Below are 72089 nucleotides of genomic sequence, written 5' to 3'. Positions count from 1 at the left end.
CTAATAAAATATTCAATACTAATGGTGATAGTGGGCAACCTTGTTTCACTTCTGATCTTATTGGGAATGGTTCTGGTTTGTCCCCGTGTCCCCATTTGATGCTTGCTGATGGTTTTAAATAGATGCCACTGATCATTTTAAGGAAAAGTCCACTTATTCATATACTTTCTAGTGTTTTTAGAAGGAATGGATGTTGTATTTATCAAAAGCTTTTTCTGCATCTATTGAGATAATCATGTGATTTTTGTTAGTTTGCTTATTGATATAGTCAATTATGCTAATAGTTTTCCTAATATTGAACCAGCCCTGAATTCCTGATATAAATCCTATTTGGTCATAATGTATTTTCCTGGTGATTCTTTCTGTAATCTCATTGCTAATATTTTATTTAAAACTTTTGCATCAATATTCACTAGGGAAATTTATTTATAATTTTCTTTCTCTGTTTTCAGAGAAAACCTGGTTTAGCTATCAGCACCAAATCCATATCATAAAAGGAATTTATTTGGTAGGACTCCTTCTTTCCCTATTTTTCAAATAGTTTATATAGTATTGGAGCTAATTGTTCTTTAAATGTTTGGTAGAATTCACATGTAAATCCATCTGGCCCTGGATATTTTTCCTTAGAGATTTGATTAAAAGATTGTTATATTTCTTTATCTAAAATGGTACTATTTAAATAATTTAGTTCCTCTTATGTTAACCTGCACAATCTATATTTTTGTATATGTTTCTCCATATCACTTAGATGATTAAATTTATTGGCATATACTTGGGCATTTAAAAAAAAAATGTTGCTCTAATTTTCTCTTCCTTGGTGGAAAGTTCTTCCTTTTGATTTTTGAGACAAATAATTTGATTTTCTTCTGTCCTTTCTCTAATCAAAGTAACTCAAGATTTTTCTATTTTGTTGGTTTTTTCATAAAACCTACTCTTAGTTTTATTTAATAATTCACTCATTTTCTTATTTTTAATTTTATTAGTCTCTCCTTATTTTCAGATTTTCAAATTTGGTATTTAATTGAAGGTTTTTAATTTGTTCTTTTTCTAGCTTTTTTAGTGGTAAGTCCAAATCAATGCACATTTTTTAAATAAAATATTTGCAAAGAGATTACAGCAACTTGCCAACATGATAATATATTATGACCAAGTGAGATTTTTACCAGAAATGCAGGGCAGATTCAATATAAAATAAATAAATAAATAAATAAAAAACTATTACTATTATCAACTATCTCAGTAACAAAATCAACAGAAATCATATGATACTTTCAATAGCTGCAGAAAAAGTGTTTGACAAAATACAGCACCAATTGCTATTAAAAACACTGGAGAGAGGATTCTTCCGGGGCGGAGCCAAGATGGCGGAGCAGGCACTCACGACTCTCTAAACTCCTCTCATTACCCTCATAACCAAATATTTAATCCAGCCTCAAAAATAACTCTTCACAGCTTAAATTCATGAAGATAAAAAGCACTACAATTTACCAGCCAATCCGGAAGCTCGCCAGGAAAGGTTTGTCCTGAGGGGCCAGGAACAGACTAGCACAGGCAGCGAGAGGCTAACGTCCTGAGCAGACCAGGGGCGGGGGTGATCTCTGTGGTTAGAGAAGTTATAGAGACGACTCTGCTGTAGGCTAACTGCTCTGCCTTAATTACAAAGCAGTAAACTGGCAGAAAAGTTAAAGCCTAAAACAGAGGATCCTCTAAAAAACACCAGAACCTAACTAGATCTGGCTGTAACCCCTCAAACCCGGAAGTGACTCAGGCAGACTTTACTCCAGGCCTGTGGCCACATCTGGCAGTTGGGGCTTTTGTGGGGGCAGTTACTAATCTGCAGGGCAGGGGGGCACAGCCTGGGCAGCCTCTAATCGGCAGTGTGGGGGGCTTGGCCTGGGGCAATAGAACCTCCCCAGCTGACTGTGCTTCCCGGGCAGACACTTCCGATCCCTGCAAAACCATTCACTGCTCAGCTGCTAATACCCACAGCCCAAGGGCAGGGTTTGGCTTGGGGCAGTGAAACTCTCACTGCTAAGTGTCTAGCCCCAGGGCAGTCATTATCTCACACAGCTGAGGTTCTTTGAAAGGCACTTTCCCAGCCCGGCCCTGCAGGCCTGAGTTACTTTCCAGTGGGGAACTCTTTCCCAGAGCATTCCAGTACCTCGCTGCTTTTTTTAGCCGGTCGACAGGACAGCTACCCCGTCAATATACCTTTCACTGCTCTGCAGAGGAAGCTGGTAACCTCCTGGCTCTGAAGGCAGACCTTACAGGCTTTAACAAAATGAGTAAAAAAATCAAAAGAATGATTGATAGTTTCTACACAGAAAGAGAACAGCTTTTCAACCCTGAAGAGACTAATAGCAGACAGTCTCCAGACAATTGTTGGTCTCCAATACAAAAGGCTCTCCTAGAAGAGACTATTCAAAACCTTAAAAGAGAGCTAGAAGAGAAATGGGGAAAGGAAAGAGAAGCTATGCAAAAGAGTACAGAAAAGGCACATAACTCATTAAAAGAAAAATTTGATAAAGTGGAAAAAGAAAACAACTTCCTGAAATGTGAATTGGAAAAGGTAAAAAACAGAGTTTGTGAATTGGAAAAAGAAAATGACTCACTAAAAAAAAAAAAAAAAAAAAAAATTAGTGAAATGGAAAAAAATTCCATAGAGCAAAACAACTCAATTGGACATATACAAAAAGAAGTAAAAAAAGCTAATGGGGACTTCCGGTTAAGATGGCGGAGAGGAGGCTCACAGTTGCATAAGCTCCGCGCTTTCTCTCACTATCCACTTCATTACAAGCCTCTGAATCAATGCTTGACTGAAAAAAACCCACAAATAGTTACCAAGAGAAGCCATCCTTGAGATCCGCCAAGAAAGGTCTGTCTTTACTGGAGGGCTGGGGCGGTTTTAGATCGGGCGCAGGCTGAGGGCAGCGGCAGTGAGAGCACGGGAGCAGAGCTGAGAGGGGGTGGGGAGTGATCGTAGCCGTCTCTGCGGGGAGAGCTTCGCTACAGGTTTGGAACCTGCAGCAAGTCAACAGCCCAGCAGAGAAGCTAAAAACACCGGGGCTGAAGAATACAACCCCAAACAGCTGGAGTCTCTCAGGACCTGGCCGCCCCCACTTCCCCCCTCAGTGACTCAGCACGCTCTGGGATCTCAGAGCGCAGGCGCAGCACAGTCCTGCTAGTGCCTCACTGCTGCCCCCTGCAGTCTGTAGAGGAAGCTCGATAACACACCCAGCCCCCCCCAAAGAAAGACTCCAGTTTTTTATGTTTTTCTTTGGTAGTTTGTCTCTGATTAATAGACAGAATGAGCAAGAAGCTGAAGAGGACTTTAACCCTTGACAGCTTCTACACAGATAGAGAGCAGACTCTAAATCCTGAGGAGACTAAAAACAGACAGTCCCCAGGTGATGCCCCAAAGGAGGAGATCGTCTGTTCCTCAGCACAGATGAACCTCATAGAAGTGATTAAAAAGGCTCTCACAAGGGAGCTAGAAGAAAAATGGGGAAAGCAGAGTGAGGCTTGGCAAAAGGAGAAGGAAGCTTGGGAAAAGGAGAGGGAGGCTTGGCAAAAGAGCCTGGAGAAGTCAGTTAAAGAGAGAGTGGATAAAGAAGTAAAATCCTTGAAAAATAGGATTAGTGAACTGGAAACAGAAAACAGCTCTCTAAAAAACAAAAGTGGCGAAATGGAAAAAAATTCCACAGAACAAAAGAACTCAATTGGACAATTAGAGAAAGATTTTAAAAAAGTGAGTGAAGAGAATACTTCACTGAAAATCAGAATTGAACAAGTGGAATTGAATGACTCGAGGAGACAAGAAGAATCAGTCAAGCAAATCCAAAAAAATCAAACAATGGAGAAAAATGTGAAATACCTTCTGGGGAAGACAACAGACCTGGAAAACAGATCCAGGAGAGACAATCTGAGAATCATTGGACTCCCAGAAAAACATGATGAAAAAAAGAGCCTGGACACTGTCTTCCAGGAAATTATCAAAGAGAACTGCCCAGAAGTCATAGGAACAGAGGAAAAAACAAACATTGAAAGGATTCATCGATCACCCACTGAAAGGGATCCTAAAATCAAAACACCAAGGAATATAGTGGCCAAATGCCAGAACCCTCAGATGAAAGAAAAAATATTGCAAGCGGCTAGAAAAACCCAATTCAAGTATCAAGGAGCCACAATAAGGATCACCCAGGATCTGGCAGCATCCACATTAAAAGATCGAAGGGCCTGGAATATGATATTCCGAAAGGCTAAGGAACTTGGTATGCAACCAAAAATAACTTACCCAGCGAGAATGAGCATCTTTTTCCAGGGAAGAAGATGGACATTCAACGAAGTAAGCGAATTTCATCTATTTCTGATGAAAAAACCAGAACTTAACAAAAAGTTTGATCTACAAATATAGAACTCAAGAGAAATCTAAAAAGGTAAAGATTAATCTTGGGAACTATATTTTGACTATATAGATGTATAAAGAATACATGTATACCTTGTTCTAGAAATTGATGTGGAAAGGACATTGTACCAGAAAAAGGGTAAAGTGGGGGTAGTACATCTCATGAAGAGGCATAGGAAACCTATTATATCTGAGAGAAAGAATGGAGGGGGATGAATATAGTGGGTATCTTACTGCCTTCAGAATTGGCTTTAAGTGAAAAATCTTGAGACATATTCAATCTATGGTGAAACTTCTCCCATCTCATTGAAAAGTGAGAAGGGAAAAGTGGAAAGGGAAGGAATAAGCTAAGCGGAAGGGAATACGGGAACTGGGAGGGAAAGGGGTAAGATAGGGGGAGGAACTCTAAGGCGGGGGGAGGGACACTAAAAAGGGAGGGCTGTGAGAAGCAAGGGGTGCTCACAAGCTTAATACTTGGAAGGGGGGGAAAGGGGAAAGAAGGGAGGAAAGCATAAACCGGGGTTAACAAGATGGCAAGTAATACAGAATTGGTCATTCTAACCATAAATGTGAACGGGGTAAACTCCCCCATAAAGAGGAAGCGGTTAGCAGAATGGATTAAAAGCCAGAATCCTACAATATGTTGTTTACAGGAAACACACCTGAAGCGGGGAGATACATGCAGGTTAAAGGTAAAAGGTTGGAGCAAAATCTACTATGCTTCAGGTGAAGTCAAAAAAGCAGGGGTAGCCATCCTGATCTCAGATCAAGCTAAAGCAAAAATTGACCTAATTAAAAGAGATAAGGAAGGACACTATATCTTGCTAAAGGGTAGCATGGATAATGAAGCACTATCTATATTAAACATATATGCACCAAGTGGGGTAGCATCTAAATTCTTAAAAGAGAAACTAAGAGAGCTGCAAGAAGAAATAGACAGTAAAACTATAATAGTGGGAGATCTTAACCTTGCACTCTCAGAATTAGATAAATCAAACCAGAAAATAAATAAGAAAGAAGTCAAAGAGGTAAACAGAATACTAGAAAAGCTAGATATGATAGATCTCTGGAGAAAATGTAATGGAGACAGAAAGGAATACACTTTCTTTTCAGCAGTTCATGGAACCTATACAAAAATTGACCATATATTAGGACATAAAAACCTCAAACTCAAATGTAGTAAGGCAGAAATAGTAAATGCATCCTTTTCAGACCACGATGCAATGAAAATTACATTCAACAAAAAAGCAGGGGGAAGTAGACCAAAAAATAATTGGAAACTAAATAATCTCATACTAAAGAATGATTGGGTGAAACAGCAAATCATAGACATAATTAATAACTTCACCCAAGAAAACGATAATAATGAGACATCATACCAAAATGTATGGGATGCAGCCAAAGCGGTAATAAGGGGAAATTTCATATCTCTAGAGGCCTATTTGTATAAAATAGAGAAAGAGAAGGTCAATGAATTGGGTTTGCAATTAAAAATGCTAGAAAAGGAACAAATTAAAAACCCCCAGTCAAACACTAAACTTGAAATTCTAAAAGTAAAAGGTGAGATCAATAAAATTGAAAGTAAAAAAACTATTGAATTGATTAATAAAACTAAGAGTTGGTTCTATGAAAAAACCAACAAAATAGACAAACCCTTAGTAAATCTGATTAAAAAAAGGAAAGAGGAAAATCAAATTGTTAGTCTTAAAAATGAAAAGGGAGAACTCACCACTAACGAAGAAGAAATTAGAGCAATAATTAGGAGTTACTTTGCCCAACTTTATGCCAATAAATTCGACAACTTAAATGAAATAGAAAAATACCTCCAAAAATACAGCTTGCCCAAACTAACAGAGGAAGAAGTAAATATCCTAAACAGTCCCATCTCAGAAAAAGAAATAGAACAAACTATCAATCAACTCCCTAAGAAAAAATCCCCAGGACCAGATGGATTTACATGTGAATTCTACCAAACATTTAAAGAACAATTAACTCCAATGTTATATAAACTATTTGAAAAAATAGGGATTGAAGGAGTCCTACCAAACTCCTTTTATGACACAGATATGGTACTGATACCTAAACCAGGTAGGCTGAAAACAGAGAAAGAAAATTATAGACCAATCTCCCTAATGAATATTGATGCTAAAATCTTAAATAAAATATTAGCAAAAAGATTACAGAAAATTGTCACCAGGATAATACACTATGACCAAGTAGGATTTATACCAGGAATGCAGGGCTGGTTCAATATTAGGAAAACTATTAGCATAATTGACTATATCAATAACCAAACAAACAAAAACCACATGATCATCTCAATAGATGCAGAAAAAGCATTTGATAAAATCCAACATCCATTCCTAATAAAAACACTTGAGAGCATAGGAATAAATGGACTTTTCCTTAAAATAGTCAGGAGCATATATTTAAAACCATCAGTAAGCATCATATGCAATGGGGAAAAACTGGAACCTTTCCCAGTAAGATCTGGAGTGAAGCAAGGTTGCCCATTATCACCATTATTATTTAATATCGTATTAGAAACACTAGCCTCGGCAATAAAAGTCAAGAAAGATATAAAAGGAATTAGAGTAGGCAATGAGGAAACCACACTATCACTCTTTGCAGATGATATGATGGTATACCTAGAGAACCCCAGAGATTCTACCAAAAAGCTATTGGAAATAATTCATAATTTTAGCAAAGTAGCTGGCTACAAAATAAATCCCCATAAATCCTCAGCATTTTTATACATCACCAACAAAACCCAACAGCAAGAGATACAAAGAGAAATTCCATTCAGAATAACTGTTGATACCATAAAATATTTGGGAATCTATCTACCAAAGGAAAGTCAGGAATTATATGAGCAAAATTATAAAAAAGTCTCCACACAAATAAAGTCAGACTTAAATAATTGGAAAAATATTAAGTGCTCTTGGATTGGCCGAGCGAACATAATAAAGATGACAATACTCCCTAAACTAATCTATTTATTTAGTGCTATACCAATCAGACTTCCAAGAAAATATTTTATTGATCTAGAAAAAATAACAACAAAATTCATATGGAACAATAAAAAGTCGAGAATCTCAAGGGAACTAATGAAAAAAAAATCAAATGAAGGTGGCCTAGCTGTACCTGATCTAAAATTATATTATAAAGCAGCAGTCACCAAAACCATTTGGTATTGGCTAAGAAATAGATTAGTGGATCAGTGGAAAAGGCTAGGCTCACAAGACAGAATAGTCAATTATAGCAATCTAGTGTTTGACAAACCCAAAGCCCCTAACTTCTGGGAAAAGAATTCATTATTTGATAAAAACTGCTGGGATAATTGGAAATTAGTATGGCAGAAATTAGGCATGGACCCACACTTAACACCATATACCAAGATAAGATCAAAATGGGTCTATGACCTAGGCATAAAGAACGAGACTATAAATAAATTAGAGGAACATAGAATAGTTTATCTCTCAGACTTGTGGAGGAGAAAGAAATTTGTGACCAAAGATGAACTAGAGACCATTACTGATCACAGAATAGAAAATTTCGATTACATCAAATTAAAAAGCCTTTGTACAAATAAAACTAATGCAAACAAGATTAGAAGGGAAGCAACAAACTGGGAAAACATTTTCACAGTTAAAGGTTCTGATAAAGGCCTCATTTCCAAAATATATAGAGAACTGACTCAAATTTATAAGAAATCAAGCCATTCTCCAATTGATAAATGGTCAAAGGATATGAACAGACAATTTTCAGAGGATGAGATTGAAACTATTACCACTCATATGAAAGAGTGTTCCAAATCATTATTGATCAGAGAAATGCAAATTAAGACAACTCTGAGATACCACTACACACCTGTCAGATTGGCTAAGATGACAGGAAAAAATAATGATGAATGTTGGAGGGGATGCGGGAAAACTGGGACACTAATGCATTGTTGGTGGAGTTGTGAACGAATCCAACCATTCTGGAGAGCAATCTGGAATTATGCCCAAAAAATTATCAAAATGTGCATATCCTTTGATCCAGCAGTGTTTCTATTGGGCTTATATCCCAAAGAAATACTAAAGAAGGGAAAGGGACCTGTATGTGCCAAAATGTTTGTAGCAGCCCTGTTTGTAGTGGCTAGAAACTGGAAAATGAATGGATGCCCATCAATTGGAGAATGGCTGGGTAAATTGTGGTATATGAATGTTATGGAATATTATTGTTCTGTAAGAAATGACCAGCAGGATGAATACAGAGAGGCTTGGAGAGACCTACATGAACTGATGCTAAGTGAAATGAGCAGAACCAGGAGATCATTATACACTTCGACAACGATATTGTATGAGGACATATTTTGATGGAAGTGGATTTCTTTGACAAAGAGACCTGAGTTTCAATTGATAAATGACGGACAAAAGCAGCTACACCCAAAGAAAGAACACTGGGAAACGAATGTGAACTATCGGCATTTTTGTTTTTCTTCCTGGATTATTTATACCTTCTGAATCCAATTCTCCCTACGCAACAAGAGAACTGTTCGGTTCTGCAAACATATATTGTATCTAGGATATACTGCAACATATCTAACATATAAAGGACTGCTTACCATCTAGGGGAGGGGGTGGAGGGAGGGAGGGGAAAAAAAAATCGGAACAGAAATGAGTGTCAATATAATGTAATTATTAAATAAAAAATTAAAAAAAAAAAAGCTAATGAAGAAAATAACTCACTAAAAATTAGAACTGAACAAATAGAAATGACTGATTCATTGAGACATCAAGAATCAGTCAAGCAAAACCAAAAAAAAATGAAAGATTGGAAAAAAATGTCAAATATTTACTGGGAAAAACAACAGATCTGGAAAATAGATCTAGGAGAGATAACCTGAGGATCATCGGACTACCCGAAAATTATGATGAAAAAAAGAGCCTAGATACTATTTTACAGGAAATCATCAAAGAGAACTGCCCAGAAGTAATAGAACCGGAAGGGAAAATAGGCGTTGAAAGAATTCATTGAACACCTTCTGAAAAAGACCCTAAAATAAAGACTCCAAGGAATATTGTGGCCAAACTTCAGAATTTCCAGACTAAAGAAAACATTTTACAAGCAGCCAGGAAAAAACAGTTCAAATACCGAGATGCCACAATAAGGGTCACGCAAGATCTGGCTGCATCAACATTAAAGGATCGAAGGGCCTGGTATCAGATATTCCGAAAGGCAAAAGAACTTGGAATGCAGCCAAGAATAAACTATCCAGCTAAGCTGAGTATTTTTTTTCCACGGAAGAAGATGGATATTTAATGAAATAGAGGAATTCCATCTGTTTCTAAGGAAAAAACCAGACTTAAACAAAAAATTTGATCTTCAACAACAGGACTCAAGAGAAGTTGAAAAAGGTAAAAGGAACTCTTGAGAACTGTATTTCTGTTGTGAATATACATAAAAATCATATGTATAATTTGATTTTACCAATATAACATAAAAAAGGGAAGTAGAAATGGAAAGGGGATAGTGCCAGAAAAAGGGAAGAAGGGAGATAAAAAGAGGGAAACTACATGCGACAATGAGGCAGAGGAAACCTATCATATATGAGGGAACTTAGAGAGGGGGAAGAATATTGTGTGAGTCTTACTCTCATCAGATTTGGCTCAAAGAGGAAACAATTGACATATTTGTTTTACACAGATTCTTCTCTCACTTCATTAAAAAGTGGGAGAGGAAAAGGGAGAAGGAAAAAGAGTAATAAGGGAAGGGTACAAGAAAGGGGAAGGGATTCCAAGGGAGGAGGGAGAGATACTAAAGAGGGAGAGCTGTGCGATGTTAGTGGGACCAATAGGGAAGAAGGGAAGGAGGGCAAGAAAAAGAAAAGTATAATCTTGGGATATTAGGATGTCAGGAAATGCAGAACTGGTTATTTTAACCACAAATGTGAATGGGATGAACTCTCCCATAAAGAGGAGGCGGATAGCAGACTGGATCAAAAGTCAGAACCCTACAATCTGTTGTTTACAGGAAACACATTTAAAACAGGAAGATACATATAGACTAAAGGTAAAAGGCTGGAGCAGAATCTATTATGCTTCAGGTGAAGTCAAAAAAGCAGGGGTAACCATCCTTATCTCAGATCAAGCAAAAGCAAAGATTGATCTAATTAAAAGAGATAAGGAAGGAAACTATATCTTGCTTAAGGGTATTATAGAGAATGAAGCAATATCAGTATTAAACATATATGCACCAAGTGGTATTGCATCTAACTTCCTTAAAGAGAAGCTAAGAGAGTTGCGAGAAGAAATAGACAGCAAAACTATAATAGTGGGAGATCTCAATCTTGCACTCTCAGATTTAGATAAATCAAATCACAAAACAAATAAGAAAGAAATTAAAGAGGTAAATAGAATATTAGAAAAATTAGGTATGATAGATCTCTGGAGAAAACTGAATGGTGACAGAAAGGAGTATACTTTCTTCTCAGCAGTTCATGGAACCTACACAAAAATTGACCATATATTAGGACATAAAGATCTCAAAATTAAATGCAGGAAGGCAGAAATAGTAAATGCTTTTTTTTCAGATCACAACGCAATAAAAACTACATTTAACAAAAAGTTAGGTGTAAATAGACCAAAAAGTAATTGGAAACTAAATAATCTCATCTTAAAGAATGATTGGGTGAAACAGCAAATTATAGACACAATTAATAATTTCACTCAAGATAATTACAACAATGAGACATCATATCAAAATTTATGGGATGCAGTCAAAGCAGTAATAAGGGGAAATTTTATATCCTTAGAGGCTTACTTGAATAAAATAGAAAAAGAGAAGATCAATGAATTGAGCCTGGAACGTAAAAAGTTAGAAAAAAGACCAAATTAAAAACCCCCAATCAATTACTAAACTTGAAATTCTAAAATTAAAAGGAGAAATTAATAATATAGAAAGTAAAAAAAACTATTGAACTAATAAATAAAACTAAGAGTTGGTTTTATGAAAAAACCAATAAAATTGATAAACCTTTGGTAAATCTGATTAGAAAAAGGAGAGAGGGAAATCAAATTGGCAGTCTTAAAAATGAAAAAGGAGAACTTACCACTGATGAAGAGGAAATTAAAGAAATAATAAGGGGTTACTTTGCCCAACTTTATGCCAATAAATTTGATAACCTAAGTGAAATGGATGACTACCTCCAAAAATATAGGCTTCCCAGATTATCAGAGGAGGAAGTAAATTGCTTAAATAGTCCCATTTCAGAAAAACAAATAGAACAAGCTATTAATCAACTCCCTAAAAAAAAATCCCCGGGACCAGATGGATTTACATGTGAATTCTACCAAACATTCAAAGATCAATTAGCCCCAATGCTTTATAAACTATTTGAAAAAATAGGGAATGAAGGAGTCCTACCAAACTCCTTTTATGACACAGACATGGTACTGATACCTAAACCAGGTAGGTTGAAAACAGAGAAAGACAATTATAGACCAATCTCCCTAATGAATATTGATGCTAAAATCTTAAATAAGATATTAGCAAAAAGACTACAGAAAATCATCCCCAGAATAATACATCATGATCAAGTAGGATTTATACCAGGAATGCAGGGCTGGTTCAATATTAGGAAAACTACCAATATAATTGGCCATATTAATAATCAAATTAACAAAAACCATATGATCATCTCAATAGATGCAGAAAAAGCATTTGATAAAATCCAACATCCATTCCTATTAAAAACTCTTGAGAGTATAGGAATAAATGGACTTTTCCTTAAAATAATCAGTAGCATTTATTTAAAACCAGCAGTAAGCATCATATGTAACGGGGACAAACTGCAACCATTCCCAATAAGATCAGGAGTAAAACAAGGTTGCCCGCTATCACCGTTACTATTTAATATTGTATTAGAAATGCTAGCTTTGGCAATAAGAGTTGAGAAAGAGATTAAAGGAATAAGAATAGGCAATGAGGAAACTATCACTCTTTGCTGATGATATGATGGTATATCTAGAAAACCCCAGAGATTCTACCAAAAAGTTATTAGAAACAATCTACACCTTCAGCAAAGTTGCAGGATATAAAATAAACCCACATAAGTCATCAGCATTCTTATATATCACTAAAAAAAACCAACAGTTAGAGATACAAAAAGAAATTCCATTTAAAGTAACTACCGATTGTATAAAATATTTAGGAATCTATCTGCCAAGGGAAAATCAGAAACTTTATGAGCAAAACTACAAAACACTTTCCACACAAATTAAGTCTGATCTAACCAATTGGAAAAATATTAAATGCTCTTGGATTGGGTGAGCAAATATAATAAAGATGATAATACTACCTAAATTAATCTACTTATTTAGCGCTATACCAATCAGACTCCCAAAAAAACTACTTTGATGAATTAGAAAAAATAACAACAAAGTTCATATGGAAAAACAAAAGGTCAAGAATTTCAAGGGAATTAATGAAAAAAAAATCAAATGAAGGTGGCCTAGCTGTACCAGATCTAAAATTATATTATAAAGCAACAGTTACTAAAACCATCTGGTATTGGCTAAGAAATAGACTAGTTGATAATGGAATAGGTTAGGTTCAAAGGACAAAACAGCCAATAACTTTAATAATATAGTGTTTGACAAACCCAAAGACACCAGTTTCTGGGATAAGAATGCATTATTTGACAAAAATTGCTGGGAAAATTGGAAATCAGTATGGCAGAAACTAGGCATTGACCCACACTTAACACTGTACACCAAGATAAGGTCAAAATGGGTTCATGATCTAGGCATGAAGAATGAGATGATAAATAAATTGGAAGAGCATAGGATAGTTTACCTCTCAGACCTGTGGAAGAGGGAGGAATTTATGACCAAAGAAGAACTAGAGATCACTATTGACCACAACATTGAAAATTTTGATTATATCAAATTGAAAAGTTTTTGTATAAACAAAACAAATGCAAACAAGATTAGAAGGGAAACAATAAACTAGGAAAACATTTTTACAATCAAAGGTTCTGATAAAGGCCTCATTTCCAAAATATATAGAGAATTGACCCTAATCTATAAGAAATCAAACCATTCTCCAATTGATAAATGGTCAAAGGATATGAAAAGACAATTCTCAGACGAAGAAATTGAAACTATTTATAGACATATGAAAATATGCCCCAAATCATTATTAATCAGAGAAATGCAAGTTAAGACAACTCTGAGATACCACTACACACCTGTCAGATTGGCTAGAATGACAGGGAAAGATAATGGGGAATGTTGGAGGGGATGTGGGAAAACAGGGACACTGATACATTGTTGGTGGAATTGTGAACACATCCAGCCATTCTGGAGAGCAATTTGGAATTATGCTCAAAAAGTTATCAAGCTGTGCATACCCTTTGATCCAACAATGTTTCTACTGGGCTTATACCCCAAAGAGATACTAAAGAAAGGAAAGGGACCTGTATGTGCCAAAATGTTTGTGGCAGCCCTGTTTGTAGTGGCTAGAAACTGGAAAATGAAAGGATGTCCATCAATTGGAGAATGGTTGAGTAAATTGTGGTATATGAACATTATGGAATATTATTGTTCTGTAAGGAACGACCAGCAGGATGAATACAGAGAGGACTGGTGAGACTTATATGAACTGATGCTGAGTGAAATGAGCAGAACCAAGAGATCATTATATACCTCAACAACGATACTGTTTGAGGATGTATTCTGATGGAAGTGGACCTCTTTGATAAAGAGAGCCTTACTTGATCAAAGATGGACAGAAGCAGCTACACCCAGAGAAAGAACACTGTAAATGAATATAAACTGCTTGCATTTATGTTTTTCTTCCCGGGTTATTTATACCTTCTGAATTCAATTCTCCCTGTGCAACAAGAAAACTGTTTGGTTCTGCACACATATATTGTATCTAGGATATACTGTAACCTATTCAACATGTAAAGGTCTGCTTGCCATCTGGGGGAGGGGGTGGAGGGAGGGAGGGGAAAAATCAGAACAGAAGTGACTGCAAAGGATAATGCTGTAAAAAATTACCCTGGCATGGCTTCTGTCAATAAAAAGTTATTTTAAAAATAATATATATATATATATATATATATATATATATAATATATATATATATATATATATATATATATATATATATTGGAATTATGCTCAAAAAGTTATCAAGCTGTGCATACCCTTTGATCCAACAATGTTTCTACTGGGCTTATACCCAGTATATATATATAAAATCCAATATAAGTATATATATTTATACAATTATCTTGTTACACAAGAAAAATCAGATCAAAAAGGGAAAAAAAAATGAGAAAGAAAATAAAATACAAGCAAACAACAACAAAAATAATGAAAATGCTATGTTGTGATCCACACTCAGTTCCCACAGTCCTCTTTCTGGGTGTAGATGGCTTTCTTCATCGAAAGATCATTAGAACTGACATCATCTCACTGTTGAAGAGAGCCACCCCCATCAGAACTGATTATCGTGTAATTTTGTTGTTGCCATGTACACTGATCTCCTGGGTCAGCTCATTTCATTTAGCATCAGTTCATGTAAGTCTCTCCAGGTCTCTCTGAAATCATCCTGCTGGTTGTTTCTTATTAAACAATAATATTCCATAAGATTCATATGCCATAATTTATTCAGCCATTCTCCAACTGAGGGTCATAAACCTAGTTTCTAGTTTTTTGCTATTACAAAAATTGCTGCCACAAACATTTTCACACATGTAAGTTTCTTTCCCTCCATTATGATCTCTTTGGGACATAAGCTCAGTCGAAACATTGCTGGAAGAAAGGGTATGCTCATTTTGATAGTCCTTTAGGCATAGCTCCAAATTGCTCAACAGAATGGTTGGATCAATTCCCAATTCCACCAATAATGTATTAGTGTCCCAGTTTTCCCACATCCCCTCCAACATTCATCATTTTCTTTTCCTATCATCTTAGCCAATGTGAGAGATGTGTGGTGGCACCTCAAAATTCTTAATTTGCATTTCTCTGATAAATAGAGATTTAAAGCATTTTTTCATATGGCTAGAAATGTTTTCAATTTCTTCATCTGAAAAATTTTCATATTCTTTGACCATTTATCACTTGGAGAATGCCTTAAATTCTTATAAATTTGAGTCAGTTCTCTATATAGTTTAGAAATGAGGCCTTTATCAGAACTCTTGAATGTAAAAATTTCTTCCAAGTTTATTACTTCCCTTTTTAATCTTGTCTTCATGGGTTTTGTTTGTACATTTTAACTTAATATAATCAAAATTATCTATTTTGTACTTAATAATTAATTCCAGTTCTTCTTTTGCCACAAATCCCTTCTTTCCCACAGATCTGAGAAGTGAACTATCATTTGTTCTTCTAATTTGCTTATAATATCTCTCTTTACATCTAAATCATGAATTCATTTCTACCTTATCTTAGTATATAGTGAGTCAATGCCTAGTTTCTGCCACAGTATTTTCCTATTTTCCCAGCAGTTTTTATCAAACATTGAGTTCTTATCCCAAAAGCTGGGGTCTTTGGATTTGTCAAACACTAGATTCCTATAGTCATTGAGTATTTTGTTCTGTGAACCTAATCTATTCTACTTATCGACTCTATTTCTTAGCCAGTACCAAAAAGTTTTGATAATAGCTGCTTTATAATATTGTTTTAGGTTTGGTATAGCTAGCCACCTTCATTTGCATTTTAAAAATTAATTCCCTTGAGATTCTTGACCTTTTGTTCTTCCAGATGAACTTTGTTATTATTTTTCCTAGTTTTGTAAAATAATTTCTTGGAATTTGATTGGTATGACATTGAATAAATAATTAATTTAGGTGTTAATGGGATTTTTATTATATTCATTCAGCCTATCCATGAGCACTTGATAATTGTGTCAATTGATTAGATCTGACTTCATTTGGGCAGAGTGTTTTGTAGTTGTATTCATGTAGTTCCTGACTTTGCCTTGGCAGATTGACTCCCAACTATTTTATATTATCAACAGTTGTTATAAATGGAATTTCTCTTTGTATCTCTTGCTACTGGACTTTGTGGGTAATATATAAAAATGCTGATGATTTCTGTGGATTAATTTTGTATCCTACAGCTTTGCTAAAGTTGTGTATTGTTTCTAGTAGTATTTAGTTGATTCTCTAGGATTTTCTAATATCATATGATCACAAAGAGTGATAATTTGGTTTCCTCATTAACTGCTTTAATTCCTTTAATCTCTTTTCCCTCTCTTATTACCAAATCTGAGAATTCTAATATAATATTGAATAGTAATGGTCATAGTGGGCAACCTTGTTTCACCTCTGATCTTACTAGTAATGGATCTAATTTGTCCCCATTACATATGATGCATGCTGATGGTTTTCAATAGATGGTACTGATCATTTTAAAGAAAATTCCATTTATTCTTATATGTTCTAGTTTTTTTTTTTTTTTTAATAGAAATGGGTGTTGGATTTTGTCAAATGCCTTGTCTGCATCTTTTGAGGTAATCATATGATTTTTGCTAATTTAGTTACTGAAATAGTCAATTATCCTAATAGTTTTACTAATATTGAATCCTGCATTCCTGGTCTAAGTCCTACTTGTTCATGGTGTATTATCCTCAGAATAACTTGCTGTAATCTCTTAGCTAATATTTTACTCTTGTATCTGACATTCAGGGCTGGATTCTTTTATAGGGTAACAAGAACAAGACCAATGGGGAGGTACTTGGATGGGGATGACCTAATGGGGGGAGGCACCTAGGATGACATTATGGTAGGTACTGGAGAGGCTCCTGATAATGATATCTAAAATAGATAAAGACCTTTATCCCATTAAACATTAAGAGGGAATAATTATAGCTTGAGGTCTAAGATATAAGATCTTTATCCTATCAAACATTAAGAGGGAATAGTTATAACCTGAATAGGACAATTAGGGAAACTGGGTCAGTCATTAAAAGGGACACAGCACAACAGTAGGACTCCTTTCCCCATATTTTAAAAAAAAATACTTTGCATGGTATGCCCTTAGCTTTCAACAAATCATTCACTTTTAACTCATTCTAAATCTTTCCTAGATATATCTAGGTTAATTCAACTTTGTCCTTTCCTCTTGACTCTTCAACTTATTTTTTTTCACACAATTAAAATGTTTGATGGTAAATTCTTTTTATCCTTTGATCTTTTCTCTAGATGGAATGAAACTTAAACTTCATATAATCAGTGAAACAATAGTAAATTGTCTTCTTGGCAGTCTTACTTAATTCTCTAAACATTCCCCCAACTTCCATTAATATTTTTTTTCCACCTCAGGAAGAAACTTAGAATGATTATGTTGTAATCTGATACCAATGATCTGGCCAATTTTAATAGAAAGATTCATCGTCATTTCATTTTTAAATTCAACTACATCATAGAATCATTAATGTAGACCTCAGATGTATGATTTTACAAATGTAGGAATAGCCTTAGTGTGATTATCAAAATCATTCAGATAATGTCAAAAATGACATTCAAAACCAGATCATCAGTCTTCATATACAATATTTGTCTGCTTTGTAATGCATGTTATTTTCCTTTTGGAGTTCAAGGACTCCAAACATAAAAAAACATAAAACATAAACATAAAAAAACATAAACATAAAAAAAAATCTATATGCAGTTAGTCAAATAGTGCTCATAGTGCATAAAGCAATGAGGGGACACTCCTTTACAACAACAACAACAATAACAACAACAACAACAACAACAACAAAATAAACCCTTAAATTTAAAAGCGTATAAGTAATTGTCTATTTCCACCATACTACGATCCTTTGTTCCCAGTCTGTGGAAAAGTTTCAGGTCTACTAGAATGCATCACTTCATTGCTTTTCACTTTTCATGTGTCAAGAAATTCCATTATATCGATTCTCTTATCAATCAACACTGGAGTGTTCTGTTTTCTGGCTTAAATGTGTCTAGTTCTCATTTCCTAGAATATAAACAAAATACACACACACACACACAGAAATATACAAAAAAAAAAAAAAACTATTCAAAAACAAAAATAACACTTTGAAAAGATATATTCTTTTTCTAAAACAAAGATATCAAATATCCTCCCCACTAAAACTCTTTGAAAATTCCTACATTAGATATAATATCTGAAATTAAATCATCTAGAAGCAAATCATATGCAATTAACTTAATGCTTCTTTCTCAGAACCACCTTTTCAAAAGAAGTTATACTTGTTTTCTTAATCTTATTAGATTTACTAAATTATCTTCTCAAACCAGAAGAGAACCAAAGAAGACCGTTCATCTTCTTCCAATGATTAAAAAAAAAAAAATTAAAAGAATTACAAGTCATTAGACCTTGTACATAGATTTCAAATAATTATTTGCAGAAATTTCATCAGGAGAAAATGTTCTAGAACTCTACTAGGCAATTGATGTGGTAACAGCTTAATATTTCTCAGGTATTTACACCAAGTGATTTAAGTAAAACAAGAAAGAAGGAAACTAATTTCTAGTGAATACTGAATGACAGGAACAAACCTTTTATTTTGACTTTTTCTATAAAATTCTAATAAATAATATATATTTGTTGATAATATACACAATGCATGTACAAAGTAGTAGGGGATAGCTAGATTGCTTTTTTTCAAGTATAGAAAAGTCACTTAAAAACAATAATACTATTTTAAGATGAACCGTTATTTATTTTGAGAATAACTACTTGTAAAAAATAAGGCTGCAATTTCATATCATATCCATATATTCCACATAGTTGTGAGGGTAATTTTTTTAAATGAAATTTGGGGATAGGAGGCAGATCTACTAAGTCCATATGCTAAAGTTGACTGCGCTTGTAATATTTCATTCCTGTGATCCTAGTTATCTTTTTTCCTGAACCTTTGAATTCTACTTTCACTTAAATTTAAAGTACATGTAAGATTATGTCCAAATTTTCTAATATTTGTATTTTTAATATTAAAGGTTTAGTCCCTGCCTAAGACATGATATAGGGAAAGGGAACAATTATCAGAATATTTAAGCACACTAAAATTTTTGAGGCATTTTATTTGTAAAAATATTTAGGGCAATTCATTGCTATATCAATGATGCCATCATTTATTTTTTCTTTTCAAAGCATTTAAGGATTTTTTTTGTTTTGATTATGGGTATAACAATTATTTTATGTGATTTAATATAATATCTCATTTTTCTTGGTATTTCTTTAGAATTTGATATTTTAATCTTTATCAGTATTATGTAAAATTACCCAGACTTTATACATCAATCAAAAAAAAAATAAAAATATGAGAACAAAACCAGCAAAATCAACTTGTGTATTGATTAAGAAAAAGTTACATTATATTCAATAATCAAAACCCATAATTGTCCATCTCTACAAAAGAGTGTATTGGGCTCCTTTTTTATATCTCTTGTTTCCAAGCTTCTTCTATATAATAGTACATTTATTTTCTATTCTTTTGTGGATAATGCTGTTTTAATTTATATTTTGTAGTATATTGTGACATTATTTTTGTGATATTGCTTATTTCACTTTGCAACAATTTGTGTGTGTGTGTGTGTGTGTGTGTGTGTATGTGTGTGTACATGAAGACATTACCTCAGTGGAAATCTTAGGCAACCCCACCTTACTGTATCCAATCAAAAAGCCAAGTTATGATGTCAAACCCCCCCTCCCCCCAAAGTAAAAATTTTCCTAAATTCTTTCTATGCTCATGCCATTTTTTACTGAATCCTTTTTGAGTTATCCCTTTAGGGCATTCTGCCTCATGATGTGTTTATTCTCATCCCTCCCTCATGCCTTATGTTGTCTTTTTCCTGTTATGGTTAGCTAATTCTTTTAAGTTGCTAAACTCCTCTATGTAGTTACCCTGCCAGTCAATATATTACAGTGTATTTTCTTGCTCCTATTGTCAGTTTCATTGGGTAACTTGTCTTTTCCATTGTTAATTACCAAAACCACTTTCCTAGATAACTATATGCTCTCCCAAATCTATTTCATCTTTATCATTCTTGTTACCTATTTTGCCTCTTCATTTTATCTGTAACCTCTTTCTACAAATAAATGTACCTTTTGGCAAGGAGAAAGTTATTATGAGTTCTTCATATGTGAATTGCTACTGAAACCCATCATTTGCTATGCCTACATCAGATTCATCATTTGGTGCCAATTGCTCACCTCAATTTCATCAGTTGTGCATTATTTTGAAAGTTCTACTATGCATCTTCTCCTCTCATTTTACTATCTCATTAATTTGTCTTTTTGTACTTTAGATTTATAATTGGATTTTCTTCTTAAAATCTTTAGTAATTTTACAATTTTTTTTTCTTATTTGTCCTGTCACTTATTTTCTTATTCTTTCTCCTATAATTAGAAGATATTCACATTGGCCAACTCCCAATGCTGTCTTAATCTCTTCTCAAATTGAACAATTTGTTTATTTTTCATTGTTCAGGGTCTGCAAACCAAAATGTTTCTGAGAAAGCAATACTTACCTAAACTGGAATTTTCTCAAGTTTTCATTACTTTCAATATAGGAAAAAATACTGCCCACCTACTGAATTCTTTTATTCATTAGTTTTTTGTCCCTGTTATGTCAACATCTGTTTTTGTTCATTTATTTATTTGTGCTTGTTGGTAGTGGTGGTATTTGTAATGACCGTGTATTTTAAAATCAGCCAGAGTCAGGAATTCAGGTTAGGGGAAAATCATCCATCTTTATTCTTAGTGAAAGTGAAGAAGGATCGAAGGTGAAGGGGAATTGGAGGTGAAGGGGGATCAGAGGTGAAGGGGGGTCGCCATAGCAATGTGTGCAGCTGCAATAAGATGCCAGCCAGCAGTTTCTCTTTCTGCTTCCTTCTCCACTCCCCTGCCTCCACCCACCAAAAACGTCATTTCCTATATAACACATCAGGACTTGCACAAAGAGTGGGCGGGGCCATTCTTTCTCCAAGCATATATGTTAATAGAGTATGGTCCAATTACTATTTAGACTTATGTGCTTGGGACCTCAGTGCATCAACTTGAGCCTCAGCCCATTGCAGGTATTTTTCTCAAGGTAAAGGGAAAAATAATCTTCACTCATGATAAAAACTTACTCACACAATTAAGAACAGTTGATGACCACAGCTTGAATGTAAATACAGAATGGTAAAGGGAGGACAAAGATAGGGTAAATCAACAAAAAACTGGAACTCCAGGAAAGTCCCTGAAGAAAAAAACAAACAAACAAACAAACAAACAAAAAAAAATGAAAAAGCCTTTTGAATGAGTTTTACATCTTGCTAGGAGGTTGAAGCCATTGGAGAAGATGTGGTAAGGTTTTTGTTTTGACATTTTCTATTATTAGTCTAAGAGACTGTCACTTTGTGGGTTCCTTCCTTTCTTGTCAGTTAGATTCAGCTGTAACTTTTCTACCTATAGCATATAATTCCTATTTCTAGTTTTTTTTGGATAGAGAAAGTATGAACTAAAAAAAAAAAATTCCTTTTTTTTATCAAATATATCACACATAAGACCCTTTTTTTTTCTTTTTACTCATATTTCCCTAAATTCTGCCTTCTTTCTACTCTCAAACTTTCTTGTAACACTTGCCCCACTCCACCCCTTAATTTCCCATTAGTTCTCTTTTCTTTATCTCTTCTTACTTTGCATTATGTTTATATAGAAATCAACTCTTCACAATCATTGTGAGGTGGTTAGTATTATTGGATTATCATGCCAATATTATAGATGAGGAAATTGGCTCAAAGAGATTAAATGACTCAAATAGACCATAGAGGTAGGAAGTATTTGGACAAATATTCATAAGTAAGTCAATTTTGACTGTTAAGAAAAATATTCTTTCAATGATTCAAAGCTTTCAATATCACATTGGAAAGAACTTGTTAGTAGGAGCTATTTATTTATTTTTTCTCTTTGCATCCCATGTGACAAGAATTATTTTGCACGTGGCAAGTACCTATTTAAAGGCAGTTGGCTTGACACAAAATGTAGAAACATAATGCTAACTTGGTATATTCTTCCAGAATACAAAGAACTTTTCAGGGAAAAAAAAATCCCTAATCTCTACAGCAAATAGATAAGAGAATATTTTTTAGTCTTTAAAGGTGAAAGTAGAATTCCTGTTTGACTCGTTACATTCAAAGTAAATTTACTAGAAAATCTGTCTCAACATATTTCAACATATTTAATTTTATATTCATAAGACCCTTTTTTTCTTTTGTCCTTTTAAACTCATCCATTATTTCTCTGTATGAAGCTTTGGTAGTTTCATATTCCAAAGACAAAAAGCCCCTTAGGCTGAAAATTGTTTTTCTTAGTTTAGCATAATTTCATCAGTTATAAAAGAAGATACTCATTGAAAGCATATCAAATATTACTTAACATAGGCAAGACAGAATTTATTCATTAGATTAAGGTTGTGTCTCCAATGAGATAGTTAATTTTTTTAATAGACTTTCATCAACTGTTTATTTTTGCCAAAACATTAAAAACTCCAAATAGATACATGCATATACATCCATACACACACATACACACACATATACAAATACACACACAATCATACATATTATATTATTTACTCAAATAATTTTGTAAGAAGCATTTTACATATTTACAATATAGTATTATATTTTTATGGTGCATTATCCTTTATAAATATTTTCTCATGAAAACTTGGTGAGGTAGATAGTATAACTATCATTATGTCCATTTTTTATAAGTGATGTTGCAAGTGATGACACAGAAGGGAGACAAATGTCTTATTTATCATTATGCAAATATTAAGTAGGAAAATTTGAATTTGAACCAAATTTGAACCCAGAACTAGTGTTAGATACAATGCTTACCCTGACTCCTAATTAAAGACTCTAAAAATGAACAGCTAGCCAACTAGGTGGTATCTGAAAATATTTGTATTTGTGTACTATAGTTTATAATAAAGGGTTTGGATATTCCTAGCTAGAGAGCATACAACTAACAGAGGCTGGTTAGAAGGTATTTTTCAGGTTTCTTTTAAATTTCATTTCATAAATTTCACTGAGATTTGGTGATAAGAAACTCAATGATTGTACTATGATTTTGATGGATACAATTCACTAAAAAAATAAGAAAGGAGGGGCAGCTAGGTGGCACAGTGGGTAGAGCACCAGCCATAAAGTCAGCAGGACCTGAGTTCAAATCTGGACTCAGACACTTAACACATCCTAGCTGTGTGGCCCTGAGCAAGTCACTTAACTCCAATTGCCTCAGCAAATAATAATAATAATTTTAAAAATAAAAGAAATAAGAAAGGTAAAGTCTAATGATGCAAACCTGTTTTTCATATTATGAAGGAAGATATGTCTAGGAACCAGAGTCAAAGAAAGGGAAGAGGAAAGATTCTATGAAATGTTTAGTTTACAGTAAAAATAAAAGAAGAAACAGTAATTTTTTCATTGGGTTATAGCATACTCCAATTGGTAAGAAAGAAACTGTATAAGGAGTTTGGAAAATAGAACATACATATGACAAGGCATGAAAAAAGAGTGACAGGATACTAATTACATAAAACATCTATCAATCAATATTTTTCTTCCAGAAACCAAATAGATAATTTCTTGTCTTTTCTTATTGATAATTTCATTGCTGAAAAACTCAAGGAACCAACATAAGGAAAGCCTGTTCTATATCTGGTTGTCACTATTTGAGGGAAATTGGCTGGGATAGAAATCAGAGAAAAGTTGGAGGATGGCAGAGAAGAGCAAGAGCATTCTATTCCAAAGATGTGATAGAGAAGAAGATGAAAAATTTTCATAATCTGTCATGAAACTTAGAATTTGGAAAAGAAGATTTCAAAGCACTTAAAGGACCTCACTTATAAAGTAATATCTCTTAGAGGGCAAAAAGGTCACAAATGATAAAATGCTCAAGAGTAAAACAAAAAAAAATTAAGAAAACAATTCCAGTGATGAGGAAAATAGTATAATTGAGCAGATTAATGTGGATGCAGTGAGAACTCATCAGATTTAAAAATGAACAGTACAGAGTTGGAGAGTAGAATAGATAACAGTTTTTCCTTAATATTTTTACTTTATCCCCCTTTATAAGAGCAAAATAAGTGTGAAACATACTCCTCTAACAATATCAAAGTATTCGTTTTATCAGCATTATCATCTAAACGAACAATTTCCTTATACTTCTTAAGCTCAGCAACAACAAGAAATCCCTGGTGGAGTCTTTTGAAGAAACATCATTAGTTTATGCTTTTCATCCTTATTATCACACCTAAAATCACCACAAACAAGATTGATGTTTTATGTGCGTTTCAGTGTCTCACATCTTTTTATTGACTCCCTTCTATCCAAATCCCTGTATAGAGCTATTAAAAAGATAAGCTACCAACAGGTGGAACTATTTCAGAATATCATTATAAGTGGAGATGAAGCCAAGATAGAGGAGAATAGACAAAACTTTATTTGAGTTCTTTCTGGCATCCCTCAAATCAGCACCAGATCAAGCTTCTAAACTGGTTTTGGAGCGATAGAATACACACATATTTGGAGGAAAGCAAATTTCCAGGAGAATATATTTTTGAACAACTTTAGAAAAGGTTTGCTTGAATAGCGCAGGGGAGGGAGAGGGAGATGAAGGGGGATGCATAAGGAGAGGAAGGATGATGGTGAAGTGGTGGAGCTCAAGCACAGTGCAAAATACTAGGACACTGTGGTGACCATGCTCTAGAGAATTTACTGGGAGGCTCTTAGCCAAAATAAAGGAGCACTAGTTACTCAGTCCTGGATCAAAAGCCAGTGGATCAGCAGATTTGTTGTGAGATATCCAATGTAAATGCACAAGACAAATAATGAGCCTCTGAACCCCAGAAAATTACAGGAATTGGCCATGCACACCAACACCAGAAGGAAGATAGCAGCATTGACCCAAATCAACATAAAGCTACTGTCTCCTGTAGAGAACATTTGGGACAATCTTCCTTTTGCCCTAAGAGATCTTAACATTTAAAAAGTGAGCAAAAAAGCAAAAATAACTCTGACTATAGATAGCTTTTGTGGAGATAGAAAACAGACATCAAACCCTGAGGATACTTAAAAAAAAAAAAATCATCATTAGATGAAACCCCAAAGGGAAATATAAGTTGTTCCCTATATCATAAGGCTCTCTTGGAAGAATTCAAAAAGGATCTTAGAAGATAATTAGAAGTAAAATGGGGAAGGAAAATGAGAATATTGCATGAGATTTTGGAAAAGGAAACACAGAAATTATTTGAAGAAAATTCCTCTAAAAATAAATTTAGTGAAATGGAAAAATCATATACCTCCTTATAAAATAGATTTGAAAAAAAAAATGGAAAAAAGGATATAAGTCCTTACAATATAGATTTGAAAAAGAAACCAACTTATTGAAAAGCAGATTTTGTGAAATGAAAAAAAAATCAATAAACAAAATACCTCATCTAAAAGTTTATTTGACTAAATACAAAAGAAGTTTAAAAAATTAACTGAAGAAAACAATTCACTAAAAATTAGAATTGAACAAATGGAACTGAATGATTTAATGAGACTTCAAGAATCAGCCAAACAAAACCAAAAAATAAAAGAAAATGTAAAATACCTCAGTGGAATAAACAATTGACTTGAAAAATAGATCCAATATAGACAATTATTAGACTACCCAGAAACTACGATGAAAAAAAGAGTCTAGACAAAATCTTTCAGGAAATCATTAAGGATAACTTCCCTGATGTCCTAGAACCAGCAGTTAAAATAGTTATTGAAAGAATTAACTTATCATCTCCTGAAAGAGACTATAAAATAAAAATTTCAATGAATATTCTAGCTAAATTTCTGAATTTTCAGATCAAGGAGAAAATATTACAAGCATCTAGAAAGAAACAATTCAAATATTAAGGAGCCACTATTAGAATTACCCAGGACCTAGCAGCTTCCATTTTAAAGGATCAAAGAACCTGTAATCTGATATTCTGAATGGCAAAGGAACTTGGATTGCAGCCAAGAATCAACTCTACAGGAAAATTAAGCATTGCTTTCAGGGGGAAAGATGGAAATGCGAGGAAAAAGGTGAATTTCATTTATTTCTGATGAAAAGACCAGAGCTGAAGAGAAAATTTGATCTTCAAATACAACCTCAAGAGAACCATAAAAAGGTTAAAAGAAAAGGAAAAAAAAATCTTTTAAAAGTTAAAAAGTTTACATCACTATATGAGAAAATGATATGTTTAACTTTTGATATCTATAACTCTGTTATGAGTATATTTACAGGGTATAGATATTACTTAATTTTTTTGATTGGTTTATTATGATGATATAAAAAACAAACTAGAAGTAGAAAGTGTATTCTACTGGAAGAAGAGGAAAATGGAATTAAAATGTGGTTAATTATATCCCATAAAAAGGCAAAAATGACCTAATACAATTTAGGGAAAGAAGAGGGTGAAAGAGCATTACGTGAATCTTACTCTAATCAAATTTGTCTCAAAGAGAGATTATCAGAATTTCAGACACATTTAGCTTCACAAAGAAACTTGTCTAATGCTTTAGGGTAGCAGGGGAAGAAAGAAAAAGGAAAAGGGAAGACTAATAGAAGAAAAAAAAAAACAGAAGAAGAAAGGGAAAGAAATAATAAAAGGGGAAGAGCTGTAAAAGGGGAGGGTTATTTGAGGTATGTATTAGAAAAAAAAAACTGGAGAGGAGGGAAAGGAGAAAACAAAGAGAAAAGTTTAACTTGGGGAAAACAAAATGGCAGGAAACACAGAGTAAGTAATTTTGACAATGAATGTGAATGTGATGAACTCTCCCATAAAACAGAAGCAGATATAGAAACTGGAAATTGAATGGATGCCCATCAATTGTAGAATGGTTGGGTAAATTGTGGTATATGAATGTTATCGAATATTATTGTTCTGTAAGAAATGACCAGCAGGATGAATACAGAGAAGCTTGGAGAGACTTACATGAACTCATGCTAAGTAAAATGAGCAGAACCAGGAGATCATTATACACTTCAACAATGATACTATATGAGGATGTATTCTGATGAAAGTAGATTTCTTTCACAAAGAAACCTAACTCAATTTCAATTGATAAATGATGGACAGAAGCAGCTACACCCAAAGAAAGAACACTGGGAAATGAATGTAAACTATTTGCATTTTTTGTTTTTCTTCCCCGGTTATTTTTACCTTCTGAATCCAATTCTCCCTGTGCAACAAGAGAACTGTTCGGTTCTGCAAACATATATTGTATCTAGGATATACTGCAACATATTTAACATGCTTGCCATCTAGGGGAGAGGGTGGAGGGAAGGAGGGGAAAAATCAGATCAGAAGCAAGTGCAAGGGATAATGTTGTAAAAAAAAAAAAAAAATTACCCTGGCATGGGTTCTGTCAATAAAAACTTATTATAAAATAAAATTTAAAAAAATAAATAAATAAAAATAACATAAACAAACAAACAAACAAACAAACAAAACAGAAGCAGATAGCAGACTGTATTAAAAGCCAAACTCCTACAATATATTGTTTGCAAGAAACACATTGGAAACATAGTGATACATACAGAGTAAAGGTAAAAGGCTGGAGCAGAATCTATTGTGCTTCAGCTGAAGTGAAAAATGCAGAGGTAGCAATTCTGATTTCAGATCAAGGAAAAGCAAAAAGAGATCTATTTAAAAGAGATAAAGAAGGAAGTTACATTTTACTAAAGGTTACCATAGATTATGAAGTAGCATCAATACTAAACATATATGCACCAAGCGGTATAGCATTCAAATTCCTAGATGACAAGTTAAGAGAGCTGTTAAGAATTAGACTGCAAAATTATACTGGTGGGAGATAGCAACCTTGTTCTCTCAGAAATAGATAAATCAAACCACAAAATAAATAAGAAAGAATTTGAGGAGGTAAATGAAAAAGTTAGATGTGATAGACCTTTGGAGAAAATTGAATAGACATAAAAGACATTAAACTATACAAAAATTCGTCATGTAAAAACCTCAGAATCAAATGCAGAAATGCAGAAATAGTAAATGCATGAAAGTAAAATTTTCATGCAATAAAAGGACATGAAAATAGACCAAAAATTAATTGGAAAGTAAATAATATAATCCTAAAGAATGTGTGGAAGAAATAACAAATCACAGGCACAATAGATGACTTCATCCAAGAGAATGACAATAATGAGAAAACATATCAAAATTTATGGGATGCAACCAAAGTGGTTCTTAGGGGAACTTTTATATTTCTAAATGCTTAATTTCATGAAATAGAGAAAGAGAAGATCAATTAATTGGGCATGCAAATAAAAAAGTTAGAAAAAGAACAACTTAAACCCCTCCCGATTAAATACCAAATTTGAAATTATGAAAATAAAAGTGGAGATTAATAATATTGAAAGTAAGAAATCTATTGAATTAAAAAGCAAAATTAAGAGTTAGTTTTATTTTTAAAAAAGTTGTCTTTAGTTAAATAGATTAGAAAAAGAAAAGAAGAAAATCAAATTGTTAAACATAAAAATGAAAAGAGTGAGCTTTCCACTAATAAAAAGGAAATTAGATCAATAATTAAGAGCTGTATTGCTCAATATATGACACTAAATCTGATAATCTAAGCAAAATGCATGAATGACTAAAAAATATAGATTGGCTAGAATAACAGAGGAGGAAATAAATTACTGAATAGTCCCATTTTAGAAAAAGATCTAGAGCAAACTATAAATCAACTCCCTAAGAAAAAGTCTCTAGGGCCAGATGGATTTACATGTGAATTCTATTAAACATTTAAAGAACAATTAATTCTAATATTATGCAAACTATTTGGAAAAATAGGGAATGAAGGAATCCTAACAAATCCCTTTTATGACTCAAACATAGTTCTGATACCTAAACTAGGTAGGGTCAAAACAGAGAAAGAAAATTTTAGATCAATTTCCCTAATGCATATTGGTGCAAAATTCTTAAAAAAAAAAAACTATTAACAAAGATATTATACCAAATTACCCCAGGATAATACATCATGACTAAGTAGGATTTATACCAAAAATGCAGGGCAGGTTCAATATTAGGTAAACTATCAGGATACAGACTAACAACTAACTAACAAACTAACAAACTAAAAGAAAAATCATATGATTTTCTCAATAGATGCAGAAAAAGCATTTGGAAAAATCCAACAACCATTCATATTAAAAAAAAATACTAGAGAGTATAGCAATAAATGGAGTTTTCCTAAAAGTGAATCAATAGCATCTATTTAAAGCCATCAGCAAGCATCATATGTAATGGGGATAAACTGGAAGCCTTCCCAATAAGATCAGGAGTGAAACAATGTTGTAACTGTCACCACTACCATTTAATATTGTATTAAAAATGACAACATTGGCAGAAAAGAAGAAAAAGGAATTAAAGGAATTAGAGTAGGGAACCAAATTATCACTCTTTGCAGGTGATATGATGCTATATTCAAAGACTCCTAGAGAATGAAGTAAAAAGTATTGTAAACAATTCATAATTTTAGCAAAGTTGCAGGATACAAAATATATCCACATAAATCATCAGCATTTTTATATATTATTAACGAAGTCCAGTAGCAAGAGATACAAAGAAAAATTCCATTGAAAAACAGTAGACAACATAAAATATTTGGAAGTTTACCTGCCAATCTAAGCAACTGACAAAAATGCCAAGTTCTCTTAAATAGGTTGAGCAAATATAATAAAATGACAATACTACCTAAATTAATCTACTTATTCAGTGCCACACCAATCAAACTTCCAAGAAATTATTTTTCAGAACTAGAAAAAGTAATAACAAAGTTCATCTGGAAGAACAAAAGGTCAAGAATTCCAAAGGAATTAATAAAAAATTCAAATGAAGGTGGCCTAGTTGTACCAGACCTAAAACTATATTATAAAGCAGCAGGCATCAAAATCCTTTGATAGTAGCTAAGAAATAAAGTAGTCAATCAGTGGAATAGGTTAGGTTCACAAGACACAATAGTCAATGACTATAGTAATCTATTGTTTGATGAACCCAAAAGACTCCAGGTTCTGGGACAGGATCTCACTATTTGACAAAAATTGCTGGAAAATTGGAAATTAGGTACAGCAGAAACTAGGCATTGACCTACATCTAACACCCTCTACTAAAATAGGTCAAAATGGACTCTTGATATAAACATAAAGAAAGGTATTGTAAGAAAGAACAGATATGTGGAGAAGGAAGGAATTTGTAGGTACATTTTTGAGTACAAAATAGGCAATTTTGATTACATTAAATTAAAAAAGATTTTGTACAAACAAAACTAATGCATACAAGTGTAGAAGGAAAGTAATAAAGTGGAAAAAAATTTACATTCAAGTGTTCTGACAAAGGCCTCATTTCAAACTATATAGAGAACTGACTCAAATTTACAAGAATTCAAGCCATTTTGCAACTGTTAAATGGTCAAAGGATATGAACAGATAATTTTCAAACGAAAAAATTGAAACCATTTCCAGTGACCATTATTTTCATACACCATAATTTATTCAGCTATTCCCCAATTGATAAGCATCTATTTGTTTTCTGATTCTTTGGCACTACAAAAAGAACTTCTACAAACATTTTTGCATATGTAGATCCTTTTCCTCCTTTATGATTTCCTTGGGATACAAATCCAGTAATGGCACTGCTGGATCAAAGGGTATGCACACTTTTATAGTCCTTTAGGCATAGCTCTAAATTGTCTCCAGAATGGCTGAATCATTTCACAACTTTACCAACAATGCATTAGTGTCCCAATTTTCCTGTATCCCCTTCAACATTTATCATCATCTTTTTTCTGTCATCTTAGTCAATCTGAGAGGTGTGAAGATATAACTCAAAGTTTTTTAATTTGCATTCCTCTAATCAATAGTGATTCATCACATTTTTTTAAATATGAGTATAGATGAATTTAATTTATTCTAAAAAAAAGGGAGAAGTACATACATGGGAAAAATAGTAATAGCAGCCAATAATAAAGTATAAAAATACTGCTAATAATATTAATTGGAAGGAATTCCCATCAATTGTGGAATAGCTGCACAAGCTGTGATATATTCATATAATGAAATACTATTGTGAGTTAAGTCATGTTGAATAGGATTACTGCAAGGGGAAAAAAAAAAAAAAAGAGGAAAGACTTGCGCAAAGTTACACAAAGTGAAATGAGCAGAACCAGGAAAACACTCTGCACAGTATCAGCAATATTGTCAACTATGAATGACTCAGCTCTTCTCAGAAACACAATGATCCAAGAAAAATACAAAGGATACATGAAGAAAAATGGACTCTTACTGCATATTGAAGCAAGCTTTTTTCATTTACTTTATTGTTTTTGTCATGGTTTTATGCCTTTTGATTTATTTCTTTTTTATAACTCTAATGTAGATATATTTTATATGATAGCATATGTATAATTGATGTCAAATTGCCTATCATTTTAGGAACAGGTCAGGGAAGGGAGAAAAATTTGGAAATCAAATTTTTGTAAGAATGAATAACTAAAAATTATCTTGACATCTACTTGAAAAAATGCTACTAAAAAAGTAAGATAGTTGCAGATTGAACACTGGCCTGCTCAGAGCCTTCTCACCCTGATAGATAATACTGTTGATAGTTTTTTTTTTTTTAATCTGATCAGTTAATTATTCCCAGAATCTTTATTTAAAAAAAATATATCCAAGCCAGTGATCTTCATACTTTTGTTCTTCTCATGATCTTCTTTTCCATATTTCTTTTGAAATTTTCAGCTTTTTTTAGGTGCTGTCAGTATTTAAATGTAAGCTTCTTGATGACAGAGATAGGAGGCTTTGTTGTTGTTATTGTTGCTATTTTTTTTGTATTTTTTTCTTTTTATTGCTATTTTTTTATTCCAAAACTTTATTACACACTTACTAAATGGTTGCTGACTTGACTTGGCATTTAAATTACTTCATTATCAGGATCTAGGTTACTTTATTTTTCTGAGTTTATCATATAATAGTTGTCCTCCTCTATACACTCTGTATTCCAGGAAAACCTGGTTATTTTCTGTTGAATGTCATTCTATCTTTCTATCTGAACCTTTGTACAAAGAATCTTTATTGTTCTTAAATGCTTACTTATGACTCCCATAGAATATCTGACTCACTTAACAATTTAACTTCTGTCATTTCCACTTTTTAATGTTTATATTTATTTTTAATTTTTTGCATTTCATTTGTTTAATATTTCTTCCAATTACATATAAAACAGTTTTTTCCTTTACTTTTTTTTTTAATTTTTGAGTTCCAGTTTCTCTCCCTTATGCCAATCTCCAAATTAAGAAACCATATGTGAAATTATGCAAAATATTTCCATGAATGTCAAGTTGTGAAACAAAACATTGATCTCCCACCTTAATGAAAATTAAAAACTCTCAAGAAAAATTAAGATTTTGAGAGAGAGAGAGAAAGAGAGAGAGAGAGAGAGCTTCAATATGTATTCAGATACAATCAGTTCCATCTCTGGGTATGGATAGGATTATTCATCATAAATTCTTCAGAATCGTTGTGAATGATTGTACAACTGAGAATAGCTAAGTGATTTTACAGCTGGTCATCCCAGAACATTGCCATTACTTTGTATACAATACATTTCACTTTGCTTGAATTTGTGGAAGATTTTCTAGGGTGTTTTTATTTATTTTTTTTCTGAGAGCATCCTGGTCATCCCTTCCCATAGAAGAATAATAATATTCCATCCTAAACACATGCCACAGTTTATTGAGTCATTTTCTAATTGGTGGGCATCCCCTCAATTTACATTTTTTTGCCCTCACAAGAGAGCTGTTATTAATATCTTTGTACATATAGGTTATTTTTATTTTAAAAATCTTTTTTGGTATTCAGAACTGGTAGATATATTGCTACTTAAAAGAATATGCATAAATTTATAACTCCTTGGGCACAGATCATATCTTTTACTCATTTATCAATTGGAACATGATTATCTTTTATACATTCGATTCAGTTTCATCCATGTTTGAGAAATGAGGTCTTATGAGAGAAACTTGCTTCAAAATTATTTTTACAATTGCTATTACTAACTGCATCTCTCTTCCCTTCCATTTATTCTCTCTTTTCTCCCTGTCCACCTCAAAAGTGTTTTTGTCCTCAGTTTTAGGTGTCTATTGCTGACACATTGGGTTCAGGAGTTTTAGTGTTGGTGAACTTGAAGCCAGAATTTCAGGCAAGATGTTGCAGCCAATGAATTAGTTGTGGTATATGATTATAATACGATACTATTGTACTATAAGAAAGGATGAGAAGGATGTTTTCAGAAAATGCTGTAAAGACTTATATGAATTCATGATGCAAAGTACTGTGTGTGAGTAGAACCAGAGGAATATTGTAGTAACATCAATATTGTATGACAATCAACTGTGAATGAATTTTTTTAGCAATTCAATAATCCAACATAATTCCCAAGAATTCATGATGACAAATATTTTCTACCTCCAAATAAAGAATTGATAGAATTTGAATGCAAATTGAAACATAATATTTTTTCACTTTGGGGGATTTCTTTTTATAACTTAATACAAAAATATGTTTTGCAAGATTATACCTATATTAAATCGTTTGGTATCCCAGGGGGGTGGGGGTGGGGGGAGAGGGTGGGGGTGGGGAAGAATGGAGAGAATTTAAATTAAAAATTTTAAAACCTAATGTTAAAATTGTTTTTATATGAAATTGAAAAAAATACAAAATACTATTTAAAGAAATATTACAGCCAGTCAGCATGACAGAGAAGCCAGGAGAATCTAGAGTACCTAGGACTCAAGTCCAAGGAGAGAGTCTTGTTCTTGAAACTGATAATACTGTGTGCTATAAGATTTGAAAATAGGTATGATCTGCTCAATCCCTTTCCCCTCCATAGACTGAGGTGATGCAAGGAAAAATGAGTATAGGAAATTATATCTCTCATATGTTGGGTTTGTACATATTTGGGGTTATAGCTTTTGAAGCAAATATGTCTGTGTAAAACTTAATCTGACCATTAACGGCTCAGTGGTATAGGGTGCAATCTTACAGCTAAGGGAATGACATTGGTGGGGACTGAAGCTATTTGCAAAAAACCTAGACACCCTTTCCCATTTCCTAACCCCACAATCCCCTTTCAGGGTACTAAAAAACACAAAGAGAGAAATAAAATATAACATACCTGACCTTCAGGTGGTTGGGGCCAGAATGGTCTGTTATATATTCTACAGTCAGTTGGGAGTTATTAAAGTTTTTTTATAGCAGACAAAAAATATACATGGCTTAAAGTCTTCAGAAAACCATTTTGTGGTTCTTTGGAAAATGGATTAAGGAGAAGAAAATTGATAAGGTTGAAATGCAATTAGAATACTGTTAAAATTTACATGCAAGAAGTGATGAGAAAGTTTATTTGATTAATGATTGGGAGAATGAAGGAAACAAGATGCATGTACAAAATGTTTTAATAGGAGAATCAACAAATCTTGGAATTTTTTTTTTTTTTTTAATAAGGAGGGTTAAGGTGAGTGAAGGATAATTCTAAGAAATTAAACCCAAGTGATCAAAAGGAGAATAATGTACTCAGTGACAATAAGGAATTTTTTAAATGGAATAAGTTTTGGAGGAGAAATAAAGTAAGATAAATTTGGAAAACTAGGCTATAATCAAATTTTCATGGCCTTTAAAATCCACTCAAAAATGGAAGAAATAAGAAATCACTAAAAATTCTTGAGCAGTGTGTAGGCATATTATGACTACGGATTTAGGAATATTATTTGACAGTTGAATGGAAGATAAATTAGAAGAGAGACTGAATATAAAGCATGGAAGATAATGCAATGGTCCATACTACAAGTGATAAAAGTTTAAACTAGGGTAGTGATTCCTTTCAGCAAAGTTAACAGAACTTCTTTAACAAGCTATTGTTCTTTTAAGACCTTATACTTAAAGATAACTAATTCTAGCCTGCATAGACAAGAGTAAAATTTATTTCCTAAATTTAGAATCACCTTAAAATTCCTAATCAAATGTTTTCTCCAGCTGGAGTTCAGTATTGAATATTGAAATAACCCAATTCCCAAATTTGATCATTGTTTTTAAATTTGACAGAGTTCTTAAAATTAACAAAACAGACAAACAAATCACACAGAACACAGAACACACATAGACTGTGGAGCAGTCAAATTAACACAGACCAGGGGCACATAGACAAACAAAAAATCACACAGAGTACAGAGCACACCCAGACTGTTCAGCAGTCAAAGTCAGCTCCAGTATGTCCTCCCCTCCCATAATCCAAACGGACTCTGCCTTTTTTTTTTTTTTTTTTGCCAGATGGTGTCTTAAAAAAAAATAGATTTATACTCTAGAATGCCCATAGCTGTGCCAACTGGCATACAGAACCAGATGTGTCTTAGGAGGCAGTCAGGTAGTGTCAACTGCGTCCAGTTTGACACTAATCAAAACCAAAGCCAAAGCACAGACAGACAGACAAAAACAGATCTAGGAGACACAAAACCAGAGGGTATTATCCAATGTCCTGAATAATAACCTTCTCAGAATTCAATGCCCATCATTACATCAGCATTCTATTATTGAGATGCTAAGATTGTGTCTTACTCTCCCCTGGCAGAATAGAAAGTATCCACTGTTGGGTGTGGACCCAGCTAGTGAACTGCTCTCTTCCTGGAGCCTCTGGAGGAAAAGAAAACCGGGCCCAAAGTGAAGACTTGAAATGTTTCTAATCCCTAGTCCCATTCTCAGTTTCTATTATCTCTGTGGGGAACTCCAAAATGTAATGCCAGAGAAACTGAGCAAGAGAGATTAGACACCAATTTAACAGTTTACTGGTACCAAATGGATCCATGGTTGGTCCCAGGGATGAACAAGACTATTGTCTCAAATAATCCAGCCCTGAGTATCCGGACAGCAAGACTCTTTTATAGGATAACAAGAACAATGACATAATGGGGGAGGTATCTGGATGGGGATAACCTAATGGGTGGAGGCACCTAGGATGACACAATGGAGGGAAGTACTTTGAGAGGTTACTGATATTCTAGTGACATCTAAAATGGATAGACCTTTATCCTGTCAAACATTAAGAAGGAATGATTATAGCCTAAAGATATAAAACCTTTATCTCATCAAACATTAAGAGAGAAAGGTTATAACTTGAGGCAGAGTAACTAAATAGTTCAATTGGAGAAACTGAGTCAAGACATTAAAAGGGAACTGGGGCATAACAGTATAAAGAAAGAAGAGGATCAAGGAGAGAACCTTCAGGATTATTTTCAATTAGATGAGTTAAAAATGGCTGATAATCCCCAATAAATGACCTGACAGGACAGTCAGTAAAGCAAATTGACAGGTAATAGAAGAAGCAATAGCTCCATATACTCAGGGAAGAGATAGTGTCCAGTAGAACAAAGGCAAGTGGAGGTATGGAAAAAAGCATTTATGTCACCTAATATGTTGCTAGAATTACTCTAAATGATTTATAAATATGTTTTCATTTAATTCTCATAACAAAATTGTGAGGTAGATATGAACCTTATTTTATAATGCAGAAAACTGAGGTTGGCAGAGGTTGTGACATTCTGTGGGTCCCACAGCTAGTTAGTGTCCAAGGTTGGATTTTAACTCTAGCCTTCCAAACTAATCTAATCCCTAATTGCCACAAAGAATCAAGGAAGAAAAAACAAACACTGAAAGGTCTTTGGATATGGTGATTAAGTGATACTTGATAAGTTTAGAGAGAGTAGTTTTCTTATCTTGATGAGGAAATCAAACAAAATGAGTTTACACTCAAGTCAAACGAAGTTTTTTTGTTTTCCTTTCCTTTGTTTTTATTGTTAAAGCTTGAAGTTGATCTGAGGATCTTAAAAGACAATAAAGAATAAATCATTTGATAGGTTTAGGTAAAAGGTGGGGGAGGAAGAAGGGGAAAAGAGAAAATGAATGAGAAGGTTATTAGAAGAGACAAAAGCACACAGGATATTAAAGATATAGAGGGATAGGACTTAATCAGAACTGGAGTATATGGAGTGAGAATGAGAAGGATGCTGAGAAATTTTGAAACACTTCCTCCTGAATCATTTTACCTTGTTTTTCACATTGTCCAGCCAGATATTATCTCTTCTCTAAGTATGTGGGGCTACTGTCTCTTGGTTCTCATATTACCTTAAGTCTCTTTTTTACTGGATTATCAGCCATTTGTTCTATTAAAAAGAAAGGCAGCAGGGAAAAGTTGTATGGGAGGATTGAAGAAACAAAAGGTTTAGAAGAATTGCTATGCAAAATGTTATTCAGTCAATGAGAAAAAAAGATTCATGAGGCAATGAAACCAAGTGAAAATTATATAACATATATTCATAGTGTACACATTTGATGTTTTGGGACTTTCTCCACAGCTATTAAATAGAATGAAGCTAAGAGAAGAGAAGGGTGATTTAGGTTCATTGTCTGTCAAATCATGAACGATAAAGGAACAAGAGGGCAAAAAACTGAGAGTTGATTATAATGTAAAAATGAATGAGATAATGCAACAACTTGAAGGCACAATGAAGATGAGAATAAGTTTACAATAGTAAAAACAGGAAAGAGAAGATAATTACATTTAATTGAATTTTCAGTTCCTCCCCAACTAATTCTGGCTAAGAAAATTATCTGAAATGGGATAAGGAGGGAGGTGAGAGAAAAAAATGAAGACACAGCAAGTATATAAAACCCTGGGCAAGAATTGAGGACAAATTTCACCTTTATCATTTACTCACTGCTTAATTTAAGGCAAGACACTTCTCTGGGCTCCTAGTACATTTTTATGTGATTCTGCAGTGTTTTAAGATTTGAAATTATTTTACATACATCATATTGATATATATTTGGGATATGTCTGTTATCTTCATCATGTCCCAAGAACACCTTTATGCTAGAAGATCACATCAACCCTGATACTTGTAAGTACACTCTGCTCCTGGAAGCTCTTAAAAAAATCGAATCAAGAGCTCCTCTCACAATCTCTGTTTAAGGAGGGCATACAGGACAACCATTTCTTTATTTCTAGCTTCAATTCTTTGGACTTTTCTAAAATGTATACTTGTGAGCTTCTTTTTCTTTCCATTCCTCTCCCTACTTTTCAGCTTCCTTTTGTGTATCATCTTCTTTCACTAGATTTTAAGTTTAGCTCAGCATGTGGAACATAGTAGGCACTTAATACATGTTTACTGACTGATTGGCACATTGTCTTTATATTCCATTTAAATGAATGTGTAATTTTGGATTAGGATAAAAAAGACTTAATTTTGTTTGTAGTCAGATATTCAGCCAGACAAATCTAGCATAAGCTTGCATTCACAGAAAAATAGTTTCTAAGTAAGGAAGTGTCCATATCACTGTAATGTGCCTTTTGAAAACCTTGTCGGAAACTGTTCGGTACCAGGCTAAAGGGATGACTAATATGTGTGTTAGAAGCAAAGCAAACAAAGAATAGCAACTAGCAGAGTAAAGTGTTCTGAGTTTATGATCTATGTCAGGTGAAGGAATTGGACATGCTTAGTCTAGAGAAAACAAGCCTCAGAGGGGCATTACCGATTTCAGGTATTTGAAGGGCTAGCTTATGTAAGAGGAACTAAAGTTGTTTGACTTGATCCCAGAGAGCAATAGATATAGTAATGAAACTAGTTTATGTTTTATAGCAGGAAAAATCAATCATTCTAACAATCAGAGAAATTCATAATTGGAATGGACAGCTTCAGGAGATGGTGAGTTTTCCCTCTTTAAAAGTCTTGAAGAAGTTAGTCAATTACTTGCTATATATATTATAGTAGAAATTCCTTTTGCATATGGATTTAATTGGATAGTCAACAATGATACTTCTAACTTTCGAATTATTTAGTTATGTGATAATGTTTGATCTTTGTGACAACCTGTGGATAAATATTAAAATTATTATTAGGCACTTTTAACAAATAAAGAAGGTGAGGTTGAAAATTTGAATAACTGATTGGAGGTTATAGCATGTAAGAGTCAAAGATGTAATTAGAATGATAGGCCTTCCTGATTTCAGATTCTTTATTAAATTGAATATCCAAGATTCATTTGTACTAAGAATGCAAGTTAATCACCTAAAGTGTGAATTCAATAGCATATAAACTTTCAATGACATAGCTAAAATTTTTTGTTCATAATATCAATAAAGGGAAGGAAACAATCCCTCCCCATCATTGAAGAGGTTATTGGAGTGTTTGCTGCTGCTCAGTCAGAAAGATAATTTAGGAAGGGCAATTTGAATCATTAAAAGTAAGGAGCACAATTTTTCCCATCAATCACTGACTTAATGGAATGCCAGCACAGCATGGCTGGCACTGACTTAATTTCATGCCCGTCAATAGCTGAGTAGCAACATAGGTTGGAATGAGCAGTAAGTCAAAAGGCTGCAAAAGGAGTGTCAATAAACTGAAACCCAGAATATTACTGAATCCCCACTGAAACCAGAAAAAAAAAAAAAAAAAGGAATTAGCTTCTTTTTAAAAAACTCAGTATAACATGGATTATTTTTTCTTCCTTCCTTTCTATTTTCTAAAAAAAAAAAAAAAAAAAAAAAATCTTAGGGAGCTATTCCACCTAGAAAGAGAATATATGAAAACATCAGAGTACATTAAAATACCTAACTTTTAAAAACAAAACTCATGTATCCCTATGTATATATTTTGCCTAGAGATCGATTCTGTTAAACACTAAAAAAGAAAGTATTCCCTTTTCAAGGTATGGGAACATTTTCCTACCTCTGGGCTATCATTATAATAATGGGATCATACAATTTGACATTTGGGAGATTTTACAAACTTTCTAAGTAAACCTTTTCATCTTATGGATAAGAGAGAGGTCAAGAGAGGCAAAAATGTCTTACCAAAGGCTATATAAATCATGAGTGACCCCTGCAAAGATTAAACCTAGGTCTTTTGCCTATAATTCCAGTTCTCTTTCAAATTTACTCTCTTGACTTTTGCTAGTATCTTGTTTTTTGTTTAACATTATCATTTGCCTATTCATAGATAGTTGAAATAATTTAATATTAAAATCTCCTTCATGATCTTTGGAGTCATGATCACAGGGAACAAATTGCTATTGGTTGAATCAAAGCAAAATCCACCCCCTTCCCCAATAAGTATCATTTAAAGACTGAGTTTAAAAGGGGAATTTTCACACAATTATCTGTAATCTTATGGAGCATATTAATTTAACACTTAGAGGAATTTACAATGCCACTAATTCTTACCTTGTCTTTTATAAACAAGAAAACTGAGGCACAGTGGTGTGAAATTACTTATCCTAAGTCATATAGATTGAAAATAGAAAATAGAAAATGGAGTTTTGCACTGAGAATGCAGTTCTCAGTGAACAGAAAGTCCTGGTAGCTGAGTGAACTACTAAGGTCCATCTGCAAAGACTTTAGTTGATGAAAGCTTATTATATTGGATGTCTTGGTGGGGGCTGGTACAGCAAACAGGTCAGACTTAGTGGGGGCTGGGCAGCCCAAGCAAGTCAAAATGGGGGCTGGATGCTTTTTGACCAGTATTTGTGATTGAATCAAAGGCTCTGGCATCCTGTAAAGACAACTTGTCTGGGGAGGATATGCCTCAGCCAGGAGGGGCTGGGAATCTGAAAGGAATTAGGAAATTCAGTTTCTTAAAGGGACCCCAACCTGCTTCAAATTCATGTCATCCTAAATCTAGATCCTGTGCTCTATCCACTGTACCATCTCATTGTCTTATTTTACCTTGGGGAACCTTAATTTACTTTTCTGAAACAAAGGTAAAAGTTTTATATGATTTAAAAAGTTTTGTCACTAGGAAGATAAATTCAATTCCTGCTTTTGCATTATGTGACCCTGGGAAAAATCATTTAACCTCTAGGCAGCTATTGAAAATGGAAAGCTATAGATTGTTTTCTAAAAGTTCCCCATACTATATAAATCATAGGAAAAAAAATTAAAAAAATAAATAAAAATAAAGACAAAACAAAGCAGACAACAAACTATAAAGGTAGAGATTGGATTTATAACTTAATAGGATAGGGTATTCTTGGATGAAGGGACTTCTATTTAGTAATTCAAGTCAATATCTTTTCTGCGAGTTATAGGTCTAGAAAAGATTAAGTGGCAATATTCTCATCATCCTCATTTATATAATATTTTAAGGTCTGCAAAGGGTATATTATTTAATCCTGATAGAATCACTGTAAGGTAGGTGCTCTTATCTCCATTTTATAAATAGATAATGATGATGATAGATTGATAAATAGGTAGGTAGATAAATTGATAGGTAGACAGATAGGTAGGTAGGTAGGTAGGTAGATAGATAGATAGATATAAATCATTTGTAAGTATTTACTTTATCACAAGCACTTATTTAAGTTCTAGGGATATAAATCTGAGCAACAAACAAGCAAAACATTCCCTTCCCTAAAGGATATTATATTCTAATGGAAAACTACAAGATCTAAAATAGAACTAGAGGGAGGGAAGAGGAGGGGGTATCCATGATGATTAACCAGTAGAGGGAAAAAAAAAAGATTTCAAAGCAGAAGTTTTGTTGTTTTGTTTTGTTTTGTTCTGGGATGGCATGTGTCAATTAAGAAGATACTCGGGTGAAACTAAATAGTTCCATGGTTAGAGCATTGATTTTGGAGTTAGGAAAACCTGAGTTCAAGCATGAAATCAGTCACTTAATGGCTATTGCTTTCCTCCCTTCCACTCTACCACAACACACACACACACACACACACACACACACACACACACACAATAATAAAGAAAAAAATATCCAGGTGTGAGATGGAAAACTTGATGAAACTGTTGCACATTATTAAATAAATATAGTGAGCAAGAATTCTTCCTGGATCCAGGTCTAACTCTCTATCTACTTTACATTTGTAATCCTGTTTTGATGGGTTAATGGGAGGATCACATGCAAGAATTTAAATAACTTTGTGTCCATAAAACCTTATGTGAATATAAACTGTTAGACATATTTGGAGAATTACTTTTTAAAAAAGTCATCTTTGGAATTCTATATTAGCATCTACCATCTTTTCTCCTTTACCTTATATTTCTTGACCCTATGAATGTGTGCTTCACAATTTTCCTTAGAAATAGTGTGCTATTGACGAGGGGGGCCTGAAACTGAAGGACAGGAAAATTTCTCTCAAGTAGAGATGCCTCCTGAGGGAAATAGGATAAACAACTTCATTGTTTTCCTGAGAGATGGTACCACTCCCACTGAAAACACTCACTACTGATTAAATTCTCTATAGAGGTAAAGATTAGTCCACAGACACCATTCAATTCTATTTTAATTGTCCCAAGCTCTAGGATCTACCCATAAAACTAAGTAGCACCAATAAATTTCTTTACAAAATCTCCTAATTGTACTAGGGACTTTTGTCTACTAAGGCAGTCTCTTTCTTAGTGATATTTTCCTATTCTTTGCCACTGATAACTCAAGTTCTTGAATTCTTGTCACTTGGACTCTTCTCTCCCTGTGTTTCTTCCTTTTCTTCCTTTTCCAAGCTCAGTTTCTGACTGGACTTCATCATTACTGGGGGGGGCAGCTAGGTGGCATCAGCCCTGAAGTCAGGAGGACCAGAGTTCAAATCTGGACTCAGACACTTAACACGTCCTAACTGTGTGACCCTGGGCAAATCATTTAACCCCAATTGCCTCAGCAAAAAAAAAAAAAAAAAAGGAAATAGTGTGTTACTGAGAAAGTAAATTGCATTTTGAATCTAAGTAGAAACCTATACACTCAGAAATGTAGCAGTTTATTTGAAAACTTTAGAACAATGAAAAAAGTAAAAGATGAATTAAAATTCAATTAATAGCAATTCCGCAAAGAGAGGATCAACCACACCCATAGAGCAAAAATTCCTAGCTTGATCTCAGATAGACTGGGTCCAGAAGGACACTCTACTACCCAAACACAGATTAGTACAGACTTTAGCCTCTAACAATATCTGTGAGCTTCCCCAAGCAAGGATAGTTTCCTCTGATCATTACAATGCTCTAAGAAGGGCTGCCAGACCTTATTAATTTTCTCTTTGCTCTGGCTTTGAGATTTATGAAAAAATTAACACACATTTCTAAAAGCCAGATGGTATTCCAAGCCACCTCTTAAGGAAAGACATCTTTGCTCTCCTTAAAGAAAATAGCAATATTACTTTTCAAATAGTCTTATTAACTTAGACATGGCATCTGCATAATCTTTTAAGGGTAGGTTGTATAAAACTGCCTTGGGCAATACATGTCTCCTTTAACTTTTGAAGGTATTTTGCTACAATGGGTTTTCTTTGAGGTTGGACTTATGAATTTTGGAATTTTACTATGTAGGGTATGCTAGAGACAGCTTATTCAGATTGTTAAATTTGTGTGTGTATTTATACTCTGCAATTTAGCAAATTCTATAAATCACACTTTAATTTATTGTTTTTTAATTATCTACACTTAATAGTATGGGGAAATGGTAATAATACAACTTTAACCTAAGATGTGAAGTAGCTGATGGTTCAGGATAGAGCACTGGACCTGGTGACAGAAGACCTAAATTCAAATCCAGCTTTATACACATCTTGGTTGTGTGATCTTGGGCAAGCTCTTAAACTTTATTATCAGACCAAAGCATCAACTGGAGAAGGAAATGGCAAATTACAATTTGCTTAGAAAACCCAATGGATAATTACAGTTCATGAGATTACAAAGAATGACACATCTAAACAAAAGCAAACCTAAAAGTGTGCCTGTTGTGCCACAGTTCTCTTTTAATGTCCTGACCCAGTTTCCCTAATTGTCTTATTCAGTTACTCTGACTCAGGTTATAACCATTCCCTCTTAATGTCTGATAGGATAAAGGTCTTATATCTTAGATTTCAAGCTATAATCAATCCCTCTTAATGTGTGATGGGGATAAAGGTCTTTATCCATTTTAGATGTCATTTGAATATCAGGAGTGGTGCCTCCCCCATTAGGTCATCCCCATCCAGGTACCTCCCCCATTATGTCATTGCTCTTGTTACCCTATAAAAGAATCTTGTATCTGACCTTCAGGGCTGGATTCTTTGAGAAGATAGTCTCATTCAGCTCTGGGGCCAAACTATGGATCCATTTGGTCCCAGTAAATCTCTCCATTAAATAAATTATTAAATTGTTTTCTAATCTCTATCTTGCTCAGTGTCTCCAGCATTACATGTCATGACTTCTTAGAGAGCCATCAAGTAGCATACCACCAAATATGAGTAAGATCCTTTCAAAAGTTTTATAATATTTAATTTATTCTTTCTTTAAAAGCTGCACTCAGGAAAAATGTTTCATCTAAAATTATTTACATATCTGCTTTAGGTGGATGATTTGAAAATATATATGTCAAGTCCCCAACTAACCTCTATTACTCATTCTTTTTTGGATGTTTATCTTGTGAATTGCTAATTGATTTATTATGATCCAATAATTGGGCAGTGGAGAGATGCATTCCCTCTTGAGGAGGACATATAGGTTTCTCAGTCCACTCTTATTTCTACCAATAGATTCACAGTATATGCTTAACCATGATAGGAGTTTCTACAAATAGCCCATCTCTGGTGCCCACCCAAATTTATGGGTTAAGGGAAGGTAACTGCTGATTAAATTGAAGCTGAAAATTGGAAAATTCACCAGAAAAGACAGCAGTTACAGTAAGAGGAGAGGAAAGGTTTTTTTTTTTTTTTTTTTTTTTTTTTTTTTTTTTTTTAATAGCTTTTTATTTACATATGCATGGGCCATTTTTCAACACTGACCCTTGCAAAATCTTCTGTTCCACATTTTCTCCTTCCCTCCATCCCCTCCCCTAGATGGCAGGTATTCCATACATGTTAAAATATATATTAAATCCAATATATGTATACATATCCATACAGTTATCTTGCTACATTAGAAAAATTGGATCTAGAAAGAAAGAAAAAAAAAAAAAAAACCTGAGAAGGAAAACAAAAATGCAAGCAAATAACAACAAGAAAGAGTGAAAATGCTATGTTGTGGTTCACATTTAGTTTCCAGAGTCTTCTCCTTAGGTGTAAGTGGTTCTCTTCATTACTGAAGAATTGGAACTGGTCTGAATCAATTCATTGTTGAAGAGAGTTATGACCATCAGAATTGATCATCATCTAGTCTTGTTATTGCCATGTATAATGATCTCCTGGTCCTGCTCATTTCACTCAGCATCAGCCTTTCCAGGCCTCTCTGAAATCATCCTGTTGGTCATTTCTTACAGAACAATAGTATCCCATAACATTTATATACCATAAATTAATCAGCCATTTTCCAATTGATGAGCATCCATTTAGTTTCCAGTTTCTAGCCACTACAAAGAGAGCTGCCACAAACATTTTTGCACATATAGGTGAGGGGAGTAAAGTTACAAATATATATTTAATAATGCACAGAGAATAGAGAGGCAGCTGGCCTGGTAAAGGGCAAAGGAGACAACATGGAGTATGAGGATGGAGTAGGAAAAAGAGGCAGGTATTATGGATAAGAGAAGGGGAAAGGGACACACAGAATCACAGATGTAATTATAGGTGGGAATTTGAGGCACTTGGACGATTTGTACCCATAGAAACTGAAAGAGTGATAGGTAAGTGTTTATGGTCCATTTTATGGGATTTTGGTGTTGAGATGGATTAATTCTTACCAATGCTACCTCAAGCATTCATTAACAAATCCACAACATCTCAATGTTGCATGAGAGTTTTATTTGATTTATCGATTGAGAATAATTAGTGGGACCCTTAGGCCATTACATTAGTGTTTGGTTGACTTTCTATAATTTAGCAAAAAGTCTCAGAATGTGGTCTCAGTTAATTTATGCAGCAGTTGTTAAGTGGTTCTTAGGTTCCCCTGGTTTATGAGTTTGCAAATAACTATTATGCTCCCTTACTTTATGATACAATTTGTGACTTCCCCTTTTGCAATCTTACTTCCTATTGTTATCTTATACAAGGTATTTATACACATATGTATTAAATTAATTTCAAGTGGAGAGTTTTCAGGGTAAGGATCAGAACAAGAAAAAAAAAATATATATATATATATATATATTTGTATATTATTCCACCATTTTTAGGTTCTTTCTACCACTACTTCTATGATCCCATGATTTCTAATTCAACAAGTCCAAATAAAAAAATTAACATCTTCCCCAATCAATTGGATTTTCTTTCTGACTTTTCTTTCTCGCTAATCTTCAGCGATTCTTAATTACTTACCAAAAAAAAAAAAAAATCTAATAAAATTCCTCTACTTTTCATTGACAATATCAGCATCTAGTACTATTTTATCCAATCTCCTTTTCCATCACTCTAAGACATGAAAAAACACTCTTGCTATTCAGGCTAGTCTGTTCACTGTCCCATAGCTCACTTAATTCATTCCACCTTTGATGTTTTCAAAGTGTTCTTTTTACTAGTATAGGCAATGATTCCTTTCTCCTTACCCAAAACAAACACATTTTTAGATTTCAGTTCTAGCCCCTTCTCCACAATAATGGTTCTTCCAATTACCTTAACCCATTGCAATTTTTCCCTCTCATAAACTGATATAGAAACTATTGTCTTCGTTACTTATTTGGCCAATTAACCAAAAGAAGCTATAAACTTTTTTTCTATCTTCTTTCTCTTCACCCATATTGACTCTTCATCTCATGTAAATTAAGTACTCTTTTCCCTCTAAGTTTCTTTTCAAATTATATAAATCAATCCTGCCTACCATTAAACTTTATACATCAATTTCCGTTTTAAACTCTTGTACACTAATGCCAAAGGGAATTTAAATATAAAACAGATTATAAAAAGTAGAAGGTGTTTTTAATAATTATGAAATAACATGGCAGATGAGAGAGTGTCCAGGTAATTGATATGGTAGTCCAGTGGATAGAACACTGGGCTTGGAATCAGGAAAACCTTAATTCAAATCCAGTGTCAAATACTTCTTAGCTATGTGACCCAGGGCAAGTAATTTAATCCCATTTGCCTCGGTTTCTTCATCTATAAAATGACCTGGGAAAGAAAATGGCTCATCATTCCAGTATCTTTGCCAAGAAAACTTCAAATTGAGCCATGAAGAGTTTCACATGCAGGAAACAAATGAACAACAAATATACCTAGTACCCATCTATATCAACTGATCATTTTATTACCTCTTTTTGTAGCAGTGAAAATTAAGAGAAGGCAACTTTTTTTTGTCTCCTACTCTCCTGACAATCAGATTATAAACAGAAACAATCAATTGCAATAAAATGCAAGGAGCATTTCACAAAAAACAGATATTGAAATATACAACACTATAGTATACTGTAGTTTTATTTTTACTGGATTGATTAGATTTGGAATAAGGAATGTTTTTTGTAGAAAAAAAAAAAAACTCCCTTATTATCCATGTAGATTGGTATTCTTTTTTCAACTGAAAGTCATAAAGTTTCCTGTGAAACTAAGAGGTTAAGTAATTTCACCAGAGTCATATGTTGAAGTTACTTAATTTCTTAGTAGTGTATTGAACATATGTCAGAAGCAGATATGGAATCTAGATCCTTATAATTCTTAAATTGTGTCTCTATCCAATATAGCACATTAAGTTTTTTATAATTTTTAAATTGTGTTTCTAACTAATATACCACATTAGGTTTTATAATGTTTGATCCTTACTATGTTGATTCACACTTTATGCAAACTTTCTTTATGTGAAACAGAGAATTTCTGTATTAACATTAACATAAATACCATAAAATTTGTAATTTATAATTTCTGCCACTGATCTTAAAATCTATTTTTTTGTTTTATACTTTAATTCTTATTTATGTTTTTATTTTAATATCACTTTAGTTTTCTAATACATCAATAGATTAAAAAGTTTTTAAAAGAGAGGGAAGGGAAAGTAGTGGAGCAAAACTAATGCCTGTTAGCTGAATCTGGTCCATAATCTCTCCCCTCCCCAAATAAGGGAGTCATGTTGTAATAACTCTTCTGTGGGGAGGACTTTGCTCATTATCATTCCACAGCATTTCATTTCAATTTATGTAATTGTTTTACTTTCCATTTACATTGCTGTAGTTATTGTCCATATTGTTCTACTGAGTCCACAGTTTACATGAGTTTTACCATGTGGCTTTGTATTTTTCATATATATTATATTTCACAATGAAGAAATATTGCATTCCATTTTTGTATGAAAGATATTCTTATTAATTAGGCATTTAATATTCCTCTATTTTGTTTTCAATTCTAGCTATTTTTTAAAGTGCTGCTATAAATGATTTAGTATATATAGAAACTTAAAAAAAATTGGTAATCCCCTCCCCCCCAACCTCTATTTGTGGTACATATGTTCAGTGGCGTCACTGAAGCAAAGGATGTGGATATTTTAGCAACTTCATTTTTCAGCACAATTCCATTCCTTTATGGTTGGATAAGTTCTGTATTTTAATATTGTTACCTTTTTATCACTCCTTCTTATCTTCTTCAATTTGCTGTATGTGAGATAAAATCTCAGAGCTGGTTTAATATGCATTTCTATTATTATAGTTTATTTAAGATTATTGATTTCAATTATTCTATTTTTTGTTTATGATTTTTGTCCATTTAACTATTAAACAACTCTTTTTAATCATACATATTTATGTTAGTTCCATTTAAATTTTTAATGGCATACCCTCATCAGTAATAATTGATGTGAAAATCCCTTCCTATTTGACAACTTCTCTTCTTGTCCTAGTTGCATTTATTTAAGCATTCTTTATTTTCAGAGATCATTAGTGAAAACTCAATTTTCAAATTTGTATTGTTCCAAGACTATGAAATCTAATATATCAAATAATTAAAAGCCTACGTTTCTAATGTTTTCTAGGATTTTGTGTCCCATTTAAATTTTTTCCTATAATCACAAATAATCTTAGCATACCTTTCATGTTATCTAAGAAGATTTAAATATGAAAAGGATTGTAAAAAATAGAAGGCGTGTGAAATCATTATGCAATAAAATGACAGATGAGAGAGTGTCCAGATAATTGATATGGTGGTCCAGTGGATAGAACACTGGGCCTGGAGTCAGGAAGATCTTAGTTCAAATCCAATGTCAAACACTTACTAGTTGTGTGACCAGGGCAAGTAATTTAACCCCATTTGCCTCAGTTTCTTCATCTATAAGATAATGGCTAATCATTCCACCATCTTTGCCAAGAAAACTTCAAATAGGGCCATGAAGAGTTTCACATATAGGAAACAAATGAACTACAAAAATACCAACTGCCCATTTATATTCATCACAGCATAAAATTTATTAAAGACAAAATTATAAACTCTTACTTATTATTAGGTATTACATTATATGTGCCAATAATAATAATATGATAAAGATTTTGCTTTTATAGATTGATTTGTAACTTACCAATTAATCTATACATTTGCTTTCATTTGAACATTACAATAATTGTGGTAAAAATGTGATATGTGGTAAAAAGACAGATATTGTTCACATTTTAGTTTTATAAAAACTGAGGTCAAGACACATAAGAGCAATTTGCCAAAGTTCACATCACTAGGAAATGACAAAACAGGGATAAGAACCAGGGGCTATTAACTTCAAGCCATTTCTTTCCATTAGGAGACATATATCCAAGCATGATATTGACCCTACAGTCTTGGAAGGCCAAAGAGACACGTAGGCTCGTTACTTTTTCATCAAATGTGTACAAATTTTTAGAGACTCATAGATATGACTTAATTTTATCATTATTAACAAAACTTGAAAGGTAGGTAAAGTAGGTATTACTATCTGCCTTTTACACTGAAAATTTATAAAATTCACAATCTTATCAATGAAAGCACTTTTCCACAAGCATATTACAATCTTTATACCTTAAAAAACTTCTTCAGAGCTGTAATATGTGAAAAACTCATAGTTTTATAAAATACTTCATGATGAGTTCCTTTAAGATTAATTAGGTTAGTTTTTAGAAAATAAAAATGTAGTCTGTTACTTGTGCAAATCAACATATTTTGAGTTTTATATGATCTGTCAGAGGTTGTGTTTATCTATCATAGCCCTTCAGGAGAGCAAGATCACCTCCATTTCCTGAGAAAACATTAGCATAGCTACTGTACTGAATACTGATCTTATGGGGAAGGAACATTTGATATTAAAAGATTAAATAAATTGCAAAACTACAAATAGAATTTTAGGAGCAGAATTCAGATCACCTGATTCTTTTTTTTTAGTACCCTTTCTATATAACAACTAGATTCTGATGTTTTCACTTTTCTTTCCTACTTGGAAAGCACTGGAATTCAGCACAAAGCTCATCATCCTATTTAGTCATACCTAAGTTTGAATTGTGGTCAAAATTACAGTTTAAATGAGAAACAAAACAAAACAAAACAAAACAAAAAAAAGTGTTGCCTTCTATGAATAGGAAAAAGAGCATAGATGTATACAGTTTAAATAGATATGTATCATCAATATATTGCCATATTGAAACGGTATTACAACACTAATAGCAATAATGATAATTATGTAATTTTGAAATGTTAGTTCTCATTCTCAATTTAAGTAAGGTACTGATTAAAATAATTAAATACACTTTATTTTACACTTTGAATTGTGAATTTTAATTGTAAAGCACATTGGTTTGAAATGTAGGGAATCTAATTTACCAATAAAAAACAAGAAAGGAAGAATGGATTAAAAAAATCTAACTAATGAATCAGGAAAATGAGTTCAAATCCTATCTTTAATAAATGTTATGTTATGTCATTGTTGAAAAAAGACACATCCATCACAGTTGATCATATTGTTTTTGCTGTGCACAGTGTTTTCTTGCTTCTACTTCACTTAATATCAGTTCTTATGCCTCTCCAGGCCTTTCTGAAATCATCCTGCTGATCATTCCTTATAAAACAATAATATCCCATTCAGCCATTTCCCAACTGATGGATGTTGACTCAGTTTCCAGTTCCTTGTCACTACAAAAAGGGCTGCCACAAACATTTTTACACATGTTGGATTTTTTCCCTTTTTTGTAATCACTTTGGGATACAGACCCAGTAGAGACACTGCTGGTTCAAAGAGTATTCACAGTTTGATAGCCCTTTGGGCATAGTTCCAAATTCTTCTCCAGAATGGTTGGATAAGTTCACAACTCTACTAATAATGTATTAATGTCTCAGTTTTCCCACATGCCCTCCAACATTTATCATTATCTTTTCCTTTCATCTTAGCCAATTTGAGAAGTGTGTAGTGGTATTGTAGAATTGTCTTAATCAAATGTGTTCTTAATCACTCTTACTATAGTAATCAGAGTGCAAAAGTATATCTCATTATATTGAATTCAATTGACTGTATTTGCACACCACACTTAATTTTGAGAAAACAAAAGTAAAGGAAGCTGACATATATTTTGTTCTCACCAGTACGTAGCAAATTTCACAAACAGATGATCCAATCTATTTAAGGGGATCATTTCAGTCAGTGGAAAGACACTTCTCTGGTAAGAACATCAGTATTTTTTTTTTTTCTGTGAACTTTTTTTTCTTTTTTTGATTAAAGCTTTTTATTTTAAAAAAATATATGCATAGATAATTTTTCAACATTAATCCTTGCAAAGCATTGTGTTCCAATTCCCTCCCTGTTCCCTTACCTCCCTCCACTAAATGGCAAGTAAACCAATATATGCAAAACATGGTAAAATGCATGTTAAATCCAATATATGCATACATATTTATAAAATTATCTTGCTGCACAAGAAAAATCAAATCAAAAAGGAAAAATATTAGAAAGAAAATAAAATGCAAGCAAACAACAACAAAAGGAGTGAAAATACTATGTTGTGAGCCACACTCAATTTCCACAGTCCTCTCTCTGGGTGTAGATGAGTCTCTTCATTGCAAGATCATTGGAACTGGCCTGAACAATCTCATTGTTGAAAAGAGCCATGCCCTGGACCCACACTTAACACCATATACCAAGATAAGATCAAAATGGGTCTATGACCTAGGCATAAAGAACGAGATTATAAATAAATTAGAGGAACATAGAATAGTTTATCTCTCAGACTTGTGGAGGAGAAAGAAATTTGTGACCAAAGATGAACTAGAGACCATTACTGATCACAAAATAGAAAATTTCGATTACATCAAATTAAAAAGCCTTTGTACAAATAAAACTAATGCAAACAAGATTAGAAGGGAAGCAACAAACTGGGAAAACATTTTCACAGTTAAAGGTTCTGATAAAGGCCTCATTTCCAAAATATATAGAGAACTGACTCAAATTTATAAGAAATCAAGCCATTCTCCAACTGATAAATGGTCAAAGGATATGAACAGACAATTTTCAGAGGATGAAATTGAAACTATTACCACTCATATGAAAGAGTGTTCCAAATCATTATTGATCAGAGAAATGCAAATTAAGACAACTCTGAGATACCACTACACACCTGTCAGATTGGCTAAGATGACAGGAAAAAATAATGATGAATGTTGGAGGGGATGCGGGAAAACTGGGACACTAATGCATTGTTGGTGGAGTTGTGAACGAATCCAACCATTCTGGAGAGCAATCTGGAATTATGCCCAAAAAATTATCAAATTGTGCATACCCTTTGATCCAGCAGTGTTTCTATTGGGCTTATATCCCAAAGAAATACTAAAGAAGGGAAAGGGACCTGTATGTGCCAAAATGTTTGTAGCAGCCCTGTTTGTAGTGGCTAGAAACTGGAAAATGAATGGATGCCCATCAATTGGAGAATGGCTGAGTAAATTGTGGTATATGAATGTTATGGAATATTATTGTTCTGTAAGAAATGACCAGCAGGATGAATACAGAGAGGACTGGCGAGACTTACATGAACTGATGCTAAGTGAAATGAGCAGAACCAGGAGATCATTATACACTTCGACAACGATATTGTATGAGGACATATTTTGATGGAAGTGGATTTCTTTGACAAAGAGACCTGAGTTTCAATTGATAAATGACGGACAAAAGCAGCTACACCCAAAGAAAGAACACTGGGAAACAAATATGAACTATCTGCATTTTTGTTTTTCTTCCCGGGTTATTTATACTTTCTGAATCCAATTCTCCTTATGCAACAAGAGAACTGTTCGGTTCTGCAAACATATATTGTATCTAGGATATACTGCAACATATCCAACATATAAAGGACTACTTGCCATCTAGGGGAGGGGGCAGAGGGAGGGAGGGAGGGAAAAAAAATCGGAACAGAAATGAGTGTCAATATAAAGTAATTATTAAATAAAAATTAAATTTAAAAAAAAAAAAAGAAAAGAAAAGAGCCATGCCCATCAGAATTGATCATCTTATAATTTTCTTAGTTGCTTTGACTGCATCACACAAATTTTGGTATGCTGTCTCATTGTTGTCATTCTACTGGATGAAATTATTGATTATAACTATGATTTGTTGTTTAATCCACTCATTCTTTAGGATTAGATTGGTTAGTGTCCAATTAATTTTTTGGTCTATTTCTTCTGGCCTTTATTGCATGTAATTTTTATTGCATCATGATCTGAAAAAAAACACATTCACTATTTCTGCCCTTCTGAATTTGATTTTGAGTTTTTATGCCCCAACATATTGTCAATTTTGTATAGAAAACATGTACTGCCAAGAAAAAATTATATTCTTTCTGTCTCTATTCAATTTTCTCCAAAGTTTTATCATCTCTAACTTTTCTAGTATTCTATTTACCTCCCTAACATCTTTCTTATTTATTTTGTGGTTTGATTTGTCTAATTCTGAGAGAGCAAGATTGAGATCTCCCAGTAATATTGTCTTCCTGTCTAATTCTTGTAGCTCTCTTCACTCTAGGAATTTTTATGCTATACCTCTTGGTGCATATATGTTTAGTATTTTTATTACTTCATTATCTATTGTAGCTTTAAGTAAGATGTAGTTTCCTTTCTTATCTCTTAATCAAAACTACTTTTTCTTTTGCTTGATCTGAGATCAGGATTGCTACCCTTGTTTTTTTTTTTTTTTTTTTTTTTTTTTTTTTTTTTTTTTTACTTCAGCTGAAACATAATGGATTCTGTTTCAGACTTTTACTTTTATTGTAAATGTATCACTCTGCTTTAAGTGAGTTTCTTGTAAACAACAAATTTTAGGATTCTGGCTTTTAATCCAGTCTGCTTTCCACTTCCATTTTATGGGAGAGTTCATTCCATTCACATTTACAGATAAAATTACTAACACTGAATTTCCTGCCATCTTGTTTGCTCTCAGTTATATTTTTCCTCTTCTTTTTCTCCCTTTTCCTCCTCCCCAGGATTTTGTCACTGATCACTCGCTCCCTCAAGCAGCCCTTCTATTTTTCAGCTTCTCTCCCTTTCCTATACTTTTTCTCTTCTACTTCTATTCTCCTTTTTGTTAGCCTGACCCCTTCCCCTTCTACTTATTTACAGAGTTAAACATGCTTCTCTGTGAAGCTAAATGTGTCTGATATTCTTTTTGTTGGTCAACTCTGATGAGAATAAGATTTACACAATGCTCTTCCCTCTCCCTTCTTTTTTTCAATTGCAATGTCTTTTTTGCCTCCTCATGAGATATAATTTACCCCATTTTACCTCCATTTTCCTCTTCTTCCAGTAGAATCACTTTTCCCCCTCTAGTTTCTTTTTTTAAATAAACACAATAAAATCAAATTATAATTGCATACTTTAAGTATATGCATAACAGAAATACAAATATCAAGAATTAAACAAATTATCTTCCCATATAGGGTATACTTTTTAACTTTTAAAAGAAAAGAAAGTTAATTATTATTTTCTTTTTATCTTTTTTATGCTTCTGTTGAGTTCTGTATTTGAAGGTCAAATTTTCTGTTCAACTCTGGTGTTTTAATCAGAAATAGATTAAATTCACCTGTTTCATTGAATGTCTCTCTTTTTCCTTGAAAGGTAATTGTTGGAATCCTTACTAACTACTAACTAATTAGAGTTGATCTAATCTTACAAGAAGATGTTTTGGCCAGAACCTGAAACAAGGTACTAAGTAAAACTAATTAAGACAAGGCTTGTGTTCACACCTTTACTCATTGGAGTCCACAAGTATGCTAGATTCACAAAGTACACTTTCTAACTTCAAGGGAGTCCACACCTCCCTTAAAGCTCATTGGGCCAGAGAGCACTATGGGAGAAAACCCATGTGTTGGAATCCTTACTAACTGCTAAGTAATTAGAGTTGATCTAATCTTACAAGAAGTTGTTTTGGCCAGAACCTGAAACAAGGTACTAAGTAGAACTAATCAATACAAGGCTTGTGTTCACACCTTTACTCATTGGAGTCCACAAGTATGCTAGCTTCACAAAGTACACTTTCTAACTTCAAGGGAGTCCACGCCTCCCTTAAAACTCATTGGGCCAGAGAACACTATGGGAGAAAACCCATAATCCCATTCTCTCAGAAGAGGCAGATAAAAGGCCAGCGATGAGGGATCTATGGCAGAATACATTTTTTCCTCTTGGCTGGCTGATCGCGCTGGACTCGAGAGGAACGACTCTGGTGCAGAGAACACTTTGACGGATTTCAGTGGAGCTACGCCAGAAGCCCTCTCTCCGTGGCAAGTTGGTGGCTGGGCTCCCCAGAAGGAGATAAGAGAGACCTTCCATCTCTGTCTTGGTTGGAGGCAGAAGAAAGCAGAGGCAGAGGCTAAAGGACAGAACCTTTGGATTTGGAGACATCCGAAGGGCTCCAAGCCTCTAAACCGGCTGTGCTCTGAGAAGAACAAACTCCAACATTTGAACTCTAACACCCATGGGTTCTCTGGCCCAATGAGCTTTAAGGGAGGTGTGGACTCCCTTGAAGTTAGAAAGTGTACTTTGTGAAGCTAGCATACTTGTGGACTCCAATGAGTAAAGGTGTGAACACAAGCCTTGTCTTAATTAGTTCTACTTAGTACCTTGTTTCAGGTTCTGGCCAAAACATCTTCTTGTAAGATTAGATCAACTCTAATTAGTTAGCAGTTAGTAAGGATTCCAACAGGTAATAGTCAATTTTTCTGGATAGTTGATTCTTTGCTGCAATCCCAGTTCCTTTGCCTTTCAGAATATTGTATTCCCTGCCCTTCAGTCCTTTAAAGTGGAAGCTGCTAGGTCCTGGGTAATCCTGATTGTGGCTCCTCAATATTTGAATTGTTTTCTTCTGGCTGCTTGCAATATTTTCTCCTTGATTTGATGATTCTGAAATTTAGCTCTGATGTTTCTTGGAGTTTTCATTTTGGGGTCTCTTTCAGGAGATGATCAATGTATTCTTTTAGAGGTTTTTTTTACCCTCTGGTTCTAGGTCATCCAAGCAATTTTCTTTGATGATTCCCTGAAAGATGATGTCTAGGTTCTTTTTTTTATCATGGTTTTTAGGAAGTCCAATAATTCTTAGATTGTCTCTCCTAGATCTATATTCCAGGTCAGTTGTTTTTCTAATGAAGTATTTCACATTTTCTTTATTGTTTTTATTTTCATTTTTTTTTTTTTTTGGTTTTGCTTTACTGATTCTTAAAATCTCATTGAGTCATTCATTTCCATTTGTTCAGATATAATTTTTAGTGAATTTTCTTTAATTAGCTCTAAAGTCCAGGCTAGCTCCCTGGAGACTTCAAGAATAGCTGGAATTAGGATAAGTAAAAATCCTTAGTCTTTAGGGGGAGAATTGAAGGAGACAGACAAACTGCCAGAGGCTTGCTACTAACCTTTCTCCTCCTCCTCCTGCCAGAAAAGTGAGTCTGGCTCCTCTCTAATCCTTCCAGTATACAGCAATCCATCCTTATCTGCATACACCAAACATTGAGCTATCAGGGAACAGTAAGAAGGACCATTTTTGCAAATGTATGCTAATAGAATCATTGCCTAACAGGTAATTAGCCGTAAGTGCTTTGTTTTCTGATTCAAGCACACCAGTTAAAGAATTTCAGCCCTTTATAATTAGCTTTTTTTCTCCTTTTACATTTGGACAATTGAACTTTTATATGAATTGTTTTATTCATTGATTTTTTTTTCCATTTTACAGATTGTTTTTCAATAAATTGGTTTCTTTTTTCATATCTATTTTGTAAGGAGTTATATGCTTTTTCCATTTCATTAAGTCTATTTTGAGGAATTGTTTTCAGATAATATCTGGTTTTTCTTTTCCATACCCTCTTGCAAAGATCTCATTTCCTTTCCCTATTTTCTTCTAACTCTCAAGATCCTTTTTGAATTCTTCCAAGAGAGCCTTGTGAAATGGGAACCAACTCATATCACCTTTTGGGGCTTCATCTGGAGTTAATTTGTCTTTAGGATCCCCCAAGGTTTGAGGTGTGTTTTAATCTTTCTCCATAAAGGCTTTCTATGGGTTATTTTTGCTTTTTTGCTCCTTTTTTTTTTTTTTGAGGTGTGTTCTAAAGTTAAAGGGGCCACAGCTACTTTAGTTTGCCCTGTGGCAGTTCTGCTGACTGACTTCTGGTGCTAGGTAGGCATGGCCAGGTCCACAGTTCTTCTGGGGCTCAGTGGCTCATAAGTTCCCTTTTGTATTTGCTTTGGGTGTCTTGCACCAAATTTGGTGACCCATTAGCTTGCAACCAGGACAGAATAGCCTAAGAGACATGTTGGAATCTTACAAGAAGTTGTTTTGGCCAGAACCTGAAACAAGGTACTAAGTAGAACTAATCAAGACAAGGCTTGTGTTCCCACCTTTACTCATTGGACTCCACAAGTATGCTAGCTTCACAAAGTACACTTTCTAACTTCAAGAGAGTTCACACCTCCCTTAAAGTCATTGGGCCAGAGAGCACTATGGGAGAAAACCCATAATCCCATTCTCTCAGAAGAGGCAGATAAAAAGCCAGTGATGAAGGATCTATGGCAGAATACATTTTTTCCTCTTGGCTGGCTGATCGCGCTAGACTCGAGAGAAACGACTCTGCTGCAGAGAACACTTTTGACGGACTTCAGTGGAGCTACGCCAGAAGCCCTCTCTCTGCGGCAAATTGGTGGCTGGGCCCCCCCAGAAGGAGATAAGAGAGATCTTCCATCTCTGTTGGAGGCAGAAGAAGGCAGAGGCAGATGCTGAAGGACAGAACCTTTGGATTTGGAGACATCCGAAGGGCTCTAAGCCTCTAAACCGGCTGTCCTCTGAGAACAAACTCCAACATTTGAACTCTAACATTTGGCGCCCAACGTGGGGCTGTTCTTCATACCCTGTGGCAAAACCGTCCATTCATATCTTTTATAAGGCTCAGCTAAATTGACACTGGGCACCGAAAAGGCAAATCTCTTCATATCCTCCTTATCCAGAGGAATGGAATAGAAACAATCCTTGATGTCTATAACCCAAAGAGGCCATTCTCTAGGAAGCTGAGTAGGAGATGGAAGTCCAGGCTGAAGAGTTCCCATAGTTTCCATCTGTTCGTTCACTTTTCTTAAATCAGTGAGCATCCTCCATTTAGATCTCTCTTATCTAAAGATTCTCCATCCCCCACCCCAACCCCAGACCCACCCAAGAGTGGTGCTATAGAAAGCCTGCTTAAGCTGATAGAAGATCAAGGGCTACTTGTAACTTGGGGACAGACAGCTAGACTTCTGGCTACATTAAAACGCACCACCCCTTGGTTCTTAGAGGAAAAGCAAATCTCTCTAAAAAACTGGGCATTGGTTGGTCAACAGATGTCTGCATATAACAATGAAAACGGTTCAGTTTCCATTGCAGTGTTCTATTTATACAATACAATACAGATGGCCTTAAAATACCAGGATATCCAAAGGGGGAAGCCTGAGATAAAGGAGGAAGACAAAGAACAGATTAATGGCCATATCCCCACAGGGCAGGGAGACTTAAGTGAGGCTCAAGGGTGGGGTGAATCTGAGGCAGCCTCAGCCCCACCTGAGGAGCAGGTAATTGACTCTCCTTCATCAACTCCACCCTCCGGGATGGAGGGAGGAGGGGTAGTGGGGGGGGCAGTGACAGCACCAGCACCTCCCCCCCAGCATCTAGCACCTTCCCCCCAGCATCCAGCACCTCCTCCCCAGCATCCAGCACCTCCCCCCCGGCATCCAGCACCTCCCCCCCAGCATCCAGCTGCTCCTTTGAGTAGATTGCAAAAGGGACTAATTAAGGCCAGAGAAGAAGGGAAAAATGTATTAGAATTTTAACACCACATTTTTCCTGTAATTCAACAGTTTAATTCTTCAGGTCAAGAAAGTAGAAGATACTCACCTTTTGATATAGAAATCCTCAAAGACCTGAAAAAAGCTTGCACTCTTTATGGGGCTACATCAGCTTATGTTAAGATGCTATTGCAAAATTTGTCTTTTGAAATCTTGACCCCTAATGACTGGAAATCGATAGCAAAAATATGCCTAGAACCTGGACAGAACTACTTGTGGCTTTCTGAATATAGTGAGCTCTGTAGGATACAAGCCCAACAAAATATTCAAACAGGTACAGGTCCTTATGCAGATGTCGCAGCACAAATTGGTTATTCTGTAGCAGCATATCAGCAAATTGCTGATAATGCTATCAAAGCGTGGGCTTCTCTTCACAATAAAGACGACAAAGGGGGGGCCTTCACAAAAATAACACAAGGGCCAAATGAACCCTTCGCTGACTTTGTGGGACGCTTGCAGACAGCTATCATAAGAACAAATGGAGAAAATGCAATAACAGACATCTTGATAAGGCAACTTGCTAAGGAAAATGCTAATGAGGTTTGCAGAAGAATTATACTAGGACTGCGCAAGGATGCTCCTTTAGAGGAACTCATAAGACGCTGTGCCACAGTGGACACAGGTGCCTTTTATAGCCAGGCTATGATGCAGACTTCCCAAAATTTAAACATGAGAAGACAGAATCCCTCTTGGCAAGGGACTTCCAGAGAGACTCGTAGATGCTTTCAGTGTGGAAAAGTAGGACATCTGAAAGCTCAATGTTGGTATAGAGATAGAATGGGAAGACAAGGTGGGAGAACAAGACCCCAAACCCCATGTCCAAAATGCAACAGAGGCTTCCATTGGGCCTCAGAATGCAGACAGATTCAGGGAAACGGGATGAGGGGCCCAGCCCCAGGGCCCAAGGCAAAAAACACTTGGGGCATGATGGCAGCCAATGGTGCACCCAGAGAGTGCCTAGAAGTCCAGTACCCAGACATGACCAATCAACCAGAAAGCCATATGATGGGAGAAGGGGATTACACAGTCAACCAGCCAGGAAGCAACCTGATGGCAGAAGGGAATTACAATTGGGGAGAATAGAGCTGTATGCAGCTGGGACAACTGAGATACCCCCTGGAGAGGTGAAATCTGTTCCTCTCCAGCCTATGGATCCCTTACCTCCAGGCACAGTAGGCTTGACCATTTCACCTCCTTGTATGTACAAAACAGTGTCCATCCACACACTGATGTGGGAAACTGGGGAATGTGTAGATAATATCCCAGTCACTAATACAGGTAGTCAATGTGTGACTTATCACCCAGGAGACGTAGTAGCATCAGGTTTACTCATACAGGATCCTAATAAGCAGCCTCGTGATAGTCACCCAGGTTCTGACTCCAGACCACAAAAACCAGAAATATATTGGACAGCAGCAGTAACGGCTGACCGACCTATGCTCACTATCTATATAAATGGCCTACCATTGGAAGGATTGGTAGACACAGGTGCGGATCGTACAGTTATTAGAGGTGCCAGTTGGCCCAGTCACTGGCCAAAGATTAAAGCAGATACCTATATGTCTGGAGTAGGAGGATCAATAGCAGCTGAAGTTAGTGCTGCCCCTATGAGATGGACTTTTGAAGGCAAAACAGGAGTTTTTACTCCTTTTATAGTTGAAAAAATCCCCATCAATCTGTGGGGAAGAGACGTTTTACAACAATTGGGGTTAAAAATGAGTACTTCGGTTTTTTAAGCAGGGCTGCTGTTGAAGGCCTGCCAACACTTTCACCTATTCCTATCCAATGGAAAACTGATACACCAGTGTGGATAGAACAGTGGCCCTTAAGTAGCGATAAAATTCAGGCCTTATTAGATATAGTACAGGAGCAGCTTGAACAAGGGCATTTACAACCTTCTCTAAGTCCTTGGAATTCACCAGTGTTCGTTGTAAAAAAGAAATCGGGAAAATGGAGGATGCTCACTGATTTAAGAAAAGTGAACGAACAGATGGAAACTATGGGAACTCTTCAGCCTGGACTTCCATCTCCTACTCAGCTTCCTAGAGAATGGCCTCTTTGGGTTATAGACATCAAGGATTGTTTCTATTCCATTCCTCTGGATAAGGAGGATATGAAGAGATTTGCCTTTTCGGTGCCCAGTGTCAATTTAGCTGAGCCTTATAAAAGATATGAATGGACGGTTTTGCCACAGGGTATGAAGAACAGCCCCACGTTGGGCGCCAAATGTTAGAGTTCAAATGTTGGAGTTTGTTCTCAGAGGACAGCCGGTTTAGAGGCTTAGAGCCCTTCGGATGTCTCCAAATCCAAAGGTTCTGTCCTTCAGCCTCTGCCTCTGCCTTCTTCTGCCTCCAACAGAGATGGAAGATCTCTCTTATCTCCTTCTTGGGGGGCCCAGCCACCAATTTGCCGCAGAGAGAGGGCTTCTGGCGTAGCTCCACTGAAGTCCGTCAAAAGTGTTCTCTGCAGCAGAGTCGTTTCTCTCGAGTCTAGCACGATCAGCCAGCCAAGAGGAAAAAATGTATTCTGCCATAGATCCTTCATCGCTGGCTTTTTATCTGCCTCTTCTGAGAGAATGGGATTATGGGTTTTCTCCCATAGTGCTCTCTGGCCCAATGACTTTAAGGGAGGTGTGAACTCTCTTGAAGTTAGAAAGTGTACTTTGTGAAGCTAGCATACTTGTGGAGTCCAATGAGTAAAGGTGGGAACACAAGCCTTGTCTTGATTAGTTCTACTTAGTACCTTGTTTCAGGTTCTGGCCAAAACAACTTCTTGTAAGATTCCAACAGAGACACACTATAGATTCCCTGGTGCATGGACCCCACAACACCCTGGCTCCCTGTCCCAGGCTACCTACACTATGGTCTGGACTGGTAGCCTCTCTCCCTGCCCAATTGAAACAGACCTTTTCTGAAGTTCTTCCAAAGTATCTTCTTCTGTAAATTAGTTGTATCCAAATATTTGTGGGTTCTGTCCCTCCAAAACCAGTTCAGCAACTTAATCTGCTATTGATTTGAAGGAAGCTAGAAGGAGTTCAGATAGATATGTGTCTGCTCTCCACAATCTTGGCTCTGCTCCCTATTTAATTTATTCTTGAAAACACACATAAGCCATGGGAAGTAAAAAGTACTTATTTATTCTACATAACAATATACTAAAGATACATTCAAAGACTGACTCATATTTATCAGTTAGGTAAGTCTGAGTAAGTCATAGGAACAAAAGATTTGAGCAATGTAAGAGCTACAGAAGTCCTGTAGTTAACTATATTAAGATTAAGCTTTGCAAAATGTCAAACACATGCCCCTTGGTACTTTGAACAATTATCTTCAATTAAAGGAAGCCAATTTCCTGCTAAGAGAGTCTATTGTGCTGTTGTATATCTTTACTTATTTTTAAGTGATTGATTCCATCATACCTAAATTTGCATTTTGGCAACATTCAACCATATTTCTTACTTATACTTTTATAACCAAACAGAATAAAAGCTAATTTCTCTTTTATATGATAATCCTTCAAATACTTGATAAGAGTCACCATATCTTCCTTGAACACTATCTTTTGTAGTCTCATGAACCACAGTTCTTTCAACCATTTCTCATATGGAATAAATCTATGCTTTTTTTAGTTTCCCAAAGAAGGTTTTTATCCTCCCAATAAACTTCCTATAAAGTGGCATGTAATGTAGACAGAGGAGAAAATTGTCATCATCATTGCCTTAATTCTGGACAATTTTACTTAGCTAATGTATTCTTAATCCTTTTGGTTACTGTGCTTTACTATTATCTTATTCTGCAGAAAAATCTAATAAAAAAATTCCCCCCAATTATGAATTAATTAAGATTTTAATCATTTTTTCTTCTGATATTAGATATTTGAAACAAGTGTAATAAATCTAAAGGGTAAGAACTTCAACCATGTTTTCATTACATAGAAAACTTCCAAATGAGAATAAGATCAAGGTTAAGCTCATTTTTTTGTGTGCAACTGAAGTAAACACAGGATAATGCTATAGGAAGTGATGAAATTGAGGAGTATATAAAGGAGAAATTCATGCAGTTTTGGAATGTGTGGTGAGGAAAGCAACATCATCAGAAGCTATCTATGTCTTAATAAGTGCAGAAAATGGAAGAGCTCAGAAAGAGTTTTAAAATAAAAAGGAAGTATGTTAATTATGAAATAGGCATTCCAGAAAGTTGAAATATTGAGGAGTTGGAGAGACATAGTGTGACAGATACATTATGTTCTATAGGATCATGGAGAGGCCAGTTGGGGATGGGAAATGGGGTCTGTCTTTTGGCAACCAAGAATTCAGAATCATTGGGATAGAGAGATAATAAAAGAAAGGGAGACTATGCTCTTTCTACTAAGGAGCTGCTACTAAGAAAGTGATTAAAGAAAGACTAGTTGAGAAAGGAATGTGGTTACACAGCTCAATGTCCTGTTTCTAATCTAACCACTTGTTAGGTAGTGGTGAGGAGGTATGAAGGTAGGTTCAGGGACACTCATTTCAAGTCTGCACTAGGAAAGCTCTATTATAAAATAAGGAAGATTTTGTCACATGAAGGGGAATTTGGGTCAAACAATTGAAGGTAGTAAAGACCACAGATGTGTTTGGGACCTTTCTGAAGGTATGCTTCCTTAATTAGAATCCTAGGAAGTCCCGGGAGAGAAAGACAGTACCAGACAGGCAGATTTAAGGGATTTATTGAAGAAGAAGAAAAAAGAAATATAACCTTCCCTCAACTTTTTATTCATTTCTAGATCCAAGATCAAATGAATCTATGTTATTACTGTAATATCTTTTAATTCTCATTTCTGTTTTAAAGCATGACTAGAAACTGAAATGCCAAGGTCACAAGAGATTTTTCTCACTCAGTGATTAGCATGTATTTTCATACCTATGACTGGAAAGATATACATGTGAGCATATTTGAGAATGTATGTTTGGCACAATCTACAGCTTAAAATAATGGCAGTTTTGAAATTCAACTCAAACTTAATAAAGCCATTTTCTTGCCTCTATCCACTCCATAACAACAACAACAAAAAAAGTGACTCTAATAATTAATTCACATCTCTGACCAAGTCTTAGATTTTGATGACAGCTTTTAGCTATGAATAGAATGTTTAGGAGAGAATCATAAGAGCTGAGGACAAGTTCTTTGTTTCAAAGGGTTTCTAAATGAATCAGTATGAGAGAAATATATCTTTGAAATACAATACTGAGAAGAACATTGAATAACTAGCCCTCAAGTAAGGCCAAAAAACCTGTTAACTGAATGAGTCATATTATTTATCAATTCTGAAAAATCTTAACTCTTACTGTATCCTGATCTCCCATCATCAGGCAATATTATGTGCCTTTTAAAATAAGAATGACTAAGAGATATGGTATCTAGCTTGTAGGACTAGGAGGCTAACAATGAGACTGTCAAAAGAACTTTAAAACCTTCAGCCTCTGCCTCAGTTTTCTTCAGCCTCCAGCCAGCTCCATTCTTCATGTCATTCCGCTGAAATCTCGACTTGTAGCATCTTCACTCTCCGAAGAACACTTCTGCCACCAGCCAGCCAAGTGGAAAATATTCTGCCTTGCCTCGGAGAGAGGGCTTCTGGCGTAACTCTACTGAAATCTGACCGAGAGCTTCTGTCTGTTTCTTTTATCCAAGAGGGAGGAATTGTGGGATACGAGAGAGAGGGATTATGGGTTTTCTCCCATAGTGCTCTCTGGCCCAACGAGCTTCAAGGGAGGTGTGAACTCATTGAACTTAGTTCTAGCAGTTAGTAAGGATTCCAACAAAAATTGAGTTCAAATATTCCTTTAAATAATTACTTGCTATGTGATCTTCATCAATGCAGCTTAATCTTTCTCAGCCTCACTTTTCTCATTTGTAAAATGGAATTTATAATATCATCTAGTTCATAAAATCGATATGAGGATTACATTAAATATGTATAATTTATTTTGCAAAATCTTAAATCACTACAAAATATTAACTACTATTATTAAGATTATCTATGCATTTCCATGTATTCAATAAGTCACTATTGGAATGAGAATCTAAGTAATTTATCTCTGTTTAGCCTTAAAAGTATAAATAGGTAGAGATTTCAGAAATTCCAATTTCAAATTCAATAGATAGATGATCTCCTTATCAAGTTACTCTGATATCTTTGTCAAGACAATCACAGATGGGGTCAGGAGTAGGGGAGGATGACTGAAAACAATTCATCATCATCAACCACAACAATATACATATATACATAATGTTCTATATTCTGAAACCATTTCTTTGCAGAAGGTATTCTCAATTACTGGAATATTCTCTCTTCTTCACATTTGAATCTCAAGAACTTTATTTTACTTCAAGGCTCAGCTCATGTACCACCTTCTTTATTGAGAATGAGGCTTTTCTCCATTCCTCTAGTTGTCCAATGTACACCCTTAAATAGCATTGTATTTACTTTGGATATAGCCTACCTTTACTTAGATGTAAATCTAGTTTATCTGTCCAGTAGAATGTAAACTTTTTAGGAACAAATATTAGCTTATTTTTGTGTTTGTGCTTCCTACCTTTTAGAACAGTGCATCTGACATAGCAAACAATCAATACTTGCTAATTGATCAATTGTTTGATAAAGTAACTTGTCCAACCTTTCACAAGTAGTAAATAATAGAATTAGAATTGGGACCTAGGCCCAATGCTAATTTCTTAACATTGATGTCTTCTAGATCATCTCTTCTTTTGCAAAGTTGTAAACCAAGTACAAAATGGGAAATCAGGGGCACTTTAGTGGCACAGTTGATAGAGCATTGACCCTGAAGTCAGAAGGACTGGAGCTCAAATATATTGTCAGACACTTAACATTTACAAGTTTTGTGACTCTAGATAAGTAACTTAACCACAATTGCCTCAAAAGAAAGAAAGAAAGAAAGAAAGAAAGAAAGAAAGAAAGAAAGAAAGAAAGAAAAAAAGATAGAGAAAAAGAAAGGAAGGAAGAAAAGGAAGGAAAGAAGGAAGAAAGAGCTGAGTGGGATTGGGAAGTGATTTGCCAAAAGTTACATAAGTCTGAATTAATTAATGCCTCCTAATTCTAATATCCCAAAAGGGATTCTTACTATGTGCTTGGCATCTTCTTTTGGTTTTACTGACATAGTTTGAATAACAATAGAGTTTGTGAATACTTATTTCTCATTCTCTATACAAGAGGAGTCCATCTTTTGTAGTTATTTCTTCCATCATTTATTTATTCATTTCTTACTCATTTCCTATCTCCTTTCCTTTTTTTCCTCTTTTTCTTTCTTCCCTCCTCCCTTCCTCTTTTTCTTTTCTTTCTTTCCCTTCCTTTCTTTTTCCTTCCCCTCCTTCATTCCTTCCTTTCTTCCTTCCTTGCCTTTCTTCTTTCCTCTTTTTGATTCCTTCTTCCTCATTCTGTTTCTTTTGCTTCCTTCTCTCCTTTCTCTTTGTTCCTTCCTTCCCCACCTCTGTCTCTGTCTCTGTCTCTCTCTCTACTGCTTTTCTCTCTCCCTCTTCCCCTTCCTCTTTCTCTTTCTCTTCCTCTTTCTCTCTCTCTCTCTCTCTCTCTCTCTCTCTCTCTCTCTCCTCTGACCTTGAGCACCACAACTCCTGACTTTATCATATAATTACAAGTGATATTCAAAATTACTCGGAAGAAATTGATCTACATTTCTATCCAATAAAAAAACAAAACAAAACCAATGACACTAAAATGTTCATATAGAGTCTTTATATATTTTTTTTTTATTTCCAGTTACAGTAAATAGAAACCAGTCTATATTTCAGTAGATTAGTGGATGATTAAAGGAACTGTTAACTATAGTTGCTTATGGTTAAAGATATATCACAGAGTTGAAGGAAAATAACTTTTTATCTCTATGTTATTTGTAAATGTGAATTATAGCTCAGATGACATATCCCATGGGAAATCTTTCCTGATTCCACTCATGGTTAATCACTTCCCTCTTAAATTGCATTGTATTCATTTATCTGTAAGTTTATCATATCCTCTCAGTAGAATGAAAAGTCCTTGAAGGTATGGACTGTTTTTCTTTTTATGTTGCTGTTGTTGTTTTCCCAATGCCTAAATTATTTTTCTTCATATTATGTGCTAAAAGTATATTTTTAAGTGAAATCACTAACCACACAAAAATTAAAAAAAAAACATAAATACTAATGTACTACATTATCCTAGAATTGCAAAATAGAAAATATTAATTAAAATAAAATGTTTTGTTAAAAAATATAATTAATTATGTATCTAGATATTTATGATGTTTTAATTTATTCAGCCATATTAACTACATTTTTAATATTCCAAGTTTATGATTATAACAAGATTATGGTAAGAAAAGTAGGAATTTTAGGGTTCACTGGGAACAAAAACTAAACCAACTAAATTAATTAAATTAGTTAAATTAGATCTTATTCCTTGAAGAAGTCAGATTCCTTCATTACAAAAGATAAATTTTCTGTACCTTCCACTACATTTATTTCTCCAAAGACAGAAAAATAATCTGTGTTTGCCCATCTCAAAGACCCTGCTGAATATATCTCTTAGAACATTAGGAAACTAGGACACTAGTGAACTGAAAAGAATGAAGAGTTCTTTCTTCTCATGAGAACTGGAACATCTCCCAGAGAGAGAAGTTCCAATTTCATCCTTCCATATTCCATGTACTTATTCCTCCTTTTCCCATAAAACTTCAAAGAACTTCCCTCATCAAGCTCATGACAGACACAGAAAATCTGAGTCAATTTGCTTCATAAGTTTAATGCTGTACAATGCTGATAAGTTGCAGGTGAAATTATTCTTAATTCACATCTCAGCAATGTAATACATAATGAATTATCTGGAGATTTCAGCAGAGGACACTTCATGTTGTTTCATTTCATGCATATTTTAAACACTGAGAATCAGTGAATAAAATTCAAGTTTTATTAAAATATTTCTGACAGTCTGTGCTTTAGAAAAAATAAAGATGTAAAATTATGCAAAAATTTTACTAAAGTTAAATATGTCTTCAGTAAATAATCAGAGATCACCCCACTTTGTGTAGTTAAGAATATGAACACATTTCCTTTTTTTTTCATCACTTTAAATTATAATGTAATTCTTATTATATTAGCCTTGATCTATTAAAAAGGTGAATTTTAAATGGCCTATCTAAATTTGAGGGTCAAGATTTAATTTGTAAAAAAAAAATACTAAAAAAGTTAAAGGTGAAAGGCAAAAAAAAAAAAAAAGATAATAAAGACACTGAAGATAGAAGTAATGGAAGATAAAGTAGGAGAAGAAATCCAAATCATTTTAGGAGGGAATTAGCCTGACAATACCTTGTGCCTTGTTTCAAGAAGTAATAGGTTTTGTCCTTCAACATAAAATTTGAAAACTTCTTTAATTGTTTTTCTTCTGGTTTTTCACTATAATTTTTCACCTATCTCAGATGCCTTTCCTTTTCTTTTCTTTTTTTTTTTTTGTTTGTCAGAATTTTTTTTTAATATTTTCCCAGACATTTTGGCTTTTTTTTTTTAAGATAATACAAAATTGTTAATAGGCACACATTAAAATTAATATATAACATATAACACAAAGATTGTTAATAGGCACATATTAAAATTAACACATAATATATAACACAAAAGTGTTAATAGGCACATATTAAAATAAACATATATAACACAAAGGTTGCTAATAGGCATATTAATAAGGGCATTTTGGGTGGCACAATGGCTAGAAGGCTGGACCTGGCATCAGGAAAACTTCTCTCTGATTGTTGCTCAGTTGTGACAGCCATGTCCAGCCCTTGTTGTCCCCATTTGGCCTTTTCTTGGCAGAGATCTTCCCTAGTGGATCCAGTGGATCCATTTTTTCAGATAGTCAGAAGTAAAATGACTTGTCCAGGGCTAGGCAGGATGTGAGGCTAGATTTGAATTCAGTTCTTCTTGACTCCAGGTCCTGTGCTCCATCTCTCTCTCTCTCTCTCTCTCTCTTTTTTTTTTTTTTTTTTTTTGTGAGTGGGTTGGGGAGGAGACATTTATTTGGTCACTCCAAATACAGGATTTGGGGGCACAGGAGTCAAGGGCATGTTACAGTGTGCCTGACCATGGGAAGCACAATGGCAAGTGAAAAGAACATCGACTCTGAAGATAGAGAACTTGAGTCTACGGTGTATCCTTCAATTTCTCATCTTTGTTGAAGTAGTTGTAGGAGGAGTTGGGTTGAACTGTATTCTCTTACTTTACTATGTTGTCTAGTTTCTCCTTTTTCTACTTCTCTTGATTCCTGTTGTTGGAGATCAAATTTTTTGTTTAAGTATGGTTTTTTCTTTAGAAACAGATGGAATTCCTCTGTTTCATTAAATGTCCATCTTCTTCCGTGGAAAAAAATACTCAGCTTAGCTGGGTAGTTTATTCTTGGCTGCATTCCAAGTTCTTTTGCCTTTTGGAATATCTGATTCCAGGCCCTTTGATCCTTTAATGTTGAGGCAGCCAGATCTTGCGTGACCCTTATTGTGGCATCTCGGTATTTGAATTGTTTTTTTCCTGGCTGCTTGTAAAATTTTTTCTTTAGTCTGAAAATTCTGAAGTTTGGTCACAATATTCCTCTGAGTCTTTATTGTAGGGTCTTTTTCAGAAGGTGTTCGATGAATTCTTTCAATGCCTATTTTCCCTTCCGGTTCTATTACTTCTGGGCAGTTCTCTTTGATGATTTCCTGTAAAATAGTATCTAGGCTCTTTTTTTCATCATAATTTTCTGGTAGTCCAATGATCTTCAGGTTATCTGTCCTAGATCTATTTTCCAGGTCTGTTGTTTTTCCAAGTAAATATTTGACATTTTTTCCCAATCTTTCATTTTTTTTAGTTTTGCTGGACTGATGTCTCAATGAATCAGTCATTTCTATTTGTTCAGTTCTGATTTTTAGTGAGTTATTTTCTTCATTAGCTTTTTTTACTTCTTTTTGTATATGTCCAATTGAGTTGTTTTGCTCTATGGAATTTTTTTCCATTTCACTATTTTTTTTTTTTTAGTGAGTTATTTTCTTTTTCCAATTTGCAAATTCTGTTTCCCTGCACTTCTTGGGAGTTTTTTTTATCTTTTCCAATTCACATTTTAGGAAGTTGTTGCTCTCTTGCATAGCTTCTCTTTCCTTTCCCCATTTCTCTTCTAGTTCTCTTTTAAGGTTTTTAATAGTCTCTTCTAGGAGAGCCTTTTGTATTGGAGACCAACAATTGTCTGGAGACTGTCTGCTATTAGACTCTTCAGGGTTGAAAAGCTGTTCTTTTTCTGTATAGAAACTATCAATCGTTCTTTTGATTTTTTTACTCATTTTGTTAAGAGCCTGTAGGGTCTGCCTTCAGAGCCAGGAGGTTACCAGCTTCCTCTGCAGAGCAGTGAAAGGTATATGGACGGGTAGCTGTCCTGCCAGAAGGCTACAAAAAGCAGTGAGGCACTGGAGTGCTCTGGGAAAGAGTTCCCCACCGGGAGTAACTCAGGCCTGCAGGGCCGAGCTGGGAAAGTGCCCTGCAAAGAACCCCAGCTGTGTGAGATAACGACTGCCCTGGGGCTAGATACTTAGCAGTGAGAGTTTCACTTCCCAAGCCAAACCCTGCCCTGGGGCTGTGGGTATTAGCAGCTGAGCAGTGAGTGGATTTGTAGGGACCGGAAATGTCTGCCTGGGAAGCGCAGTCAGCACAGTCAGCTGGGGAGGTTCTATTGCCCCAGGCTGAGCCCCCCACTCTACCAGTTAGAGGCTGCCCAGGCTGTGCCCCCTTGCCTTGCAGATTAGTAACTGCCCCCGCAAAAGCTCCAAACTGCAGGATGTAGTCACAGGGCTGCGGTAAAGTCTGCCTGAGTCACTTCCGGGTTTGAGGGGTTACAGCCAGATCTCTTTAGGTTCTGGCGTTTTTTAGAAGACCCTCTGTTTTAGGCTTTAATTTCTCTGCCTGTTTACTGCTTTTCAAGGCAGAGCAGTTAGCCTATAGCAGAGTGGTCCCTATAACTTCTCTAGCCACAGAGATCACCCCCGCCCCTGGTCTGCTCAGGACACTAGCCTCTCCCTGCCTGAGTCTGTTCCTGGCCCCTCAGGACAAACCTTTCCTGATGAGCTTCCAGATTGACTTCGGCTGGTAAATTGTGTGCTTCTAATCTTCATGAATTTAAGCAGTGAGGAGCAATTTTTGAGGCTGGATTAAATAGTTGGTTATGAGGGGAATGAGAGGAGCTTGGAGAGTCATGTGTGCCTTCCACCTTCCCTTTTCATATTGAGGCCCTCAAACATGTTTTAAATTTTCGTAACACAGCTAAGGGCAGCAGGAAATTTGCGCTTTTGCCCGGGAAGGGGGAGGGGGGAGCTA

This window comes from Antechinus flavipes, chromosome 2 (genome assembly GCF_016432865.1).
Source record: "Antechinus flavipes isolate AdamAnt ecotype Samford, QLD, Australia chromosome 2, AdamAnt_v2, whole genome shotgun sequence".
Lineage (NCBI taxonomy): Eukaryota > Metazoa > Chordata > Mammalia > Dasyuromorphia > Dasyuridae > Antechinus > Antechinus flavipes.
This window is presented reverse-complemented; position numbering follows the sequence as displayed.